Source organism: Erythrolamprus reginae, chromosome 3 (assembly GCF_031021105.1).
Source record: "Erythrolamprus reginae isolate rEryReg1 chromosome 3, rEryReg1.hap1, whole genome shotgun sequence".
Taxonomy (NCBI): domain Eukaryota; kingdom Metazoa; phylum Chordata; class Lepidosauria; order Squamata; family Dipsadidae; genus Erythrolamprus; species Erythrolamprus reginae.
In genome coordinates this window covers 251,527,023-251,583,027 of record NC_091952.1, presented here as the reverse complement: position 1 = coordinate 251,583,027, position 56,005 = coordinate 251,527,023, and the positions used below count along the sequence as shown (strand labels likewise).

At 40.2% G+C, this 56,005-nt stretch overlaps 8 protein-coding genes across 8 annotated transcripts; all 8 read left to right on the top strand.

The window, feature by feature from the left end:
* The first annotated feature begins 752 nt into the window (after positions 1–752).
* On the top strand, positions 753–1,685 carry LOC139165507 (mas-related G-protein coupled receptor member H-like). The gene has a single exon (XM_070748685.1). It carries the CDS (start codon positions 753–755, stop codon positions 1,683–1,685), a length of 933 nt encoding a protein of 310 aa, XP_070604786.1.
* A 9,085-nt stretch (positions 1,686–10,770) lies between these two features.
* On the top strand, positions 10,771–11,715 carry LOC139165506 (mas-related G-protein coupled receptor member H-like). The gene has a single exon (XM_070748684.1). It carries the CDS (start codon positions 10,771–10,773, stop codon positions 11,713–11,715), a length of 945 nt encoding a protein of 314 aa, XP_070604785.1.
* Positions 11,716–14,791: 3,076 nt separating this feature from the next.
* LOC139165505 (mas-related G-protein coupled receptor member H-like) lies at positions 14,792–15,736 on the top strand. Its single transcript, XM_070748682.1, has one exon. The coding sequence runs from the start codon at positions 14,792–14,794 to the stop codon at positions 15,734–15,736; it is 945 nt and encodes a 314-aa protein (XP_070604783.1).
* Positions 15,737–23,377: 7,641 nt separating this feature from the next.
* LOC139165504 (mas-related G-protein coupled receptor member H-like) lies at positions 23,378–24,322 on the top strand. Its single transcript, XM_070748681.1, has one exon. The coding sequence runs from the start codon at positions 23,378–23,380 to the stop codon at positions 24,320–24,322; it is 945 nt and encodes a 314-aa protein (XP_070604782.1).
* Positions 24,323–31,096: 6,774 nt separating this feature from the next.
* Positions 31,097–32,059, top strand: LOC139165503 (mas-related G-protein coupled receptor member H-like). Its single transcript, XM_070748680.1, has one exon. It carries the CDS (start codon positions 31,097–31,099, stop codon positions 32,057–32,059), a length of 963 nt encoding a protein of 320 aa, XP_070604781.1.
* Positions 32,060–37,136: 5,077 nt separating this feature from the next.
* Positions 37,137–38,084, top strand: LOC139166017 (mas-related G-protein coupled receptor member H-like). Its single transcript, XM_070749278.1, has one exon. It carries the CDS (start codon positions 37,137–37,139, stop codon positions 38,082–38,084), a length of 948 nt encoding a protein of 315 aa, XP_070605379.1.
* Positions 38,085–41,979: 3,895 nt separating this feature from the next.
* LOC139166016 (mas-related G-protein coupled receptor member H-like) lies at positions 41,980–44,437 on the top strand. The gene is made up of 2 exons (XM_070749277.1): positions 41,980–43,020; positions 44,064–44,437. The coding sequence occupies exon 1, from the start codon at positions 41,980–41,982 to the stop codon at positions 42,919–42,921; it is 942 nt and encodes a 313-aa protein (XP_070605378.1). The 3' UTR covers positions 42,922–43,020; positions 44,064–44,437.
* A 7,127-nt stretch (positions 44,438–51,564) lies between these two features.
* Positions 51,565–52,507, top strand: LOC139165502 (mas-related G-protein coupled receptor member H-like). The gene is given in 2 exon segments (XM_070748679.1): positions 51,565–52,260; positions 52,262–52,507. Coding segments are annotated over 2 exon segments (942 nt in total).
* The last annotated feature ends 3,498 nt before the right edge of the window (positions 52,508–56,005 follow it).

The following is a 56,005-nucleotide window of genomic DNA, read 5'->3' as shown; positions in this document are numbered from 1 at the left end:
GACCCACCTGTATCACCAGGCATCTCCCCCAGGCTTATATAGTTTTATGTATGGTATGCTTGCGTTGTCTGGTTTTTAAATGATGGCTTTTTAGATGTTTTTTAAATATTAGATTTGTTACATTGTCATATTGTTATTATTTTGTGAGCCGCCCCGAGTCTTCGGAGAGGGGCGGCATGCAAATCTAATAAATTGTTGTTGTTGTTGTTGTTATTATTATTATTATTATTATTATTATTATTATTATTATTATTATATTGATTATATTATTATATTATATTATATTATATTATATTATATTATATTATATTATATTATATTATATTATATTATATTATATTATATTATATTATATTATATTATATTATATTATATTATATTATATTATATTATATTATATTATATTATATTATATTATATTATATTATATTATATTATATTATATTATATTATATTATATTATATTATATTATATTATATTATATTATATTATATTATAATATAATATATTATATTATATTATATTATATTATAATATAATATATTATATTATATTATATTATATTATATTATATTATTATATTGCCTTTCACACTTGCCTTTGGAGTGCAGGTTGACAGCCTCTTAGATATTGTTAGCTATGACAATACTGGTTTTACTTAGGAGACACGATTAACTGAATCCACTCTTCTTTCTTTTTATCTATTAGGAGCTTTCATTCAAAAAGTTTTTCAGAATATTACACAAACTTAATGATGAATTTCAGCTTGGAAGATCTGCCTACTACCCAGAACTATTATGAATACTACAATGCTAGTCACTCCTCTGAGAATGCCGAAGATATCACCCTTTCTGACTTAGGATGGATTATTTGGCTAGGCGTTATTTTAATTACTTGTTGTATTGGACTTGTGGGCAATGGCTACATCATCTGGCTACTTGGCTTCCAGATTAAGAGAAACCCTTTCACCACATTCATCCTTAACTTGGCTGTTGCAGACTTTGGCTACCTCGTATCTGAATTTGTATATTTTATCAATTTATTTACTGATTATGGCGAAAGCAAAATCCTCTTACTTTTCTATCTCTTTTTCTCCCACATGATGTACATCAATTCAAATTTTCTTCTGACTGCCATCAGCATCGACCGGTGCATAGCTGTCCTTTTTCCAATCTGGCATCGCTGTTCACGGCCCAAAAAATTATCCTCCCAGGTGTGTGTCCTCCTGTGGATCTCCTCTTTCCTCCTGAATGGAATTATGAGAGTTATTAAACTCTTTGCAAGTGACAGTGTGTTTCATTTCCACTTCCTTGTGTCTGCGATAGTTTGCCTTCCATTGATCACAGTCTCAACCATGATACTTTTCATCACAATTTGTTTGAAAGCTAAACAGAAGAATCAGGGCAGGCTTTTAATGATGATTTTAATTACACTTCTCTGTTTCCTCATCCTTGCTTTTCCATTAAGTGTCCTCGCAGTGATTATTAGTTTTTCTAGTAAAAACATTGCAAACAAACTAGAATATCCAGTTGCTATTAGTGTGCTGTTCGCCAGTCTAAACAGCAGTATTAATCCAGTGATTTATTATCTAGTTGGAAGAAAAAAAGGGGCTCAGTCCAAGGAGAGCATGAAGGACATTTTGCAAAAGGTTTTCAAAGAAGGTGAAGCTTCTGGAGAGAGATAGAAGAGTCCACACAACTTGCAAGACCTCTGTGCTTCTACGGAGAGGGGTGGCATACAAATCTAATAAATAAATAAAAGTCAAAAATGCAAAAACTCAATGTATCTCAAAGGTCAATATAACTTAATATTTCAGGAGATTCCAAAAAAAAAGGCAGGATCTTATTTTTGGGGAAATACAGTAATTCTCAAATACATTATTTAGAATTGAAGAGTTAGCACAAGTCAGTTAAACAGGTTCTGTCCATCCTAGGCAACCTTGCTTACAAAGTCCCAAATTTGTCGTACATTGGAGTAGCAGTTAACAGGAAGCAAAAATTCTGCTGCAGAAAAAAATATTTCTGTTCTTCAATAGGCTAAGCAGAATTTGTTAAAAGTGTCAGACAATGTGATATTGTCTGACACTTTTAACAAGTTCCTACTCGAAATGAAAATTATCATCAGACTTCATGTACCTCTAACATGTACCATAAACAAAAAAAATAACCTCCCCATCTTAATAAGAAAATTACAAACAAGGAAAAAATCTCTCTGGAGGAAAAACAAAAAAGGACAAGTTTCCAACTTCAAAAGCCGATATAAAAGCATTTGCAATCAAATAAAAGCAGAATGCCTGAACTACTACAGCAAACAAGAGGAAAATCTCCTAAGCAACAAATCTAATACAGCTTTCTACAACTTTGTCAACAATAAACTCAAAGACTCATCAATCGCATCTCAAACTCCCTCAACGACCTTCAGAGAAGTCTACTTGGCAAGTAGACTTCTCTGAAGACCGAGTTGAAAAAGCATTACGTGACCTTAATCCTTCTCTATCAGTCGGACCAGATGGTCTTTGTGCTTACTTCCTAAAAAAGCTTTCTTCTGCCATAGCTGAACCACTAAGCATAATTTTTGAAAAATACTTCAGAACCAGCACACTTCCTAAGCTATGGTCGAAAGCAATGGTCATCCCCATCTTCAAAAAAGGAGACCCCTCTCTTGTTGATAACTACAGACCAATTTAACTATGCTGCGTCCCATGCAAAGTCATGGAATCAATTATAAACCTATCAATTACTCTCCATCTAGAAACTAATCATTTGCTCTCTAACAAACAATTTGGTTTCAGAAGAAAACTATCCTGCAACCTGCAGCTTCTCCACTGCAAAAATATATGGACAACTCATCTAGATCAAGGGAAATCTATAGATGCAATTTATATCGACTTCTGCAAAGCCTTTGATTCAATGGTCCTCGACAAACTACTCCTAAAACTCAAATCCTATGGCATCTCAGGATCCCTCCACAGCTGGATTACAGCATTGCTGTCAAACAGACAACAAGTGGTCAAAATAGGAAGCACCATATCCACCCCCGTCCCAGTTAAAAGCGGTGTTCCCCAAGGTAGTGTACTGGGACCAACACTCTTCATTCTCTACATCATTGACCTTTGCAATTACATCACAAGCAACTGTGTCCTCTTCGCCGATGATGTAAAATTCTTCAACACCACCGATAACACAATTACTCTCCAAAAAGACCTGAACTCTGTTTCTGAGTGGTCCAACACATGGCAACTCCAAATCTCAACTAGCAAATGCTCTGTCCTACACATTGGGGAAAAGAATCTGAGCTCCAAATACGAACTGAATAATCAAATTATCGCAGATAATCCCCACTCGGTTAAAGACCTCGGCATACTAACAACAAAGCCCACTGCAACAAAATAGCCAAGAAGGCTTCAAGAGTTGTAAACCTAATCCTACGTAGCTTCTGCTGTGGCAATCTTACACTACTTACCAGAGCTTACAAAACTTTTGCCAGACCCATCCTCGAATACAGCTCATCTGTTTGGAAACCATATCGCATCTCAGACATCAACACCCTTGAAAACGTCCAAAGATACTTCACCAGAAGAGCCCTTCACTCCTCCACTCGAAACAGAATACCCTACGAGACTAGACTTTCAATCCTGGGCCTAGAAAGTTTAGAACTAAGACGCGTTAAACAAGATCTAAGTATTGCCCACAAGATCATATGCTGCAACGTCCTGCCTGTCGGCGACTACTTCAGCTTCAACCAAAACAACACAAGAGTGCACAACAGATTTAAACTTAATATTAACCGCTCCAAACTTGACTGTAAAAAATATGACTTCAGTAACCGAGTTGTCGAAGCGTGGAACTCATTACCGGACTCCATAGTGTCATCCCCAAACCCCCAACAATTTACCCTTAGATCATCTATGGTTGACCTATCCAGATTCCTAAGAGGTCAGTAAGGGGCGAGTACAAGTGCACTAGAGTGCCTTCCGTCCCCTGTCCTATTGCTCTCCTATATCTCCTATAGCTTTCTTCTATTCCTATATCTCTTCTTCTATTCTTTCATTGATATGTTCTATTACTATATCTTCTTTTCTATTCTTTCTTAGATATATTTTACTATGAGTATCTCCTCTATAACCTTCATCATGTATTTTATTATGTGTATATATATATATATATATATATATATATATATATATGTCACATGTTTAAGCTGAATTTGAAAATTAAGGGAGACTAGGATAGATCTATATAGATAGATATATATATACCCACTAAAACCCTCATTGTGTATTGGACAAAATAAATAAATAAGGGTCACTGGGGACCTGGTTGCTAGGAAGAATATTGGGTGGGAGGAGCAGGAGGTGAAAAAATACTGTGGAGGGCAATCAATGCTGAAACTTTAAGCGAATCAGAGGTGGGGAGGAGGAGCAGACCCCTCCCATAGAGACAGCTTGCAAGAGGGGAGAACCTCCCCCATGGCTTCCCTCTCTCTCTCTGCCTCCCTCCCCACCCCACTGTCTTTTCTTCTTATACACACACCCTTTCCTTGTTTCTAGAACAGCCCATCACCCAACCTTTCTTTAGAAGAGACCCAAACTGCAATCACCTGCCGGGGGGGGGGGGCGGTTGAGAGGCGTTTGTGATTATATACTGTATAAGTTGTTCTCCTATATCTCCTATAGCTTTCTTCTATTCCTATATCTCTTCTTCTATTCTTTCATTGATATGTTCTATTACTATATCTTCTTTTCTATTCTTTCTTAGATATATTTTACTATGAGTATCTCCTCTATAACCGTCATCATGTATTTTACTGTGTATGTCTATATATATATATATATATACCCAGTAAAACCCTCATTGTGTATTGGACAAAATAAATAAATGAAAATAAATATGTTCTTTATTTTGCACAATCAATATGAGCCTCAAGTGACAAGACAATCTTGGTTCTTGTTTTTGCAAAATATGGAGACTGTTCAAAAACCTAGGCTGTCAAGTTTAGTTCTGAAGAAGAATTGAAGAGGCTTTGGGATGAGAAAAAAAGGTCAATTCGTCTTTTGGAAAAGCACTTTTGGGAAATGCTCGGAAAGACATCCTCAGACAAGAATGTAAAGCTTCATTTTCACCATCCTCACATATTTTTTTTAATTTTTAAAAAGTTTTCATTTACAAATATACAAAACATAAAAAATGATCATTACAGTTAACAATTGAGTCTTAGTACACTACAATATGTCTAGATGTAAAAGTATAACAATTGGTAAACATATAGACTTACAGAAAGGGGGATAGAGAGAAAATAGATAGGAGGAGAAGGGGAAAGAGAAAGGGGAGAAGAAAAGAAGAGAAAGGAAAAGAAAGAGAAAAGAAAAAGGGTGGGCGAGTGTACAGTGGAGCTGTGTTGAGAATATGAACTGATTTCAAATTTATTAGCTCATTACCTTAGGTCAAGATTAATCATATAGATAAGTAGAAGCAAGCGTTGAATTAATCATAATATAGAGATTTTGAAACTAAAAATAAAATGTCATATTTATATATCTAATATCTCTTGTAACTATTAGAAAGGAAAGGGAAAGATTTTATACCGGATTTGTGTCTAGTCTAATTTATACAGATCATTCCATTGTTTAAACATATTGTTCTCTCTTTTTTAACCATCTGTAGAAGGGATCCCAACAATTATTAAATGAGGACTCGGTTTCATTTCTGACTGCCATGGTTAGCATAGTCATCTCTGCATAGTATTTAATCAGTCTTTTGGGGGTACATCTTCGTTTTTCCACCACTGCGCGAATGTTAATCTGGCTGCAGTGGTTAGATGGATGATTAAGTGTATTTGAATTTTGGGAAGCTTTTGTCTGAGGATACCCAGAAGGAAGCATTCCGGAGTTTTTTCTATTTTCAAATTTAGTATTTCATCAATCCAGAGTCCAATTATATTCCAGTAATTCTGTGCTTTTTTACATTGCCACCATAGGTGGAAGTAAGTACCTAATTCTTGATGACATTTCCAGCAGTAAGGTGATAGTTGGTTATTTAATTTTGCTAATTTTATCTGGGTAATATGCCACCTATAGAACATTTCTTTATAGGATGTAGCTATAATTAATTTATAATTTCTCACATTACCATCCTCACATTTTTAATCACCAAAGAAGGAAAATAAACATTAAAGAGAAGATAGTATCAAAACAAAAGAACAGACTCTTCCTCAATGGTCAAAATCCCCTTTATCAGCTGAGAAATCCAACTTTCTGGGAAGTTTTATTCTTTCATGTTCTTGTGCAAATCAGCAAATTTATTTATTTGTTTGTTTGTTTGTTTGTTTGTTTGTTTGTCCAACACACAATACATATAGAAGAGAATAGACATGAGGTAATATATATAAAGAAAAATATAAAATACAGAAGAAGATATATATGATATATGAGATAAAGGAAAGACAATTGGACAAGGGATGAAAGGCACACTGGTGCACTTAAATACGCCCCTTACTGACCTCTTAGGAACCTGGAGAGATCAATCGGGGATAGTCTAAGGGAGAAATGTTGGGGGTTAGGGGTTGACACTATTGAGTCTGGTAATGAGTTCCACGCTTCGACAACTCGATTGTTAAAGTCATATTTTTTACAGTCAAGTTTGTAGCAGTTAATATTAAGTTTGAATCTGTTGCGTGCTCTTCTGTTGTTGCAGTTGAAACTCAAGTAGTCATTGACAGGTAGGACGTTGCAGCATATGAACTTGTGGGCAATACTTAAATTGTGTTTTAGGCACCGTAGTTCTAAGCTTTCTAGCTCCAGGATTGTTAGTCTATTTTCATAGGGTATTCTGTTTCGATTGGAGGAGTGAAGAGCTCTTCTGGTGAAATATTTTTGGACGTTTTCAAGGGTGTTGATGTCCGAGATGTGGTATGGGTTCCAGACAGATGAGCTGTATCCCAGGATGGGTCTGGCAAAAGTTTTGTAGGCTCTTGTGATTAGTGTGAGATTGCCGTAGCAGAAGCTACGTAGGATCAGGTTAACAACTCTAGAAGCCTTTTTGGCGATATTGTTGCAGTGGGGGTCATTAGCACTTAGGTCATTTGATATTAGTATTCCAAGGTTTTTTACTGAGTGTAAAATAGTCTACTTAATCAAAGCATTTTAAAGGAAGTATACTATGAAGAACAATTTTCCCTGTCACCAATGAAGGCAGTTCTCCAAGTTCTCCAAAAACCTTTCTTTTTAAGGAGATGCTACATTTCTGAACAGTTCTTCAAAATTTAACTCTGTCTGCCTTGGCTTTTTGGTTCCCTTGCTCTAGCAGCCTCAAACCAACTCTCTCTCTTCTACACTGACCGTTGGCGATTATCTTAGAAAGACAAGGATCATATCTTGTATCACATGGTGCTGGATTATGATTAGACAGGACACAGAATATATGTGCATCTTTAACAGTTTCTTTGTCATGCCAGAAGCAAAAGGTCTTCAGGTTTTCCACAGGAGATCGATCCTCACCTGCTATGCTGAACTTTGTTATTTAATAAAAATATCTCTGAAGATTTCTGATCAAATTCTACTTCCAGTTATGTCTAAATCTGCCAGCAATTCTTTGAACTTCGTAACTCAAGATTGAGTGTTGATTACTTTCATCTAATGGGGACTTAAGGATATTTTGCCTGTATATCCTTCCATCCCTGATCACTTCAATCCTGAATATTGAGACAGAATAATCTCCCACTCACCAACTTTGAAGAATTTGGACCATCGCTTTCAGGTATGTTATAATTTTGGAAGGTTTAATTAAAACCAGGGATATGCAAACATGGCAATAGCCATTCCTCCAGAAGCTGCATATTTCTATACCCGATATTTTACTTTACTTTATTTATTTTGTCAAGCATGTTTTAGATAACAGATATAGGTATAAAATGATTATTAATATATGAAATAGATATGAATAAAAGGGGATATTAGGAAAGGGACAATAGACACATTGGTGCACCTATGTACGCCCCTTACAGATCGCTTAGGAATAGGGTGAGCTCAACAGTGGACAATCAGTAGGGCGGTAGGAAAAGCAAGTAGGATGCTTGGTTGCATAGCTAGAGGTATAACAAACAGGAAGAGGGAGATTGTGATCCCGCTATATAGAATGCTGGTGAGACCACATTTGGAATACTGTGTTCAGTTCTGGAGACCTCACCTACAAAAAGATATTGACAAAATTGAACGGGTCCAAAGACGGGCTACAAGAATGGTGGAAGGTCTTAAGCATAAAATGTATCAGGAAAGACTCAATGAACTCAATCTGTATAGTCTGGAGGACAGAAGGGAAAGGGGGGGACATGATCGAAACATTTAAATATGTTAAAGGGTTAAATAAGGTTCAGGAGGGAAGTGTTTTTAATAGGAAAGTGAACACAAGAACAAGTGGACATAATCTGAAGTTAGTTGGGGGAAAGATCAAAAGCAACATGAGAAAATATTATTTTACTGAAATAGTAGTAGATCCTTGGAACAAACTTCCAGCAGACTAGGTTGGCAAATCCACAGTAACTGAATTTAAACATGCCTGGGATAAACATATATCCATCCTAAGATAAAATACAGGAAATAGTATAAGGGCAGACTAGATGGACCATGAGGTCTTTTTCTGCCATCAGTCTTCTATGTTTCTATCTATCTATTGCGTGTTCATTTATTATTGTGGTTGAAGCTGAAATAGTCATTGACAGGTAAGACATGTCAATGACAGGGCATCGTAATAAATAATATAACACAGAAATAGCCATTCCTTCAGTAGTTGTATATTTCTTATCTGATATTTACATGTTGTCATATCTTCTTAGTTGAGGTTTCTACTTTTAGCCATCATCATCATCATCATCATTATTATTTATTAGATTTTTCATATCTCAATTTGCTCTTTAGGACCTGTATTTAAGCAAATAATCTCTGATTTCCCTATATTAACTGTAAGACCTGAATGATCTTTAAATTCCTAGAGTAAAATCATTATTCTTTTCTTCATTTCAATTGGGGTTTCAGTCAATACTATAGCATCATCTGCAAAAAGATTTAGTTTTAATTCAAGTTTTCCTATTTGGTAAGCTCTCCACTCCTTATCGTTTCTAAGTTTATTTGCTAAGACCTAAATTGCCAATGCAAATAGCATTGGGGATAGTGGGCAACCCTGCTTTGTTCCGTTCTGAATTTTCTCTGTTCTATTACCGTTTACCCTTATATAAGCTATATTATCCTTATAAATTGCTCTTATAATTTGACAAAAATTGTCTCCCATATTTAAATCCTTATGCAATTGAAACAAGTAATCATGGTTAACTTTATCAAAGTTATCAAAGATCACATTCATTTTGAAATCAGGGAAATAAGATTAAACAACTTTGATGAAAATAAATTGGAGAAGCTGATGGCACGATGGAATAAGGTGAAAGGTTATATGCTGAGTAGAATCTGTGACGAAAATGTGAAAAATAAACTCCAATCACTCTTTTAATAATAACAAATGCAAAGTAGAGCTAAGGAAATAAAAAAATAAAAATAAACTAGCAAATATTTGAACCCCGCGCAATTGGTGGTGGTGGTGGTGGGATTGTCAGTCGGGTGATGGGCACATGGACTGTGCACTGTTTTATGTTTGTTTTATGTAACTTTATGTGCAAAACCAATAAAAATATATTTTTTAAAAAATATTTATTAGATTTGTATGACGCCCCTCTCCAAAGACTCGGAGCGGCTCACAACAACAAAACAGTACAAATCCAATGATTAAAAACAATTTAAAACCCTTAATATATATAAAAAAAACAGTCATACATGTCATACAAACCATACATAAAATGGAAACGACCTAGGGGAATCAATTTCCCCATGCCTGATGGCAGAGGTGGGTTTTAAGGAGTTTGTGAAAGGCAAGGGGAGTGGGGGCAATCCTGATCTCCAGGGGGAGTTGATTCCAGAAGGTTGGGGCTACCACAGAGAAGGCTCTTCACCTGGGTCCCGCCAGATGACATTTTTTTGTCAACGGGACCCAGAGAAGGCAAACTCTGTGGGACCTAACCGGTCGCTGGGATTCGTGCGGCAGAAGGCTACAACCAGTATGAATACTATTATTTCTAATGTTTTTCTAATCTTTTATTCATGTATAATAATATGATTATATCTTCATATTATATCTTTTGTACTACACACAAACAAACAAATAAATAAAATAAATAAATAAGTTTGTCAGAAGCAAATAAATTATCTTGAACTCAATGACAAGGGAATAAGATGTTTCTTTAACTTGCCCATAATTGTTTTTCATCAGTTTTGGCTATTAAGTTCTGTATGAAAATTCATCCCATTTATTTGTGTATCCGTTGGGAATCTTCCACTTAATCACAGTGTATCCGTTGGGAATCTTCCACTTAATCACATTTCCTGTACACATACAGGAAATATTCTGTACTTAAACAACTAAGGAGAAATTTCATCACAATGACAATTAATCAGTGGAAAAACTTTCCCCTAGAAGTGGTGGGTGCTTCATCAATGAAGGTTCTTTTTTATTTTTTATTTAAAAATTAATACACTCCACTTAAAACATCAATACATATAACACAAACCATATCTCCCCACCCAGGAGGCTTTCACTGGGCTACTGTACTGAGCCAGAAAGGATGATTACCATTGATTTAGGAGACAGGAATGACTGAATCCACTCTTTTTTCTTTGAATTCGTAGAAACTTCCACTCAGAAAGATTTTCAGAAGATTACAAAATCTTAATGATGAATTCCAGCCAGGGAGGTGTGGATACTACACAAAACTATTATGAATATGACAATGCCAATGGCTCATATGTGAGTGAAGAAGAGAACACCCTTTCTGATTTAGGAAGGATTATTTTGCAAGGCATTACTTTAATTATCTGTTGTGTTGGAGTTCTGGGCAATGGCTACATCATCTGGCTACTTGGCTTCCAGATTAAGAAAACCTCTTTCACCACATTCATCCTTAACTTGGGCATTGCAGACTTTGGGTTCCTGGCATCTATGTTTATATATACTATGCACCCATTCACCAGTTTTCAAGGAGGCAGAGTTTTCTACCAGATCTGTCTCTTTTTCTCACACATGATGTACATCAATTCAAACTTTCTTCTGACAGCTATTAGCATCGATCGATGTGTGGCTGTCCTTTTCCCAATCTGGCATCGCTGTTCCCGGCCAAAACATTTGTCCTCCCATGTCTGTGTCCTCCTATGGATCTCCTCTTTCCTCCTGAGCGGAAGTATGAGCATTATGAGAGTCTTTGTAAACGACATTCTTCTCAATATCCATTTCCTTGTGGCTGCTACAGTTTGCCTCCCCTTGATCACACTCTCTACTGCGATCCTTTTCTTCAAAGTGCATCTTAAATCAAATCAGAAGAATCGGAGTCGACTTTTACTGATGATTGTAATGACTCTTCTCTGTTTCCTCATCCTTGCTTTCCCATTAAATGTCTTTGCACTGATTATTACTTTTTCTAATATTGAAGCCGATCCTGACATGTTATGGCAGGCAGGTTTTATAATTTGCTCCTGCGTAAACAGCAGCATTAATCCAGTGATTTACTTTCTAGTTGGGAGAAAAAAAGGAGCTCAGTCCAAGGAGGGCATGAAGGTCATTTTGCAAAAGGTTTTCAAAGAAGAAGAAACTACTGGAGGGAGCAACCGAAGAGAAAAATAGTCACCAAAGAAGAAAAATTAACATTAAAGAGAAGATAGTATCAAAAAAACCCTCCCAACAGACTTGAATGACACATCATCTGTGGTCAAAGTCCCATTTATCAGCTAAGAAATCCAACTTTCTGGGAAGTTTTATTCTTTCATGTTCTTGAGCCAATCAGCAAATAGTCTACTTAATCAAAGCATCTTACAGGAAGTATACTATGAAAAACAATTTTCCCTGTCACCAATGAAGGCAGTTCTCCAAGTTCTCCAAAAATCTTTCTTTATAAGGAGATGCTACATTTCTGATCAATTCTTCAAAATTTAACTCTGTCTGCCTTGGCTTTTTGGTTCCCTTGCTGTAGCAGCCTCAAACCATCTCTATTTATTTTATTTATTTATTCATTTGTACAATACACAAATACCTAGGAAGAAAAATAGACGTGTAGTAATATATATAAGGGTAAAAGTGAACTTAGAGGAGAGGATATATGTGAAAGGAAGAAAATATATATGATATGTGAGAGAAAGGAAAGACAATTGGACAGGGGATGAAAGGCACACCAGTGCACTTATGTACGCCCCTTACTGGCCTCTTAGGAACCTGGAGAGGTAAATCATGGATAGTCTAAGGGAGAAATGTTGGGGGTTAGGGGTTGATACTATTGAGTCCGGTAATGAGTTCCATGCTTCGATAACTCGATTGTTAAAATCATATTTTTTACAGTCAAGTTTGGAGCCGTTCGTATTAAGTTTGAATCTGTTGCGTGCTCTTGTGTTGTTGCGGTTGAAGCTGAAGTAGACATTGACCGGTAAGACGTTGCAGCATATGATCCGGTGGGCAATACTTAAATCGTGTTTTAGGCACCGTAGTTCTAGGCTTTCTAGGCGCAGGATTGTTCGTCTATTTTCGTAGGAAATTCTGTTTCCAGTGGAGGAGTGAAGGGCTCTTCTGGTGAAATATCTTTGGACATTTTCAAGGGTGTTAATGTCTGAGATGTGGTATGGGTTCCAGACATATGAGCAGTAGTCTAGGATGGATCTGGCAAAAGTTTTGTAGGCTCTTGTGAGTAGGGTGAGATTGCTGGAGCAGAAGCTGCGTAGGATCAGGTTAACAACGCTAGAACCTTTTTTGGCTATATTGTTGCAGTGGGCTTTAGCACTTAGGTCATTCGATATTAGTATTCCAAGGTCTTCTACTCAGTGTGGGTTGGCAGTGAGAGATTGTTTATTCAGTTCGTATATGCGGTTTGGATTCTTTTTGCAACTGACTGTTGGTGATTATCTTAGAAAGACAAGGATCATATCTTATATCACATGGTGCTGGAATATGATTAGACAGGACACCAAGTTATTTGTGCATCTTTTACAGTTTCTTTCTCATGCCAGAAGGAAAAAATCTTCAAGTTTTCCATAGGAGATCGATCCTCACCTGCAATGCTGAACCTTGTTATTTAATAAAAATGTCTCTGAAGATTTCTGATCAAATTCTACTTCCACTTATGTCTAAATCTGCCAGCAATTCTTTGAACTTTGTAACTCAAGATTGAGTGGATGGACTTCCCTTCTGTTGATGAATTTCATTTAACGGGGACTTAAGGATATTTTGCCTGTACATCCTTCCATCCATGGTCACTTCAATCCTCAATATTGTGACACAATAATCTTCCCCTCACCAACTTTGAAGAATTTGGACCAGCTCTTTCAGGTATGTTATAATTTTTGAAGGTTTAGTTAATTAATGCAGACACAACAATAGCCATTCCTTCAATAGTTATATATTTCTTACCTGATGCTTAAATGTTGTCACATCTTCTGAGTTGAGGTTTCTTTGTTTTGACTCGTTTTCCAACCTACTTTTAAGCCCTCATGACATAACAAGTTTGTCAGAAGCAAATAAATTATATTGAATTCAAGACAAGGGAATAAGATGTTTCTTTAACTTGCCCATAATTGTTTTTCATCAGTTTTGGTTCTTAGGTTCTGTATGAAAATTCATCCCATTTATTTGTGTATCATCTGGGAAACTTCCAGTTAATCACAGAAAGTTTGTACACATACAGGAAATATTCTATACTTAAACTATGAGGGACAGAGCCAACATAGAACTAAGGAGAATTTTCATCACAATTACAATTGACCAATGGAACTACTTGCCCCTAGAAGTGGGGGTTCTTCATCACTGAAGGGTTTTTAATTTTTTTAAAAAAATTAACACACTGAACTTAAAACATCAATACATATAACATAAAACATATCAAATTTTTACATAGTTATACATGACTATCCAATGAACAATAAGTAAACATTCTAATCTTGCACCTTTTATATATCTTGTGGCCTGTCTGTTTTCCCATAATACTCACCTCCCTGATCAATGGAAACAAGGCAGGGAGAAGCCTGAGTAGGGCCTCTCTAGGAATCTCCTGGGAGAAAACAAGGCAGGGAGAAGCCTGAGTAGGGCGTCTCTAGGAATCTCCTGGGAGGAAACAAGGCAGGGAGAAGCCTGAGTAGGGCCTCTCTAGGAATCTCCTGGGAGGAAACAGGTCCTCCACCCTAACTGTGGTTTCCCCAATCGCACACATATTGATTCCTACTGCTTGATTTACATTATTTGCTTTTACATTGATTCCTTATAGTTTATTATTATTATTATTATTATTATTATTATTATTATTATTATTATTATTATTAATTAGATTTGTATACCGCCCCTCTCCGAAGACAAACTTTTGTCTTCTGACAAACTTTTCTACTTAAGAACCTGGTCACGGAACGAATTAAATTCGTAAGTAGAGGTACCATTGTACTGCTACCACAATTTAAGACAGGGGTCTGCAGTGCATTAGGAATATCTGGCTGCAATACCAAGTGCATGTGAAGTACAGAGCTGCATATATGAAAGCAGCACATGTTTGGGTAAAACCATCTCCTTTCTCCCTCCCTCCCCCCCTCGATGACTCCACTAGGTTGCTGAGCTAGAAAGGTTGGTTACCGGTGATTTTGGAGACAGGAATGACTGAATACATTCTTCTTTCTTTTGATCTAACAGGAGCTTCCACTCAAAAAGATTTTCAGAGGATTACAAGAGCTTAATGATGAGTTCCAGCCAGGGAGGTGTGAATACTACACAAAACTATTATGAATATGACAATGCCAGTGGCTCATATGTTTATGAAGACGAGTACATCTTTTTTTATTTAGGATGGATTATTTTGCAAGGCATTATTTTAGTTATCTGTGGTATTGGATTTGTGGGCAATGGCTACATCATCTGGCTACTTGGCTTCCAGATTAAGAAGAACTCTTTCACCACATTCATCCTTAACTTGGCCATTACAGACTTTGGGTACCTCACATGTACGTTTATATATAGTATGCAACCGTTCACCAATTTTCAAGGAGGCAGCATTCTCTACGACATCTGTGCCTTTTTCATACACATGACATACACCAATGCAAACTTTCTTCTGACGGCTATTAGCATCGACCGATGTGTGGCTGTCCGTTTCCCAATCTGGCATCGCTGTTCCCGGCCAAAACATTTGTCCTCCAATGTTTGTGTCCTCCTATGGATCTCCTCTTTCCTCCTGAGCGGAAGTATGAGCATTATGAGAGTCTTTGTAAACGACATTCCTCTCATTATCCATTATCTTGTGGCTGCTATAGTTTGCCTTCCCCTGATCACACTCTCTACTGTAATCCTTTTCTTCAAAGTGCGTCGTAAATCAAATCAGAAGAATCGGAGTCGACTTTTACTAATGATTACAATGACTCTTCTCTGTTTCCTCATCCTTGCTTTTCCATTAAATGTCTTAGTAGTGATTATTAATTTTTCTAATATTGACACCTATACCATCATATTTTGGAATGCAGGTATTATAATGTGCTCCTGCCTAAACAGCAGCATTAATCCAGTGATCTACTTTCTAGTTGGGAGAAAAAAAGGAGCTCAGTCCAAGGAGAGCATGAAGGTCATTTTGCAAAAGGTCTTCAAAGAAGAGGAAACTACTGGAGGGAGCAACAGAAGAGAAAAATAGTTACCAAAGAAGAAAAATAAACTTTAAAGATAAGATAGTATTAAAAAAAAACCCTCCCAACAGACTTGAATGACACATCATCTGTGGTCAAATTCCCATTTATCAGCTAAGAAATCCAACTTTCTGGGAAGTTTTATTCTTTCATCTTCTTGCGCCAATCAGCAAACAGTCTACTTAATCAAAGCATCTTACAGGAAGTATATTCTGAAGAACAATTAACCCTGTCACCAATGAAGGCAGTTCTCCAAGTTCTCCAAAAATCTTTCTTTATAAGGAGATGCTACATTTCTGAACAATTCTTCAAAATTTAACTCTGTCTGCCTTGGCTTTTTGGTTCCCTCGCTGTAGCAGCCTCAAACCATCTCTATTTATTTTATTTATTTATTCATTTATCCAATACACAAATACATAGGAAGAAAAATAGACATGTAGTAATATATAGAAGGGTAAAGGTGAACTTAGAGGAGAGGATATATGAAAGGAAGAAAATATATATGATATGTGAGAGAAAGGAAAGACAATTGGACTGGGGACGAAAGGCACACCAGTGCACTTATGTACGCCCCTTACTGGTCTCTTAGGAACCTGGAGAGGTCAATCGTGGAGAGTCTAAGAGAGAAATGAAGGGGGTTAGGGGTTGACACTATTGACTCCGGTAATGAGTTCCACGCTTCGATAACTCGATTGTTAAAATCATATTTTTTACAGTCAGATTTGGAGCCGTTCGTATTAAGTTTGAATCTGTTGCGTGCTCTTGTGCTGTTGCGGTTGAAGCTGAAGTAGACATTGACCGGTAAGACGTTGCAGCATATGATCTTGTGGGCAATACTTAAATCGTGTTTTAGGCGCTGTAGTTCTAGGCTTTCTAGGCCCAGGATTGTTCGTCTATTTTCGTAGGATATTCTGTTTCGAGTGGAGGAGTGAAGGGCTCTTCTGATGAAATATCTTTGGACATTTTCAAGGGTGTTAATGTCTGAGATGTGGTATGTGTCATGTTCTAGGCTACCAGCAGGGGGAGACTTTTGGCGGGAGTAGTCTTGTGTTCTGATTGGTTAATTGGGAAGTATAAAACCCTGTCGTTGTGTTTTGTTACCTCAGTTCTGTGTTTAAATAAAGTTGAGTTATACCAGCTGTGACTGCTCAGTTCCTTCACTACACTGGCGACGAAGGAAAGTTGGATCAGAATCCACATTTCTAGCTGCCGTCGTGAGGAAAAAAGAACCGGTAAATCAGAATGTCAACACAAATAGTTTTTCCTCCGTTTAATCCTCAAGGGGAATCTTGGGAAGCTTATCTCGCCCGATTTGAGTGCTTCTTGATTTCAAATGATTACAAAGATCTTTCTGGAGACAGAAAAAGGGCTTATTTCTTGAGTTTTTGTGGGACAGACATGTTAGAGACTTCCCTGTCATTATTTGCCCCTCGATCTATTCATGATGTGCCATGGGGGGAATTCCTTACAACTCTACAAAACCATTATGCCCCCCCACCGTCTCGCAGCGCTCGTAGATATTTATTTTATCACAGAAATCAAGCAGAGGGGGAGACAATTAACCAATACATGGCAGCCCTCCGGCGCGCAGCAAAATCCTGTGAGTTTCAAGATTTGGATGATTATCTTTTGGATCGTTTAATTTATGGGGTGAGGGATGCCAGACTTCGGCGCAGGCTTTTAACAATGTCTGAAGTGACACTAGCGGCTGCGTTAAAAGAGGCTAGGGCTGTAGAGATGTCTACACAGTCATTGGCAGAGATGGATCTGCCTGCAGACACAGCCACTACGCATAGCACTGCAGCTGCTGCAATTTTGCCACCAGAAATAGAAAAAAATTTGAGGCAAGAAGAGGAAGAAGAAATTAATAAATTAGCCACCTCATCCAGGCAAAGGCAAGCACCTTCGGGAGATCCCCGTTCCCTGGGGGCATCGCGTTCCTCGTGTGGGGGTTGTGGCGGAGATCACCCCCGAGCACTCTGTGGATTCCGCGAGGCTTACTGCCGCCGTTGTGGAAAGCAAGGTCATATAGCAAGGGTCTGTCGTATGCGAAGGAATGCCAGCACGCAGCCTTTTCCTGTCAGAGAGCCATTTTTTCAACAGCAGAGGGCGTGGCAGAGGGAACCGTTCGGCCGCCGTGACTCCTGCAACGTCATTCAAATTGCGACTCCAATCAACACTCTCCAAGCTCCGCAGCTGTCATCTCAGCAAGGAAAAGCAGCGAAGTCTTCGAAAATCTCTGTGTACGTGCGAATTGGTGGATCTTTGTGTCCTATGGAACTCGACACAGGGTCCTCTGTCTCGTTGATGTCTTGGAGCACTATCAAGCGATTGTTTCCCCGCTTGTCTAAAAGTCGTTTGGGCCCGTGCACTGTTTTCTTAAAGGACTATCAAGGCAACGTCATTCCCACTGTGGGACAAGGTCATTTTCCTGTGCAGTACAAAGGTTTTAAGGGGCGGTTACCCATTGTTATTGTAAATGGCCCTTTTATAAGTTTACTGGGATTGGATTGGTTTTCAGCATTGGGGTTCACTATAGAGGGTATAAATGTTGTTAATGATTTAACCATGTCTCAACAGTTAGCAAAAGAGTTTCCTACAGTTTTTGATGGTACTCTAGGGAAATATTTGGGCACACCAGTTTCTTTGACCCTCGATCCATTAGTTCCTCCAGTTCGCCTGAAGCCCCGGCGAGTGCCTTTAGCTATTAAGGGTAACGTGGATTCAGAATTAGATCGTTTGATTAGCCTGGGAATTTTAGAGCCGGTTGACCAAGCCAAATGGGAAACCCCTTTAGTGGTAGCAATTAAACAAGATGGATCTGTGCGTTTATGTGGGGACTATAAGTGCACGGTTAACCGAGCATTAGCACACCATTCCTACCCTGTACCCATGGTTGCCCATCTATTACATTCATTGGAGGGAGGAAAGGTATTCGCGAAAATTGACCTGTCTCGTGCATACCAACAGTTAGCAGTGGACACTGAGACAGCTGATATACAAACAATCATTACCCATCGGGGGGCGTTCCGTTGTACTAGGTTACAATTTGGAATAAGCTCTGCCCCTGGAATATTCCAGGGGCTTATGGAGCGCCTACTATATGGAATCCCTGGCACCTTGCCATATTTCGATGATGTGATCATAGCCGCCTCATCCCGCCAAGAGTTATTAGAGCGAGTCAGAGTCGTACTTCAGAAGTTCCAAGACGTGGGGTTGCGAGTTAAATCGGAAAAATGTATTTTTGCTTCTCAAAGTGTTGAGTTTTTAGGTTTCCTCATAGATAGCAAAGGAATTCATCCTACCCCTGCTAAAATAAGAGCTATCACAGAGGCTCCGGAACCAAGATCCAAAACCGAACTACAATCTTTTTTGGGTTTATTGAATTTTTATGCAATGTTCCTCCCTCACAAGGCTTCAATTGTAGAACCACTGCATAAATTATTGGCTAAAGGGATTCCATGGCATTGGGGTAGAGCGGAGGCCAACGCATTCACGGCCATTAAAGAGGTGTTGGTATCTCATGATATTTTAGTACAATATAGCTCACACTTGCCATTGATATTAACGTGTGATGCATCCCCTTATGGGGTGGGCGCAGTTCTGGGTCACATTCTACCTTCAGGAAAGGAAGCTCCTATAGCATATTATTCAAGAACATTAGGCCGCCCTGAACGTAATTATGGGCAATTGGATAAAGAAGCCTTGGCTCTGGTGGCGGGAGTCAAGCGTTTCCATCATTATTTATATGGCCGCAAATTTAAGTTAGTTACGGACCATCAACCCCTCCTGGGAATACTGGCGGGAAATAGACAAACGCCCGAAATTCTTTCTCCTCGTTTAAATCGTTGGGCCCTGTTTTTAGCTAACTATTCATATGATCTGATGTACCGACCAGGTCGCACCATTCCTCACGCGGATGCGTTGAGCCGATGCCCGTTATCTATTCCTGTTACAGACCCTGCTCCCATTTCCACCGTATTAGCCATAGAGTCGTGCCCTATCAAAGTATCTGCTGCCACAATTGCTTCCGAATCAGCAAAAGACCCTGTTCTCTCTGTGGTGACGTCATGGATTTTACGCGGTTGGCCCTCTTCTTGCAGTGAGCCTTCTTTTTTACCGTACTGGGTCCGCCGAAAGGAACTGTCTGTGTTACGGGGATGTGTGTTATGGGGTTCAAGGGTAGTTATTCCCCCTTATTTACAGTCTAGAGTGTTGGAGTTAGTACACATTGGCCACCCCGGAATAGTCCGGATGAAAGCGTTAGCGAGAGGCTACATCTGGTGGCCAGGGTTAGACAAGGCAGTGGAAAATAAGGTTGCCAGTTGTCAACCTTGTCAACAAAATCATACAGCCCCTCCTGCAGCCGCCCCCCTTCAGTGGGAAAATCCCAATATGCCTTGGTCCAGGATTCACATCGACCTTGCGGGTCCGTTGGAAGGAAGGATGCTTTTGATAGTGGTTGATGCGTACTCGAAGTGGGTAGAGGTCAAGATTATGTCATCTACAACAACAAGAGACATTATCAGGGGGCTATCAGCTCTATTTGCAACTCACGGGTACCCTGACGTTATCGTTTCCGATAACGGTCCACAATTTGTTTCTGGGGGTTTTGAGGCCTACCTCGCGGGGTTAGGTATTCGTCACGCTAGGACTGCCCCGTGGCATCCGGCCAGCAACGGCATGGCGGAGAGAATGGTGCGCAGCACTAAAGAGATGCTGTCTAAAATCACCCGAGGTACGCTGCAGGAGAGAGTAGATGAGATGTTATTGGCTCAACACACCACCCCTTGCACTTCAACATCAAAGGCCCCCTCTGAACTTTTAATGGGACGGAAATTGCGAATTGTGTTAGACAGACTTCATCCTTTGTACACTGAACCTGAACGAGAAATTACAGCTGCTCGATGTTTTAGAGCCGGGGACTTGGTTTTTGCCCAAAACTTCATGGGTTCGCCTAGATGGGTTGCCGGCACTGTTAGCGGTACCCGGGGGCCTCGAGCATATACAGTGTTGTTGTCTGATGGGCGAGAGTGGCATCGTCATGTGGACCAATTAAGAGCCAGGTCAGCTGATGTACTTGACCCAGGGATAGAGGAAGAAGGTCCTGGCCATGGGGAGGGCATTCCTTGTTTGGAGTATTCCGTCCTAGAGAGGGATGAGTTACACATGGGTCCTCCCCAGATGTTTACGGGGAACGATGGGAAACCCCCAAAGGTCCCAACAGTCGAAGCCGAGGGTTTGGCCGAAGGAACAGTGGAGTTAAAGGGCCCACAAGTGTTATCTAGAGAAATCAAAGGGCACCAGAGCATGCCTCGTTGTTCGGGGCGCACCAGACGTAGGCCGGCATACCTGGATGATTTTGTATGCTCCCCCCCCTAGGGGAAAGGAGTGTCATGTTCTAGGCTACCAGCAGGGGGAGACTTTTGGCGGGAGTAGTCTTGTGTTCTGATTGGTTAATTGGGAAGTATAAAACCCTGTCGTTGTGTTTTGTTACCTCAGTTCTGTGTTTAAATAAAGTTGAGTTATACCAGCTGTGACTGCTCAGTTCCTTCACTACAGTATGGGTTCCAGACAGATGAGCAGTAGTCTAGGATGGGTCTGGCAAAAGTTTTGTAGGCTCTTGTGAGTAGTGTGAGATTGCCGGAGCAGAAGATGCGTAGGATCAGGTTAACAATGCTAGAAGCTGTTTTGGCGATATTGTTGCAGTGGGCTTTAGCACTTAGGTCATTCAATATCAGTATTCCAAGATCTCCTACTGAGTGTAGGTTGGCAGTGAAAGATTGTTTATTCAGTTCGTATATGCGGTTTGGATTTTTTTTTGCAACTGACTGTTGGTGATTATCTTAGAAAGACAAGGATCATATCTTATATCACATGGTGCTGGGTTATGATTAGACAGGACACCAAGTTATTTGTGCATCTTTTACAGTTTCTTTCTCATGCCAGAAGTAAAAGATGTTCAAGTTTTCCACAGGAGATCGATCCTCACCTGCTATGCTGAAGTTTGTTATTTAATAAAAATATCTCTGAAGATTTCTGATCAAATTCTACTTCCAGTTATGTCTAAATCTGCCAGCAATTCTTTGAACTTTGTAACTCAAGATTGAGTGGATGGACTTCCCTTCTGTTGATGAATTTCATCTAACGGGGACTTAAGGATATTTTGCCTGTATATCCTTCCATCCCTGGTCACTTCAATCCTCAATATTGTGACACAATAATCTTCCCCTCACCAACTTTGAAGAATTTGGACCAGCTTTTTCAGGTATGTTATAATTTTGGAAGGTTTAATTAATTAATGCAAATACAACAATAGCCATTCCTTCAGTAGTTATATATTTCTTACCTGATGCTTAAATGTTGTCATATCGTCTGAGTTGAGGTTTCTTTGTTTTGACTCGTTTTCCAACCTACATTTAAGCCCTCATGACATAACAAGTTTGTCAGAAGCAAATAAATTATATTGAATTCAAGACGAGGGAATAAGATGTTTCTTTAACTTGCCCATAATGGTTTTTCATCAGTTTTGGTTCTTAGGTTCTGTATGAAAATTCATCCCATTTATTTGTGTATCATCTGGGAAACTTCCAGTTAATCATGGAAAGTTTGCACACATACAGGAAATCTTCTTTACTTAAACTATGATGGACAGTGCCAACATAGAACTAAGGAGAAATTTCCTCACAATTACAATTGACCAATGGAACTACTTGCCCCTAGAAGTGAGGGTTCTTCATCACTGAAGGGTTTTTAATTTTTTTTAAAAAAAGTAACACACTGAACTTAAAACATCAATAGATATAAGATAAAACATATCAAATTTTTACGTAGTTATACATGACTATCCAATGAAAAATAAGTAAACATTCTAATCTTGCACCTTTTATAATCTTGTGGCCTGTCTGTTTTCCCATAATACTCCCCTCCCTGATCAATGGAAACAAGGCAGGGAGAAGCCTGAGTAGGGCCTCTCTAGGAATCTCCTGGGAGGAAACAAGGCAGGGAGAAGCCTGAGTAGGGCCTCTCTAGGAATCTCTTGGGAGGAAACAAGGCAGGGAGAAGCCTGAGTAGGGCCTCTCTAGGAATCTCCTGGGAGGAAACAGGTCCTCCACCCTAACTGTGGTTTCCCCAATCGCACACATATTGATTCCTACTGCTTGATTTACATTATTTGCTTTTACATTGATTCCTTATAGTTTATTATTATTATTATTATTATTATTATTATTATTATTATTATTATTAATTAGATTTGTATACCGCCCCTCTCCGAAGACAAACTTTTGTCTTCTGACAAACTTTTCTACTTAAGAACCTGGTCACGGAACGAATTAAATTCGTAAGTAGAGGTACCATTGTACTGCTACCACAATTTAAGACAGGGGTCTGCAGTGCATTAGGAATATCTGGCTGCAATACCAAGTGCATGTGAAGTACAGAGCTGCATATATGAAAGCAGCACATGTTTGGGTAAAACCATCTCCTTTCTCCCTCCCTCCCCCGATTGATGACTCCACTAGGTTGCTGAGCTAGAAAGGTTGGTTACCGGTGATTTTGGAGACAGGAATGACTGAATACATTCTTCTTTCTTTTGATCTAACAGGAGCTTCCACTCAAAAAGATTTTCAGAGGATTACAAGAGCTTAATGATGAGTTCCAGCCAGGGAGGTGTGAATACTACACAAAACTATTATGAATATGACAATGCCAGTGGCTCATATGTTTATGAAGACGAGTACATCTTTTTTTATTTAGGATGGATTATTTTGCAAGGCATTATTTTAGTTATCTGTGGTATTGGATTTGTGGGCAATGGCTACATCATCTGGCTACTTGGCTTCCAGATTAAGAAGAACTCTTTCACCACATTCATCCTTAACTTGGCCATTACAGACTTTGGGTACCTCACATGTACGTTTATATATAGTATGCAACCGTTCACCAATTTTCAAGGAGGCAGCATTCTCTACGACATCTGTGCCTTTTTCATACACATGACATACACCAATGCAAACTTTCTTCTGACGGCTATTAGCATCGACCGATGTGTGGCTGTCCGTTTCCCAATCTGGCATCGCTGTTCCCGGCCAAAACATTTGTCCTCCAATGTTTGTGTCCTCCTATGGATCTCCTCTTTCCTCCTGAGCGGAAGTATGAGCATTATGAGAGTCTTTGTAAACGACATTCCTCTCATTATCCATTATCTTGTGGCTGCTATAGTTTGCCTTCCCCTGATCACACTCTCTACTGTAATCCTTTTCTTCAAAGTGCGTCGTAAATCAAATCAGAAGAATCGGAGTCGACTTTTACTAATGATTACAATGACTCTTCTCTGTTTCCTCATCCTTGCTTTTCCATTAAATGTCTTAGTAGTGATTATTAATTTTTCTAATATTGACACCTATACCATCATATTTTGGAATGCAGGTATTATAATGTGCTCCTGCCTAAACAGCAGCATTAATCCAGTGATCTACTTTCTAGTTGGGAGAAAAAAAGGAGCTCAGTCCAAGGAGAGCATGAAGGTCATTTTGCAAAAGGTCTTCAAAGAAGAGGAAACTACTGGAGGGAGCAACAGAAGAGAAAAATAGTTACCAAAGAAGAAAAATAAACTTTAAAGATAAGATAGTATTAAAAAAAAACCCTCCCAACAGACTTGAATGACACATCATCTGTGGTCAAATTCCCATTTATCAGCTAAGAAATCCAACTTTCTGGGAAGTTTTATTCTTTCATCTTCTTGCGCCAATCAGCAAACAGTCTACTTAATCAAAGCATCTTACAGGAAGTATATTCTGAAGAACAATTAACCCTGTCACCAATGAAGGCAGTTCTCCAAGTTCTCCAAAAATCTTTCTTTATAAGGAGATGCTACATTTCTGAACAATTCTTCAAAATTTAACTCTGTCTGCCTTGGCTTTTTGGTTCCCTCGCTGTAGCAGCCTCAAACCATCTCTATTTATTTTATTTATTTATTCATTTATCCAATACACAAATACATAGGAAGAAAAATAGACATGTAGTAATATATAGAAGGGTAAAGGTGAACTTAGAGGAGAGGATATATGAAAGGAAGAAAATATATATGATATGTGAGAGAAAGGAAAGACAATTGGACTGGGGACGAAAGGCACACCAGTGCACTTATGTACGCCCCTTACTGGTCTCTTAGGAACCTGGAGAGGTCAATCGTGGAGAGTCTAAGAGAGAAATGAAGGGGATTAGGGGTTGACACTATTGACTCCGGTAATGAGTTCCACGCTTCGATAACTCGATTGTTAAAATCATATTTTTTACAGTCAGGTTTGGAGCTGTTCGTATTAAGTTTGAATCTGTTGCGTGCTCTTGTGTTGTTGCGGTTGAAGCTGAAGTAGACATTGACCGGTAAGACGTTGCAGCATATGATCTTGTGGGCAATACTTAAATCGTGTTTTAGGCGCTGTAGTTCTAGGCTTTCTAGGCCCAGGATTGTTAGTCTGTTTTCGTAGGATATTCTGTTTCGAGTGGAGGAGTGAAGGGCTCTTCTGGTGAAATATCTTTGGACATTTTCAAGGGTGTTAATGTCTGAGATGTGGTATGGGTTCCAGACAGATGAGCAGTAGTCTAGGATGGATCTGGCAAAAGTTTTGTAGGCTCTTGTGAGTAGGGTGAGATTGCCGGAGCAGAATATGCGTAGGATCAGGTTAACAACGCTAGAAGCTGTTTTGGCGATATTGTTGCAGTGGGCTTTAGCACTTAGGTCATTCAATATTAGTATTCCAAGGTCTCCTACTGAGTGTAGGTTGGCAGTGAAAGATTGTTTATTCAGTTCGTATATGCGGTTTGGATTTTTTTTTGCAACTGACTGTTGGTGATTATCTTAGAAAGACAAGGATCATATCTTATATCACATGGTGCTGGGTTATGATTAGACAGGACACCAAGTTATTTGTGCATCTTTTACAGTTTCTTTCTCATGCCAGAAGTAAAAGATGTTCAAGTTTTCCACAGGAGATCGATCCTCACCTGCTATGCCGAAGTTTGTTATTTAATAAAAATATCTCTGAAGATTTCTGATCAAATTCTACTTGCAGTTATGTCTAAATCTGCTAGCAATTCTTTGAACTTTGTAACTCAAGATTGAGTGGATGGACTTCCCTTCTGTTGATGAATTTCATCTAACGGGGACTTAAGGATATTTTGCCTGTACATCCTTCCATCCCTGGTCACTTCAATCCTCAATATTGTGACACAATAATCTTCCCCTCACCAACTTTGAAGAATTTGGACCAGCTTTTTCAGGTATGTTATAATTTTGGAAGGTTTAATTAATTAATGCAAATACAACAATAGCCATTCCTTCAGTAGTTATATATTTCTTACCTGATGCTTAAATGTTGTCATATCGTCTGAGTTGAGGTTTCTTTGTTTTGACTCATTTTCCAACCTACTTTTAAGCCCTCATGACATAACAAGTTTGTCAGAAGCAAATAAATTATATTGAATTCAAGACAAGGGAATAAGATGTTTCTTTAACTTGCCCATAATGGTTTTTCATCAGTTTTGGTTCTTAGGTTCTGTATGAAAATTCATCCCATTTATTTGTGTATCATCTGGGAAACTTCCAGTTAATCACAGAAAGCTTGCACACATACAGGAAATATTCTATACTTAAACTATGAGGGACAGTGCCAACATAGAACTAAGGAGAAATTTCCTCACAATTACTATTGACCAATGGAACTACTTGCCCCTAGAAGTAGGGGTTCTTCATCACTGAAGGGTTTTTAATTTTTTTAAAAAAATTTAACACACTGAACTTAAAACATCAATACATATAACATAAAACATATCAATTTTTTACGTAGTTATACATGACTATCCAATGAACAATAAGTAAACATTCTAATCTTGCACCTTTTATAATCTTGTGGCCTGTCTGTTTTCCCATAATACTCCCCTCCCTGATCAATGGAAACAAGGCAGGGAGAAGCCTGAGTAGGGCCTCTCTAGGAATCTCCTGGGAGGAAACAGGTCCTCCACCCTAACTGTGGTTTCCCCAATCGCACACATATTGATTCCTACTGCTTGATTTACATTATTTGCTTTTACATTGATTCCTTATAACTTATAACTGAGAGAGCCAGCCAGTGGCAGTGGCTGGCACCAAAGATCCCAAGATCCTGAAAAACAATATACGTGGACTTCTCCTTGGTCATTGAACTTTTTTCCCCAGAACTCACTCTTTAGAACTGGTGCTGTATTGCTGACCTGATGGAATATCATCTTAATTATTTCCTATATTTTTTGCACTCTATAACTTTAGCACTTTATAACTTTAATGATTTTTTAATAATTATTTGTTATTCTATTAAGATCTTGAGAATAACTTAGTGTTAATTAGTATCCTATTTTAATGTAATTGATTTTTATATTTTTTTTTAATTGAATCTATATTGAATTTCTAATAATTAATAATTTAGCTAATTTCTTAGAAAGGTTTTTTAAAACTAATGAATTATTGGGGTGGGTATGATGATATGTATGAAATGAATGATTGTTATGGGTGGGCTGGGTGGGACTTTGGTATGGATGAAATAAATGGAAATGGTATGAATGATTTGATTAGCCTACTTGACACAGGAGAGGCAGGAGGGGAGGGGGCACCGATGTCTGAGGTGGTAGAGGGTCGGAATATTCCGGTCCTGCTGGAGAGAGGCAGATATCGCGGGGGCCACAGATCTAGCCATTCCAAGGGAATGAGAGATCGTTGCTTAATAATGATCCCTTGTTCCGGCTCTGTGAACCCAATCCTGGGTGCTGGTGATTAGTGTAATTCTGGCCCTGGGCTCAAGCTGCTGCTACTCAATGCCAGGTCGGTGGTAAATAAAGCTCTCCTCATCCGGGATTTGATCCAGGATGAGGAGGCCGACCTGGCATGTGTTACTGAAACCTGGCTGGGCCCAGAGGGAGGAGTTCCTCTCTCTGAAATCTGCCCAGCCGGGTTTCAGATATGGCATCAGCCTCGACCCCAGGGAAGGGGGGGAGGAGTGGCTATTATAGCCAGGGAGAGCCTTGGCTTGCGTAGACTCGTTGCTCCAGAGATTGCGGGCTGCGAGTCCCTCCTGGTGAAGTTGGACTTAGGGGTCCAGGTGGGCTTGTTTCTCACGTACCTGCCTCCCAGCTGCGTGTCACAAGCCCTGCCTGTGCTACTCGAGGAGGTAGCCGGGTTGGCGGTGGGCTTCCCCAGACTTCTTGTCTTGGGGGACTTTAACCTGCCGTCGCTCGGTGAAACCTCTGGACTGGCACAGGAGTTCATGGCCACCATGACAGCCATGGACCTGACCCAAGTAGTACAGGGTCCGACTCATGAGGGGGGGCATGCACCCGACATGGTATTCCTCTCTGAGCAACTGAGTAATGGTCTGAGACTAAGGGGCTTAGAAGTGTTGCCTTTGTCATGGTCAGACCATTTTCTACTGCGGCTTGACTTCCTGGCTCCAATCCTTCCTCGCAGGGAGGCGGAACCGATTAAGCTGTTCGGCCCCAGACGCCTGATGGATCCAGAGGGCTTTCAGAAGGCGCTTGGGGTTATTCCAGATACACTCATACACAATTCGGCAGAGTCTCTGGCTGAGGCCTGGAACAAGGCTGCAGCAGAGGCTCTTGACCGAATTGCGCCGTTGCGACCTCTCCGTGGCACTAGACCCCATAGAGCTCCATGGTTCAACGAGAAGCTCCGGGAGTTGAAACGCCAGAAGAGACGTCTAGAGAAGCAATGGAGGAAGAGTAAGTCCAAATCCGATCGAACACTTGTAAGAGCACATGTTAAGACTTACAAAGTGGCGCTCAAGGCGGCAAGATGCGCGTATCATTCCGCCTTGATTGCATCAGCGGAATCCCGCCCGGCCACTCTGTTTAGGGTGACCCGCTCCCTTCTTAATCAGGGGGGAGTTGGGGAGCCCTTGCAGAGTAGTGCCGAGGATTTTAACACATTTTTCGCTGATAAAATCGCTCGGATCCGAGGGGACCTCGACTCCAATTGCATAGCAGTATCGGCTGACAATGAGTCAGTCGAGGTGACTGGGGCACGTACTTATCCACCTGTCTGGGAGGAGTTTGATCTGGTGACACCTGATGAAGTGGACAAGGCCATTGGAGCTGTGAGTTCCGCCACCTGTTTACTGGATCCGTGTCCCTCCTGGCTGGTTTCGGCCAGGAGGGAGGTGACACAGAGCTGGGTCCAGGAGATTGTCAACGCTTCTTTGGGGAGGGGGTCCTTCCCGGATCCCTACAAGGAGGCACTTGTGCGCCCCCTCCTCAAGAAGCCTTCCCTGGACCCAGCCATTCTCAACAACTATCGATCAGTCTCCAACCTTCCCTTTATGGGGAAGGTTGTTGAGAAGGTGGTGGCGCTCCAGCTCCAGCGGTCCTTGGAAGAAGCCGATTATCTAGGTCCTCAGCAGTCAGGATTCAGGCCCGGCTACAGCATGGAAACTGCTTTGGTCGCGCTGATGGATGATCTCTGGCGGGCCCGGGACAGGGGTTTATCCTCTGTCCTGGTGCTTCTTGACCTCTCAGCGGCTTTCGATACCATCGACCATGGTATCCTTCTGCGCCGGCTGGAGGGGTTGGGAGTGGGAGGCGCTGTCCTTCAGTGGTTCTCTTCCTACCTCTCTGGTCGGTCGCAGTCAGTGTTAGTGGGGGGTCAGAGGTCGACCTCTAGGTTACTCCCTTGCGGGGTGCCTCAGGGGTCGGTCCTCTCCCCCCTACTATTTAATATCTACATGAAACCTCTGGGTGAGATCATCCAAGGGCATGGGGTGAGGTATCATCAGTATGCAGATGATACCCAGCTTTACATCTCCACCCCTTGTCCAGTCGGCGAAGCAGTGGAAGTGATGTGCCGGTGCCTGGAGGCTGTTGGGGTCTGGATGGGTGTCAACAGACTCAAGCTCAACCCGGATAAGACGGAGTGGCTGTGGGTTTTGCCTCCCAAGGACAATTCCATCTGTCCGTCCATCACCCTGGGGGGGGAGTCACTAACCCCCTCAGAGAGGGTTCACAACTTGGGCATCCTCCTCGATCCACAGCTCACATTAGAGAAACATCTTTCAGCTGTGGCGAGGGGGGCGTTTGCCCAGGTTCGCCTGGTGCACCAGTTGCGGCCCTATTTGGACCGGGAGTCACTGCTCACAGTCACTCATGCCCTCATCACCTTGAGGCTCGACTACTGTAATGCTCTCTACATGGGGCTACCTTTGAAAAGTGTTCGGAAACTTCAGATCGTGCAGAATGCAGCTGCGAGAGCTATCATGGGCTTTCCTAAATTTGCCCATGTCACACCAACACTCCGCAGTCTGCATTGGTTGCCGATCAGTTTCCGGTCACAATTAAAAGTGTTGGTTATGACCTATAAAGCCCTTCATGGCACTGGACCAGAATATCTCCGGGACCGCCTTCTGCCGCACGAATCCCAGCGACCAGTTAGGTCCCACAGAGTTGGCCTTCTCCGGGTCCCATCAACTAAACAATGTCGGGTGGCGGGATCCAGGGGAAGAGCCTTCTCTGTGGCGGCCCCGACCCTTTGGAACCAACTCCTCCCAGATATCAGAGTTGCCCCCACCCTCCTAGCCTTTCGTAAGCTCCTTAAAACCCACCTCTGTCGTCAGGCATGGGGGAATTGACATGTTCCTTCCCCCTAGGCTTATAAAATTTATGCATGGTACGCTAGTGTGTATGATTGGTTTTTAACTTGTGGTGTTTTTTAAATTAATTTAAATATTGGATTTGTCTTACATTGTATTGCTATTGCTGTGAGCCGCCCCGAGTCTGCGGAGAGGGGCGGCATACAAATCTGATTAAAGTTAAAGTTAAAGTTAAAGTATAGTTTATTATTATTATTATTATTATTATTATTATTATTATTATTATTGTTATTATTATTATTATTATTATTATTATTATTATTATTATTAATTAGATTTGTATACCACCCCTCTCCAAAGACAAACTTTTGTCTTCTGACAAACTTTTCTACTTAAGAACCTGGTCATGCAACGAATTAAATTCGTAAGTAGAGGTACCATTGTACTGCTACGCCAATTAAAGAGAGGGGTCTGCAGTCCATTAGGAATATCTGGCTGCAATACCAAGTGCATGTGAAGTACAGAGCTGCATATATGAAAGCAGCACATGTTTGGGTAAAACCATCTCCTTTCTCCCTCCCCCCCCCCCCCCCCCCCCGATGACTCCACTAGGTTGCTGAGCTAGAAAGGTTGGTTACCGGTGATATTGGAGACAGGAATGACTGAATACATTCTTCTTTCTTTTGATCTAATAGGAGCTTCCACTCAAAAAGATTTTCAGAGGATTACAAGAGCTTAATGATGAGTTCCAGCCAGGGAGGTGTGAATACTACACCAAACTATTATGAATATGACAATGCCAGTGGCTCATATGTTTTTGAAGAAGAGTACATCTTTTTTGATTTAGTATGGATTATTTTGCAAGGCATTATTTTAGTTATCTGTTGTATTGGATTTGTGGGCAATGGCTACATCATCTGGCTACTTGGCTTCCAGATTAAGAAGAACTTTTTCACCACATTCATCCTTAACTTGGCCATTACAGACTTTGGGTACCTCACATGTATGTTTATATATAGTATGCAACCATTCACCAATTTTCAAGGAGTCAGCATTTTCTACCGCATCTGTGCCTTTTTCTTACACATGACGTGCATCAATGCAAACTTTCTTCTGACGGCTATCAGCATCGACCGGTGCGTAGCTGTCCTTTTCCCAATCTGGCATTGCTGTTCCCGGCCAAAGCATTTGTCCACCAATGTTTGTGTCCTCCTGTGGATCTTCTCTTTCCTCCTGAGCGGAAGTATGAACATTATGAAAGTCTTTGTAAACGACATTCTTCTCAATATCCATTTTCTTGTGGCTGCTCTAGTTTGCCTTCCGTTGATCACACTCTCTACTGCAATCCTTTTCTTCAAAGTGCGTCGTAAATCAAATCAGAAGAATCAGAGCCGACTTTTACTGATGATTGCAATGACTCTTCTCTGTTTCCTCATCCTTGCTTTCCCATTAAATGTCTTTGCGGTGATTATTACTTTTTCTAATATTGAATCCAATAGTGACATGTTTTGGGAGGCAGGCATTATAATGTGCTCCTGCCTAAACAGCAGCATCAATCCAGTGATCTACTTTCTAGTTGGGAGAAAAAAAGGAGCTCAGTCCAAGGAGAGCATGAAGGTCATTTTGCAAAAGGTCTTCAAAGAAGAGGAAACTACTGGAGGGGCAACAGAAGAATCAAATAGGCCGCAGGGAAAATCTTAAATCCCCAGGTCAGTAAAAAAGAATGGAAAGATGTCTAGTTAAACAAGGAAGCAGCTAAAGGTGGTTCGAACAGTTCTTAGCTATAATAAAAAATCTGCAGGGAATTTCTTATTTAAACATTAAAATAAGACAGTACATAATCTATTTTTGACTTACTTATTTGTTTGTTTAAATATTGTACTTAAGTCTTGTTGTGGTTAGCTCTGGCCCAGCTCCTGCCCCAAGGACTGTGGATGTGGGGGAGACATCCACATGCTGCAGGCCTGTTTTGCCCCCAGTGGAATCTGATGATGAAGGCTCCTCTGACCAAGAAGACATGAGTGACAGGGAGGAGGAGAGTGGGGCAGACAGCTCAGAAGGAGATCAATTATCTAGCTCCTCCTTGGATTCAGAACAAGAGTTAATGATACAGCTACGCATGCGGAGAGCGATGCATAGGCAGCAACAACTGAGAGATTATTATCAAAGAAAATGAGGCCACCTATGGTTGGGTGGGGCTGTGGTCATTAGTGAGGCTACTATAAATAGCAGCCTGTTGGTTTGGCCATTGTGGAGGATTATCTGATTGTTGTGTTTCGTGCCTGCTTTGCTGACTTTGACCTTTTGTGTGCTGAGTTTTCCCCGCTTTGAAACTAAACCAGAGCAAAGTGTGTTTCACTTTGTGAAAGAAGAAGGACTGTGAATTACCTCACAGCTGCAAGCTAAGTATCACAGGACTGATAAGGGACTTGTATAAATTACCAGTTTGGTCGGAGAAGAGTGCTCTTTGTTATACAAAAAGAGGGCTTAGTTTAAGTGAATTTTCATTATAAAGAACATTGTTTTGAATTTTCAAACGTGTGTGTGTGTGTGAAATTTGTACCTGTGAATTTTTGGGAGGATTCTACCAGAGAGCCCGACAGAACAAGTCTTATAAGACAAAAATCACAACATAACACAAACATACCACCCCCCAACCTGAACTGTTGTCAAAACAGTTCTTTCTTTGTGAAATTTCAGCCTGTGACATCAGTGGTTATTCTACAGTTGTTCTACGGTTTTATATATGACCAAAGTCAGATTATTACTGTATATCATGATATTGTACATATAGTTGATTCTAGGAACATAAAGTTTTTATTTGCAGCTATTATCTCTCCTCTCATCCACCCAAATATAATTTTTTCCCAAATTTCATAATAATGTGATTCATCTTTATTTTTAAGTTCTTGTATCAATTTATCCATCTCTACACCATCATAAATCTTCTTAATCATTTCTCTCTCTGAGTGTGTTTCTTCTTTTTTTTTAGTTGTACGCTATGGTTATCCCGATTGCCGTAATTATGTGTTGAATCAAGTAATAATGCTCCTTTTTTTTATTTTCAGATCTATTATGCCCCAAAGAAATGTCTCTGGAAAGATTTATTTTTGGGTCCTTGATTGCTTGCAGACATTTCATTACCTGAATAGGTAACTAGCGTTGGGCGAACCGAACGTGCAAAGTTCAGGTTCATACCGAACTTTGCTCTGTTCGGTATACTTAACCCAAACCCAAACCCGAATTTTTGCAAAAGTTCGGCAAAAGTTCAAGTTTGGGAGAGTGCCAGGAAGCGCCGCCGCCCAGCTGTCACCTTCCGAAATGGCCAGTCGGGAGGTTAGGTTAGGTTAGGTTTAGGTTTATTGGATTTATATGCCGCCCCTCTCCGCAAACTCGGGGCGGCTCACAACAATAATAAAAAACAGTACAGTACACAATACCAAATCCAATGCCCACCCATCCAGTTACAATTTAAATTAATAATCTCATAAAAACAGTATATATAAAAAACAGGCACACAGTCAATCAATCAACAAAACAACATGGGCAAGGGGGAGGTGTTTTAGTTCCCCCATGCCTGACGGCAAAGGTGGGTCTTAAGGAGTTTACGAAAGGCAGGGAGGGTGGGGGCAATCCTAATCTCAGTGGGGAGCTGGTTCCAGAGGGTCGGGGCCCCCACAGAGAAGGCTCTTTCCCTGGGTCCCGCCAGACGACATTGTTTAGTCGACGGGACCCGGAGAAGGCCAACTCTGTGGGACCTAACCGGTCGCTGGGATTCGTGCGGCAGGAGGCGGTCCTGAAGATATTCTGGTCCGGTGCCATGAAGGGCTTTATAGGTCAGAACCAACACTTTGAATTGTGACCGGAAACTGATCGGCAGCCAATGCAGACTGCGGAGTGTTGGAGTGATATGGGCATACTTGGAGAAGCCCATAATTGCTCTCGCAGCTGCATTCTGCACGATCTGAAGTTTCCGAACACTTTTCAAAGGTAGCCCCATGTAGAGGAGAAAAAGGAGGTAGGGAATCCCATGAGGAGATTCCAGGGGCGGAGCTTTGACGTCACTGAGATGTCTTTCCTGGCTGGCTGAAATGGGGACTCCAGGAGGGACGTCTCAGTGATGTCAAAGCTCCACCCCTGGAATTCCCTCGTGGGATTCCCCACCTCCTTTTGCACCTCCTGACCGGCCGACAGCTCCCCGGCTGTTCTGGGAAGCACGCCGCTTAGCTGTCACCTTCAGAAACAGCTGCGGCACTTCTCGGCGGTCTCCCGGAAGTTCAGCAAAAGTTCGGGTTCGGGAGAGTGCCAGGAAGCGCCCCGACTGTTCTGGAAGGTGACAGCTGGGCGGCAGCGCTTCCTGGCGCTTTCCCGAGCGCCAAACTCAAAAGTTCGGCAAAAGTTCGGGTTTGGGTGCTGAACCTGAACGTTTTTAAAAATTCGGGTCCCGAACCCGAACCCGAACTTCGTTGGGTTCGCCCAACACTATATCGCCCAACCCACTATCAGTGATAAAAGGGAATGAGGTTTCTTTATATACACTGGCTTGCCCTGTGAATGTTGATGGGATAATTGTTTTCTACTTGGCCATCCCTTCATTGGAATGCTATTTACTGTTTGATTGTTTTAATGAGTTCCTAGTTCTGGATTAGGGCCTTTTTGAAACATTTGCTACAGAGCATATCAAGTACAAACATTCACAATATGATTTCTAAGATGCTTACAGATACTACAGGTTTTTAAACACAAAAAAGAACAATGTAAGAAAGCAGAGCCTTTTCTTTTGTTGTTTTTGTTCATTTGTTTTTGTTTCATTTTCCATTTTCTACATGCATAAACTGTAAATAGCAATAAAGTGAAGGCCTTAGTCCAGGGGTCAGCAACCCACTGCTCTGGAGCCACATGTGCCTCTATCATTCCTCTGCTGAGGGTCCAGTTCTCTGTCACGTTTAGCAATCCTGGGTGATATTTCATTTTAGTACCACATAAGGTGAAAAGTAGTAGTACAATTTTTTCACTCCTGTGAAGTACAGTTTATTCCAAACCTCATAAAAATCTGTTTCTTCTTTGCCTTTCATTTCCATTGTGAGCCTGTACATCTCTGCACATTCTAAACTCTTATGCGTAAACTTTTCATCGTTTGTTGTGTTTTCCAATTTCCAGTTTTGAGCGTATACAATTCTTGTGGCTATTATTATTTGTAAAATAATGTACGGGAGTTGTTTCTTTATCTTTTTGTCAATTATTCCTAATAGAAATATATCCGGTTTGAATTCTATTTGTTCTCATATTATTTCTTCTAATTTGTGACCAATATTTTTTTTTTGCCTTAGGACATTGCCACCACATGTGAAAATAGGTTCCTTCATTACTTCCGCACTTCCAACTATTTGGTTTCATGTTTATATACACTTTTGCTAGTCTTGTCAGTGTTAAGTGCCATCTTTAAAGCATTTTATATTGGTTGTCTTTAAATGCAGTTGACACTGATAATTATTACTATTTATTAAATGTATATGCAGTTCATGTTCCATATCCTTTCCCATTCCTCCAAATTTATATTGTGTCTGATATTTTGTGCCCCTGCGATCATTGAGCCTTTCATACTTTCCTTTGGAGTACAGGTTGACAGCTTCTTAGATTTTATTTTATTTTTTATTTTATTCATTTGTCCAATACACAAATACATAGGAAGAAAAATAGACATGTGGTAATATATATAAGGGTAAAAGTGAACTTAGGGGAGAGGATATATGAAAGGAAGAGAATATATATGATAGGTGGAAGAAAGGAAAGACAATTGGACAGGGGACGAAAGGCACACCAGTGCACTTATGTACGCCCCTTACTGGCCTCTTAGGAACCTGGAGAGGTCAATCGTGGAGAGTAAGGGAGAAATTTTGGGGGTTAGGGGTTGACACAATTGAGTCCGGTAATGAGTTCCACGCTTTGATAACTCAATTGTTGAAATCATATTTTTTACAGTCACATTTGGAGTGGTTCGTATTAAGTTTGAATCTGTTGCATGCTCTTGTGGTTTTGGGGTTGAAGCTGAAGTAGTCATTGACCAGTAGGACGTTGCAGCATATGATCTTGTGGGCAATACTCAAATCGTGTTTTAGGCGCCTAGTCCTAGGCTTTCTAGGCCCAGGATTGTTAGTCTATTTTCGTAGGGTATTCTGTTTCGAGTGGAGGAGTGAAGGGCTCTTCTGGTGAAATATCTTTGGACATTTTCAAGGGTGTTGATGTCTGAGATGTGGTATGGGTTCCAGACAGATGAGCAGTAGTCTAGGATGGGTCTGGCCAAAGTTTTGTAGGCTCTTGTGAGTAGTGTGAGATTGCCTGAGCAGAAGCTGCGTAGGATCAGGTTAACAACTCTAGAAGCTTTTTTGGCGATATTGTTGCAGTGGGCTTTAGCACTTAGGTCATTCGATATTAGTATTCCAAGGTCTTTTACTGAGTGTGGGTTAGCAGTGAGAGATTGTTTATTCAGTTCGTATGTGTGGTTTGGATTCTTTTTGCCGATGTGGAGGGTAGAGCATTTGTTGCCTGTTTGACAGGAATGCAGTAATCCAGTTGTGGAGAAGTCCTGAGATGCCATAGGATTTGAGTTTTAGGAGTAGTTTGTCATGGACCACTGAGTTGAAGGCTTTGCAAAAGTCTATTTGAAGCTATGACAATATTGGTATTATTTATGACACAGGAATGACTGAATCTACTCTTCTTTCTTTTTATCTAATAGGAGCTTCCGTTCAAAAGGTTTTCCAGAGAATTACAAACAATGACGAATTCCAGCTCGGGAAATTTGGATACTATCCAGAGCTATTATGAATACTACAATGCCAGTGACTCATATGAGAATGTGCAAGAGAACACCCTTTCTGATTTAGGATGGATTATTTGGCTAGGCATTATTTTTATTACCTGTTGTATTGGACTTATGGGCAATGGCTACATCATCTGGCTACTTGGCTTCCAGATTAAGAGAAACTCTTTCACCGCATTCATCCTTAACTTGGCCATTGCAGACTTTGGCTACCTCGCAACTGACTTCATATATTATATTGATCAATTTGCCGATTTTCAAGAAAGCAAAATTCTCTTCCTTTTCTGTGTCTTTTTCTCCCATATGATGTACACCAACTCAAACTTTCTTCTGACAGCCATCAGCGTCGACCGGTGTGTGGCTGTCCTTTTTCCAATCTGGCATCACTGTTCTCGGCCAAAAAAGTTGTCCTCTAGTATCTGTGTCCTCCTGTGGTTCTCCTCTTTCCTCATGAGCGGGAGTATGTGCATTATGCTATTCACACATGTCTTTTACAAACTGTTTGGTCTCCATTTCCTTGTGACTTCTTTAGTTTGCCTTCCATTGATCACACTCTCTACTGTGGTCCTGTTCATCAAAGTGTGTTTGAAACCTAAACAGAAGAATCAGGGCCGTCTTTTACTGATGATCTTAGTTACCCTTCTCTGTTTCCTCCTCCTTGCTTTTCCATTAAGTGTCCTTGCAATGATTGTTAGTTTTTCCAGTACCAAAACCTACAATCAACTGAAATATTGGGTTCGATGTGGAAAGCTGTTTTCCTGCCTAAACAGCAGTATTAACCCAGTGGTCTACTTTCTAGTTGGAAGGAAAAAAGCTCAGGCCAAAGAGAGCATGAAGGTCATTTTGCAAAAGATCTTCAAAGAAGGGGAAACTACTGGAGGAAACAAGAGAAGAGAAAAATAGGCCAGAGGAAAAATCGTAAAACTCCATGTCAGCAATAAAGAATGGAAATAAAGTCGTTCCTCTACTTATGAACTTAATGCGTTCCGTGACCAGGTTCTTAAGTAGAAACGTTTGCAAGAAGAAGCAATTTTTCCCATAGGAATCTATGTAAAAGCAAATAATGTGTGCGATTGGGGAAACCACAGGGCGGGTAGAGGCCCTGTTTCCTCCCAGGAGATTCCTAGAGAGGCCCCATGGAGGCTTCTCCCTGCCTTTTTTGGCCTTGTTTCCTCCCAGGAGATTCCTAGAGAGCCCTCACGGAGGCTTCTCCCTGCCTTTTCCAACCCTGTTCCCTCCAAGGAGATTCCTAGAGAGGCCCCACAGAGGCTTCTCTCCGCCTTGCTCCCTCCAAGGAGATTTCTAGAGAGGCCCCACAGAGGCTTCTCCCTGCCTTTTCCAACCCTGTTCCCTCCAAGGAGATTCCTAGAGAGGCCCCACAGAGGCTTCTCTCCGCCTTGTTCCCTCCAAGGAGATTTCTAGAGAGGCCCCACAGAGGCTTCTCCCTGCCTTTTCCAGCCCTGTTTTCTCCCAGGAGATTCCTAGAGAGGCCCCACAGAGGCTTCTCCCTGCCTTTTCCGGTTACAGTTTCGGAGGCTCGGGTTTGTAAGTGGAAAATGGTTCTTGAGAAGAGGCAAAAAAATCTTGAACACCTGGTTCTTATCTAGAAAAATTCGTAAGTAGAGGCGTTTGTAGGTAGAGGTACTACTATATCGCTAGTTAAGCAGGGAAGCAGCTACAGGTGGGTTCAACATGTCTGTAGCTTAATTCTACAAATCAGCAGGGATTTCTCTTTTTGGGTCCTTGCTGATCTCTTAGGTTGATTGCTTGCAGACATTTTATTACTTGACTAAGTAACGTCATCAGTGCTTAAAGGGAAGGAGGTTTCTTTATCTACACTGGCTTGCCCTGTCAATGTTGATGGGATAATTGTTTTCTACTTGGTCATCCCTTCATTGGACTGCTATTTACTGTTTGATTGTTTTTATGAGTTCCTTGTTCCTGGATTAGAGTCTTTTTGAAACATTTGCCTCAGAGCATATCAGATACAAACATTTACAGTATAGTTTCTAAGAAAGTCTAAATTCTTATTGGTTCTGCAAGTAGATTAACACAAAAAAGAACAATGTGAGAATGCAGAGTCTTTTCTGTTGTTGCTGTTGACTTGTTGTTTCCTTTCTCCCTTTCTACATGTATATGCTGTAAATAGCAATAAAGTGAAGACCTTAGACTAAAGTATCAAAATTAAGGTAGAATCATTATTATTTAATAATATTTTTATAATTTTGCTGTCATCTATTCATGCTATGTGTGTCAACCCTGAAGCTGACCTGACCGAAGCCATCTTAGAGATTTCAGTGCAGCTGAAGGGGGGGGGGGGGGTTGAGGTAACTGGGACTTTGTGGTCAAAACAAAATATTTTTTCTTGGGAACTCAGGGCGGCTAACAACAATGATAAAACACAACATGTAACAATCCAATTTAATAAAACAACTAAAAACCCTTATTATAAAAACCAAACATACACACAAACATACCATACATAACTTGTAATGGCCTAGGGGAAGAAATATCTTAACTCCCCCATGCCTGGCGACAAAGGTGGGTCTTGAGTAATTTGCGAAAGACAAGGAGGGTGGGGGCCGTTATAATCTCCGGGGGGAGTTGATTCCAGAGGGCCGGGGCTGCCACAGAGAAGACTCTTCCCCTGGGGCCCGCCAAACGACATTGTTTGGTCGACGGGACCCAGACAAGGCCAACTCTGTGGGACCTTATCGGCCGCTGGGATTCGTGCGGTAGAAGGCGGTTCCGGATGTATTCTGGCCCAATGCCATGTAGGGCTTTAAAGGTCATTACCAACACTTTGAATTGTGACCAGAAACCGATTGTCAGCCAGTGGGTGTGGCAATAAATAGTTCAAGGAGTTGGATCATTACAGCAGCCACCACACTCAAACTATTCACAGGGAAAACAGAATAACATAATAACAAGTTTAGAAGGACTTTGGAGGTCATCTAGTCCAACTCCCTGATCAAGCAGGAGATTCTATATCATTCTGGAAAAATGACTGCCTAACCTCTCCTTAAAAGCCTCCAGGGAGGGAGCACCACAACTTCTAACAACAAGCTGTTCTATCTGTTTATTGTTCTAACTAACTTAACATTTTTGGACAAGTGGCAGTTCCCTTTGAAAGTCTCAAGTGTTGAGCTCTCACCATCTCCGCAAGCAGGCTCTGACCACCAGAACGATCCTCCTTATTTTCAGGTTGAATCTCTCCCTGGTCATTTTCCATCCATTATTCCTTGTCTGGCCTTCTTGTGCTTTAGAAAATAGCCGGACCCCTCTGTGGTAGCCCCTGCCTCTTTGTGGTAGCCCCTTAAGTATTGGGACACTGTTATCATGTCTCCTCCTGGTCCTTCCCTTTGCCAGATTGTCCATGCTCAGTTCCTGCAACTGCTCTTCATATGTTTCAGTTTCCAGTCCCCTAATCATCCTGGATGCTCTCTTCTGCACTTTCTCTAGAGGTTCAATGTTTCAACTTTGTAGTGTGGTGACCAAAATTGGATGCAGTACTCTAAGTGTGGTTTAACTAAGGCTTTATGGAGTTGCATTAGTACCTTCCTAGTCCTAGATTGTATCTCTCTATTAATGCAATTTAGGATTTTGGCTTTCTGGCTGCCGCTGCACATTGCTAGCTCATATTTAGTTGGTTGTCTACCAAGACTCAAAGATCCCTCTCACAGTTGTGACTATTGAGTGTAGTTTCACCTAGCTTTTATGTATATCTTTGTTGCTTTTATTACCTTGCTCTCAGTTGCTTTTTTCTAACCATTGGGCCACCATGGCTCTTATCTATCTATCTATCTATCTATCTATCTATCTATCTATCTATCTATCTATCTATCTATCTATCTATCTATCTATCTGTCTATCTATCTAGTCCATTACACAATGAGGGGTTTAGTGGGTATATATATATATATATATATATATATATATATATATATGTGTTAAATGTTTATAGCTTATACAAAATATAGTTTGTCGGCTATAGATATATTACTGCCTTGCAGTGGCCCTGGGCTGGGCCTATAGGCAAAAAAAGAGGAGCTGTGACGTTCCTTGGAAATATACCAGGGTCATCCGACATAAGAAAAAACATATATATATATATATATATATACATAGTAATATACACGATGAAGGTTATAGAGAAGATACTCATAGTAAAATATATCTATGAAAGAATAGAAAAGAAGATATAGTAATAGAACATATCAATGAAAGAAAAGAAGAAGAGATATAGGAATAGAAGAAAGGTATAGGAGATATAGGAGAGCAATAGGACAGGGGACGGAAGGCACTCTTGTGCACTTGTACTCGCCCCTTACTGACCTCTTAGGAATCTGGATAGGTCAACCGTGGATAATCTAAGGGTAAAGTGTTGGGGGTTTGGGGATGACACTACAGAGTCCGGTAATGAGTTCCATGCTTCGACAACTCGGTTACTGAAGTCATATTTTTTACATTCAAGTTTGGAGCGGTTAATATTAAGTTTAAATCTGTTGTGTGCTCTTGTGTTGTTGTGGTTGAAGCTGAAGTAGTCGCCGACAGGCAGGACGTTGCAGCATATGATCTTGTTGGCAATACTTAGATCTTGTTTAAGGCATCTTAGTTCTAGGCTTAAATAGTTTCCAGTATCTTAAATAGTTTCCAGTATCTTATATTAGATACTGGAAACTATGACAATATTGGTATTATTTAGGAGACAGGAATGACTGAATCCGGTCTTTTTTTCCCCTTTTCTTTTAATAGGAGATTCCACTCCGGAAGATTCTAAGAGGATTTAAAAAGCTTAATGATGAATTCCAGCCTGGGATATCTGGATGCTACAGAAAACTATTATGATTATAACAATACCAATGACTTATACGTGTACCCGGAAGAGATCTCTCATTTTCTTTTAGCAGGGTTTATTCGGCTAGGCGTTACTTTATTTACCTGTTGTATTGGACTTGTGGGCAATGGCTACATCATCTGGCTACTTGGCTTCCAGATTAAGACAAACTCTTTCACCACATTCATCCTTAATTTGGCCGTTGCAGACTTTGGGTACCTCGCATCTATAGTCATTTACGATATTCATGAATTAACACATTTCCTAGGAAGTGGAATTCTCTTCGATTTCTGCGCCTTTTCCTGCTTTATGACGCTTACGAATTCTCATTTTCTTCTGACAGCCATCAGCATCGACCGGTGTGTGGCTGTCCTTTTCCCAATCTGGCATCACTGTTCCCGGCCAAAAAAATTGTCCTCCAGCATCTGTGTCCTCCTGTGGATCTCCTCTTCCCTCCTGAGTGGAAGTATGAGAATTATGCTATTCACAGATGTCTTTGGAAATAACAACATCTTCGGTCTCCATTTCCTTGTCATTGCTATAATTTGCCTCCCATTGATCACACTCTCTACTGCAATCCTTTTCTTCAAAATGTGTCGTAAATCGAATCAAAAGAATCAGGGGCGGCTTTTACTGATGATTTTAATGACTCTTCTCTGTTTCCTCCTCCTTGCTTTTCCACTAAATGTCTTTGCGGTGATTATTAGTTTTTCTAATATTGGAGCTGGCATTGACCAGCTGTATTGGGGGGCAGGTATTATAATGTGCTCCTGCCTAAACAGCAGCATCAATCCAGTGATCTACTTTCTAGTTGGGAGAAAAAAAGGAGCTCAGTCCAAGGAGAGCATGAAGGTCATTTTGCAAAAGGTCTTCAAAGAAGGTGAAGCTACTGGAAGGAGATAGAAGAGCTCAACCCCACTCAGAAGACCTCCGTGCTTCCTTCTGAGTAGCAATCAACCATATTGCTACCTGGGGTTAGCAAGTAGCCGTCCTATCTTATAGGTAGGACCAAATCTCTTTTGACATTATTGTTATTATTTATTAGATTTGTATGCCGTCCTTCTCTGCAGACTCGGGGTGGCTAGCAACAGTAAAAAGACAATATAAACAAATCTAATATTAAAAGTAATTTTAAAAAACCCAATTGAAGGAACCAATCATACATACAGACATACCATGCATAAATTTTATAAGCCTAGGGGGAAGGGAATATCTCAATTCCCCCATGCCTGACGACAGAGGTGGGTTTTAAGAAGCTTACGGAAGGCAAGGAGGGTGGGGGCAACTCTGATATCTGGGGGGAGTTGGTTCCAGAGGGTCAGGGCCGCCACAGAGAAGGCTCTTCCCCTGGGTTCCGCCAAACAACATTGTTTAGTCGACGGGACCCGGAGAAGGCCAACTCTGTGGGACCTAACTGGTCGCTGGGATTCGTGCGGCAGAAGACGGTCCCAGAGATATTCTGGTCCGATGCCATGAAGGACATATTGGTTCTTTCATCTGAATATGCATAGAAATCCTGGCATTTCTCTTTTTGGATCCTTGATGGTCTCTGAGCTTGAGTGCTTGGAGATGTTTTGTTACCTGGCTAGGTAACATCAGCAGCGCTTAAAGGGAACCAGGTTTTTTTAAGTACACCGGCTTGCCCTGTCAATGTTAATGGGATAATTGCTTTATAATTACTTCGTTATCCCTTCATTGGACTGCTATTTACTGTTTGATTGTTTTTATGAGTTCTTTGTTCCTGTCTTTTTGAAACATTTGCCTATCAGATACAAACATTTACAGTATGGTTTCTAAGAAGGTCTAAATCCTTATTGGTTCTGCAAGTAGATACACACAAAAAAGAACAATGTGAGAATGCAGTCTTTTCTGTTGTTGCTTTTGACTTGTTGTTGTTTCCTTTCTCCTTTTCTAAATGTATATGCTGTAAATAGGAATAATGTGAAGACCTTAGCCTAAAGTATCAGAATTAAGGCAGAATTTTTATTATTAAATAATGTTTTTATGATTTTCCTGTCATCTATTAATGCTACATTTATCTGTAGATGAAAAATTTAAACAACTGTGTTTGTCCACCCTGGAGCTGATGAAACCATCTTGGAGCTTTCAGTGGAGCTGAAGGAGGGGGGATTTGAGATAGCTGCAACTTTGTGGTCAAAACAAAATACTTTCTCTTGGGAACCAAGGACATTCTGACACCTGCTCAGAGGAAGGAGGAGCATTGTCACCAGGCAACCAGAAAGAGCCTTGATTGGAGTATGTGACTGATGGTTTTGGAAAGTGACAAACATTTACTTTTAATTAAGTGGAAACCACAGGAACCACCAGAATCGTTTTTCACCAGATCTGTGTCAGTATGATCTATCTAATAAAGCTATTCTTTGAGGAATCTACGTGCCTTGGGGTTTTGCTTCCTATTACTTGGAGCTCTAATATCCTAGTCCCTCCAATATGTAGATATAGATGGCAATGTTAAGAACAATCAAGTCACTATCAGTAATGTTTGTGGGCATAATTCATATTTTCTGCTAGTCACATCTACTCGACTGATCAGAGCAGGGAGGCAGGGAATTCTGTTTATCCCATCCCTGATGGGCCCCAAAAGAAGGGTCTTCTCGGTGGTGGCTCCCTTTCTCTGGAACATCATTCTTCCAGAGATTAGAATGCCCCCCCCACTCTAACACTCTTCTGGAAAGTGCTGAAGACCTGCCAGTGGGCCTGCAAAACTAAGAGCAGGATGAAACCCATTAAATGGTTTGTGCAATCTGCTGTCACCAGGGCACAGGGTGGGCAGTGGTTTTATTATATTATACTATATTAATTTATTGATTTCTTTTTATTAGTTTTATAGTTTTGAATGTGGTTTTATATTCTCTAAGCCGCCTTGGGTTGCCATGGATGAATAGGCGGCAATACAGTAATACCTCGTCTTACGAACTTAATTGGTTCCGGAAGTAGGTTCATAAGGTGAAAAGTTCGTAAGACGAAACATTTTTTCCCATAGGAAACAATGTAAAAGTGATTATTGTGTGCAAAGGGGGAAAAATCGCAAAATGGCGCTCTGCTGGGTGCCGCCGCCCGGCTGTCACCTTTTAAAACAGCCGGGGGGATTTTCGCCGTTCTCCCGAACCTGAACTCGAACCTGAACCTTTCGGGTTCGGGAGGCCTCTGAGAAGCGCCACCGCCTCGCTGTCACCTTCTGAAACAGCCGGGGGGCTTTTTGGCGTTCTCCTGAATGCTGAACCCGGAAGTTCGGGTTCGGGTTCAGGTTCGGGTTCCGGAGGCTGCCGAGAAGCGCCCGGCTGTTTCAGAAGGTTACAGCTGGACGGCGCTGCCCGGCAGAGCGCTGTTTTTGTGATCAGCGGCGGCGTTTTCGGCCAATCTGGAGGCTGGAAAGGAGGTGGGGAATCCCAATAGGCAATTCCATGGGTGGAGCTTTGACATCACAAAGACATCCTTCCTGGAGGTCACGTAAGAAGAGGCAAAGAATTTCCGAATCCTGGGTTCATATCACGAGGGGTTCGTATCACGAGGGGTTCGTACCACTAGTAAATTCAAATAAATGGAGAAGGTGGCCAAATGTGATCAGCATTCGTCCACCGTACTTCTGTCTCAAATTCCAAGATTAAAAGTATATACACTGCTCCCCACATGGAAGCCTGACCTTTTTTATTATTTTCTGCAATGGAGGTGGGGTGGGGTTGATGGAAACCAGAAGCTAGATCAGTGCCCACTGAATCTTCTGCATAGGGGAAAATGGGAAGGTTCAACAAGATTCAAAGTTTTCTAACCCTCAATTACATTATTCACAATTGGAAAAACTAACACAGCATGGATAAGTAGGCTCAACCCATGTCATATATTAGAGAGCAGGTAACAGCAAACAGATCTTCTGCAGAAAATATTTTTTTCTGCTTGGGGACGGGTAAAAAGATCTTGTTAAAATTCTCAGGCAAAGAGATACGTTCTTGCATAATCAATGTGAGCACCAAGCGATAACACAATCTGGTTCTTGTTTTAGCAAGATAATCACCAACTGTAAAATAAGGGCCCTGCCCAAGAACCTTGGCTATCAAGTTCAGTTCTGATGGGGAACTGAAGAAGCTTTGGGGATGAGAAGGAAAATGTTTGCAAAGAAAAATATCAAGACAGTCCAATTGCCTTTTGGAAAAGCACTTTTGGGGGATGGTAAGAAAGCTTCCTGGTCCCATCTTCATATTGACCCCTATGACAATCATTTAGTGTTGTACCACATGTTTTTAACAAATGTATATTTTCTTTTATGTACACTGAGAGCATATGCACCAAGACAAATTCCTTGTGTGTCCAATCACACTTGGCCAATAAAGAATTCTATTCTATTCTATTCTATTCTATTCTATATTTCTAAAGACCAAAGAAAAGAAATAAACCTTAAGGTTAGATCATATTTAGATTATATTATTATTAGAGAATTGAAAGGGACCTTGTAGGTCATCTAATCCAACCCTCAGCTCAAGTAGAAGTCCCCACACTGTTTTGGACAAATGGGAGACCAATCTCAAAGGAAAAGACAGTATCAAAACAAAAGAACATTATTATCATGATGATTCTCTATTCAATAACTGCTGGGATCCCTTTTATTGCTGCTTAGAAAAAAAGAACAATTTGCCCAACAAATGTTAAGAATCCTATATATTTAGATAGATACATATCTGATGTCAAATCTTCCTTTTTTTTCTCAATGGATGTATGAGACATCGATATATGTTAAAATTAAATTGGCTCTCTTAAAATCTCTTTGCTTTGCTATACTCAACACTTTCTCTTATTCATTTACAATTCAAAATATTAGATATACTGTAATGAGCTACTGACAATATTTCTAGTTCATATTACCAATACAGATCTACCGTACACCCGCCCGCCTCTTTCTTTTTTTTCTTTTTTGTTTGTTTGTTTGTTTGCTTGGTTTGTTTTGTTTTGTCTCTTGTTTGCTGTTAAATGCATATTGTCTAGACCATAATTTGATATACAATCTTTGCTTCTTAATTACCCATTTCTTTTTTCTTCTGTATCTCGATATGTTTAAACTGTTATCCGTACTTAAATGTATTCATTGTATTTATCCTTGTAAATAAAAACTTTAATTAAAAAAAAAAGAACAGAATGCACACATGAATGACTTTGATCAGCTGGGTCTCTTCCTTAGTGGTCAAAGTCCCATTTATGATCTTAAAGTCTCAACTGTCAGGGAGGTTTTGTTCTTTGGTCTTCTCATATCAATCATCAAAGTGTCTGCTTAATTAAAGCATCTTAAAAGAAATATAATCTGGACAATAATTTCCTTTGTGACAAATAGTAACTGTGAGTAACTATGAGTAACAAATAGTAATTGTGAGAGGGATCTTGGCATCCTAGTGGATGCCAGCAGTGTGCAGCAGCTGCAAAAAAAGACAACACAGTTCTAGGCTGCATTAACAGAGGGACAGAATCAAGATCACGTGAAATACCACTTTATAAGGCCCTGATAAGGCCACCCTTGGAATATTGCATCCAGTTTTGGTCGCCACGATGCAAAAAGGATATTGAAACTCTAGAAAGAGTGCAGAGAAGAGCAACTAAAAGGATTAGGGGACTAGAAGCTAAAACATATGAAGAACAGTTGCAGGAACTGGGTATGTTTAGTTTGATGAGGAGAAGGACCAGGGGAGACATGATAGCAATGTTCCAATATCTCAGGGGTTGACACAAAGAAGGAGTCAACCTATTCTCCAAAGGTTAGTACAAGAAGCAATGGGTGGAAACTATAAGAGAGAAGCAACTTAGAACTAAGGAGAAATTTCCTGACAGTTAGAACAATTAATCAGTGGAACAGCTTGCCTCCAGAAGTTGTGAATACTCCAACACTGGAAGTTTTTAAGAAGATGTTGGCTAGTCATTTGTCTCAAGTAGTGTAGGGTTTTCTGCCTAAGCAGGAGGTTGGACTAGAAGACCTTCAAGGTCCCTTCTAACTCTGTTGTTGTTGTTGCTGTTGTTGTTATTATTATTATTATTATTATTATTATTATTATTATTATTATTATTATTATTATTATTATTAAATGAAGGCAAACAATTTCCTTTGTCCCCAGAAATCTTTCTTTATAAGGCGATGCTATATTTCAGAACAGCTCTTCAATATTTAATTCTGTCTGCATTGCCTTTTAATTTCCTTGCCCTTGCAGACTCAAACTTTTACAAAACCTCTCTCGCTTTTACACTGACAGTTGGCGATTATCTTACGCAGACAAGGATCACATCTTGAAGTCCCATGTTACTAGATTCTAACTAGACAGGACACAGAGTGTATATATAGATCAGAGTTTCTTTTTAATGTCAGAAGTTAAAGCTCTCCACATTTTCTTCAGAAGATCAATCCTCGCCTGCTATGCTGAACTTTGTTCCTTTTATAAAAACACATCTAAAGATCTCTGTTCACACTCTATTTCCAGGTATATCCAAATCTGCAGAAAATTCTTTGGACTTTGTAACTCAAGATCGGCTGGATAGATTTCCCTTCTGTCGGTGAAGTACATCTGAATTCATTTTGCCTGCAGGTTCTGCCATCCATGGTCACTTCAGCCTTCAATACTGTGACACAATAATATTCAGCTCATCAACTTTGAAGAGTGTGGACCATCGCTTTCAGGTACGTTATAATTTTGGGAGGTTTAATTAGACCCGGGAATATGTAAACAGAGCAGAGCAATTCCTTCAGTAGCTGCATATTTCTGAACCTGGTATTTAGATTTTTATTTTGTTTTATTTATTTATTTTGTCAAGCATGTATACCAGATATAGGTATAAACATGGTTATTAATACATGAAATGGATATGAACTCTGGAGAAGGTGCAGAAAAAAGCAACTGAAATGATTAGGGGACTTGAAACCAAGACTTACGAAGAGAGATTGCAGAAACTGGGCATGGATAGCCTAGAGAAAAGGAGGGCCAGAGGGGACATGATAGCTGTATACAGGTATGATAGCTGTATATAGGGGTTGCCACAGAGAGGAGGGATCCACTCTATTCTCCAGAGCACCAGAGGGCCGGACGAGGAACAATGGCTGGAAGCTGACCAAGGAGAGATTCAACCTAGAAGCAAGGAAGAACTTCCTGACGGTCAGAGCGATCAATCAGTGGAACAACCTACCTGCGGAGGTTGTGAACTCCCCAGCTCTGGACACTTTCAAGAGGCGATTGGACTGCCATTTGGCTGCGGTGCTGTAGGATTCCTGCTCAGGCAGGAGGTTGGACTTGATGACCTGCATGGTCCCTTTCAACTCTAACAATAAATAAATAAATAAAATAAATAAAATAAATAAAGGGGGACATTAGGACAGGGACCGTAGGCACATTGGTGTGCTTATGCACCCCCTTTACAAACTGCTTAGGAGTGGGGTGAGCACAACAGTAGACAGTCTAAGCATAAAGGTTTGGGGAACAAACCACAGAGTCAGGTAGTGTATTCCAGGCATTGATCACTCTGTTGCTGAAGTCGTATTTCCTGCAATTGAGTTTGGTATGGTTTAACTTAAGTATCTGTTGTGTGTTCGTGTATTGTTGTGGTTGAAGCTGAAATAGTTAGGTAGGACATTGTAATAAATAATTGTATGTACTAGGTTAACAATCTTGCTGAGGTTTCCTGGTTTTCACTCATTTTACAAATTACTTTTAGCCATCATGACAGACTTAAGCCCTGGATAGTTCAGTGGATTTCAAGCTGGCTGAAGCGTAGACATCAGAGAGTTATTGTTAATGGCGAGTATTCTGAGCAGAGACAGGTTACAAGCGGTGTGCTACAAGGGTCTGTTCTGTGTCCTATTCTTTTTAATATGTTTGTGACATAGGGGAAGGTTTGGTATGGAAGGTTTGCCTATTTGCCGATGACTCTAAAGTGTGCAATAGGGTTGATATTCCTGGAGGCATCTGTAATAAAGTAAATGATTTAGGTTTACTAGATAAATGGTCAAAGCAATGGAAAATGTAAAATAATGCTCTTGGGGAAAAGGAATCCTCAATCTGAGTATTGCATTGGCATTTCTGTGTTAGCAAAAACTTCAGAAGAGAAGGATTTAGGGGTAGTGATTTCTGACAGTCTCAAAATGGGTGAGCAGTGTGGTCGGGCAGTAGGAAAAGCAAGTAGGATGCTTGGCTGCATAGTTAGAGGTATAACAAGCAGGAAGAGGGAGATTGTGATCCCCTTATATAGAGCGCTGGTGAGACCACATTTGGAATACTGTGTTCAGTTCTGGAGACCTCACCTACAAAAAGATATTGACAAAATTGAACGGGTCCAAAGACGGGCTACAAGAATGGTGGAAGGTCTTAAGCCTAAAACGTATCAGGAAAGACTTCATGAACTCAATCTGTATAGTCTGGAGGACAGAAGGAAAAGGGGGGACATGATCGAAACATTTAAATATGTTAAAGGGTTAAATAAGGTCCAGGAGGGAAGTGATTTTAATAGGAAAGTGAACACAAGAACAAGGAGACACAATCTGAAGTTAGTTGGGGGAAAGATCAAAAGCAACATGAGAAAATATTATTTTACTGAAAGAGTAGTAGATCCTTGGAACAAACTTCCAGCAGATGTGGCAGATAAATCCACAGTAACTGAATTTAAACATGCCTGGGATAAACATATATCCATCCTAAGATAAAATACGGAAAATAGTATAAGGGCAGACTAGATGGACCATGAGGTCTTTTTCTGCAATCAGACTTCTATGTTTCTATGTTTCTACTATGGTATTAGTACCTCCCTTGTCCTAGATTGTATCTCTCTATTAATGTAATTTAGGATTGCAATGGCTTTTTTGGCTGCCGCTGAACATTGCTGGCTCATATTTAGAGGGTTGTCTATCAAGACTCCCAGATCCCTCTCACAGTTGCTATTATTGAGCGTAGTTTCACCCAGTTTATATGTATATAAAGTCCTCGGAGAGGGGTGGCATACAAATCCAATAAATAAATAAATGAATAAGTAAGTAAGTAATTAAGTAATTAAGTAAGTAAGTAAGTAAGTAAGTAAGTAAGTAAGTAAATAAATAAGTAAATAAATAAAATAAATAAATAAATAAATAAATAAATATATTTCGGGGGGGTTAGCTTTTGAGTACAGCTTGACCCATTTTCTTTTGGCACCCCCTTAGATAGTACTAGCAATAGCATTTAGACTTATATACCGCTTCATGGTGCTGTACAGCCTTCTCTAAGAGGTCTCTTATCCAGTGATGGGCTATCAAAAGTTGTACTACCACACTGTGGGCGTGGCTCATGTATTTTGTTTCAACATCTTTCAGTGCAAATTTGGTGCTCTGAGGTGGAACTCCAAATTTTGCCACCGGAACTGCATTCCTGACTGTTCCCGTAGGAACCCATCAATGCTCTTATCTTAGATACTGGAAGCTATGACAATATTGGCATTATTTAGGAGACAGGAATGACTGAATGCATTCTTTTTTTCTTCTCATGTAATAGGAGCATCCATTCAAAAAGATTTTCAGATGTTTACAAAAGCTTAATGATGAATTCCAGCCTGGGACATCTGGATACCACAGAAAACTATTTTGAATATAATAACACCAATGACTCATATGAGTACGAAGAAGGGATTTACCCTTCGTATTTAGAGACGTTCGCTTTGGTGGACATTACTTTCATTATCTGTTGTATTGGATTTGTGGGCAATGGCTACATCATCTGGCTACTTGGCTTCCAGATTAAGACAAACTCTTTCACCACATTCATCCTTAACTTGGCGGTTGCAGACTTTGGGTTCCTGGCATCTATAGTTATATATTATATTGATCAATTTGCACGTTTTCAAGAAAGAAAAATCTTCTACCACCTCTGTGCCTTTGTCTCACACATGATGTACATCAATGCAATCTTTCTTCTGACAGCCATCAGCATTGACCGATGTGTGGCTGTCCTTTTCCCAATCTGGCATCACTGTTCCCGGCCAAAAAAATTGTCCTCCAGCATCTGTGTCCTCTTGTGGATCTCCTCTTTCCTCATGAGTGGAAGTATGAGAATTATGCTATTGACAAATGTCTTTGGAAATTATAATCTGTTTGGCCTCTATTTCCTTGTGCTTGCTATAATTTGCCTCCCATTGATCACACTCTCTACTGCAATCCTTTTCTTCAAAGTGTGTCTTAAATCCAATCAGAAGAATCAAGGTCGGCTTTTACTCATGATTTTAATTACTCTTCTCTTTTTTCCTCATCCTTGCTTTTCCATTAAATGTCTTTGTGTTGATTCTTAATTTTTTTAATATTCCAGCTCTGTCTTACCTGCGCTATTGGGAGGCAGGTATGATAATGTGCTTCTGCTTAAACAGCAGCATTAATCCAGTGATCTACTTTCTAGTTGGGAGAAAAAAAGGAGCTCGGACCAAGCAGAGCATGAAAGTCATTTTGCAAAAAGTCTTCAAGGAAGGTGAAGCTACTGGAAGGAGATAGAAGAGCTCAACCCCACTCAGAAGACCTCTGTGCTTCCTTTTGAATAGCAGTCAACCCAACAAGACCGACATAGACTTCAGAGGAGAATCAGAACTGCAGAAAAAACAATTGCTGCCAACCTGCCTTCCATTGAGGACCTGTATACTGCACGAGTCAAAAAGAGGGCGGTGAAAATATTTACTCACCCCTTGCATCCTGGACATAAACTGTTTCAACTCCTGCCCTCAAAACGTCGCTATAGAGCACTTCACACCAAGACAACTAGACACAAGAACAGCTTTTCACCGAATGTCATCACTCTACTAAAAAAATAATTCCCTCAAACTTTTTACTAAGTCTGCACTACTATTACTACTAAGTTTTCTCATCATTCGTATCATCCTTTTCCTCCCACTTAGGACTGTATGACTGTAACTTGTTGTTTGTATACTAAGATTTTTATTAATATTGTTTGTTTCTTCATTGCTTATTTGACACCCATGACAATCATTAAGTGTTTATTCAAGAATCATGTGGTTAATCATTAATTAACCACATGATTCTTGACAAATGTATCTTTTTCTTTTATGTACACTGAGAGCATGTGCACCAAGACAAATTCCTTGTGTGTCCAATCACACTTGGCAATAAAGAATTCTCTCTCTCTCTCTCTCTCTCTCTCTCTATCTATCTATCTATCTATCTATCTATCTATCTATCTATCTATCTATCTATCTATCTATCTATCTATCTCTATCTCTCAAACTCACTATCTATCTATCTATCTATCATCTATCTATCTATCTATCTATCTATCTATCTATCTATCTATCTATCTATCTATCTATCTATCTATCTATCTATCTCTACCTGCCTGCCTGCCTACCTACCTACCTAACTACCTGCTTACCTAACTGCCAACCTACCTACCTACCTACCTATCATCTATCTATCTATCTATCTATCTATCTATCTATCTATCTATCTATCTATCTATCTATCTATCTATCTATCTCTACCTGCCTGCCTGCCTACCTACCTACCTAACTACCTGCTTACCTAACTGCCTACCTACCTACCTACCTACCTACCTATCTATCTATCTATCTATCGCTATCAGCGGTTAGCAAGTAGCTGTCCTATCTTATATATAGGACCATATCTCTTTCAACATATTGGCTCTTTCATCTGAATACACAGAAATCCAGGCATTTCAAGGAACGTCTCCATAAATCCATATCCAATGCTTTGCAAATTTTTTTTTTCTAGAGCCAAGCTTATATTCGACTAAATGTGTTATGCTGTTTTCCTGCCTGAATAGCAATATTAACCCAGTAATCTATTTTCCAGTTGGGAGGAAAAAAGGAGATCAAGTCTGAGCAGAGCAGGAAGGTCATTTTGCAAAAGATCTTTAAAGCATCTTAAAAGAAATATACTCTGAAGAACAATTTCCTCTGTGACAAATGAAGGCAAACCATTTCCTTTGTCCCCGGAGATCTTTCCTTATAAGGAGCTGCTACATTTATGAACAGCTCTTCAACATTTGGTTCTATCTGCCTTGGCTTTTTGGTTCCTTGCCCTAGCAGCCTCAAGCCAACTTTCTCTCTTTTACATTGACAGTTGGTGATTATCTTAGACAGACAAGGATCGTTATCTTGAGGTCCCATGGTGCTAGATTCTAATTTCACAGGACACAGAGTATATAGGGATATTTTAGAGTTACTTTTTCATGTCAGAAGTAAAAGCTCTCCACATTTTCTTCAGGAAATTAGTTCTTACCTGCTATCTATACCTTTCTTCTATTCCTATATCTCTGCTTCTATTCTTTCATTGATATGTTCTATTACTATACCTTCTTTTCTATTATTTCTTAGATATATTTTACTATGAGTATCTCCTCTATAACCTTCATAGAAACATAGAAACATAGAAGACTGACGGCAGAAAAAGACCTCATGGTCCATCTTGTCTGCCCTTATACTATCTTCTGTATTTTATCTTACAATGGATATATGTTTCTCCCAGGCATGTTTAAATTCAGTTACTGTGGATTTACCAACCATGTCTGCTGGAAGTTTGTTCCAAGGATCTACTACTCTTTCAGTAAAATAATATTTTCTCATGTTGCCTTTGATCATTCCCCCAACTAACTTCAGATTGTGTCCCCTTGTTCTTGTGTTCACTTTCCTATTAAAAACACTTCCCTCCTGAAACTTATTTAACCCTTTAACATATTTACATGTTTCGATCATGTCCCCCCTTTTCCTTCTGTCTTCCAGACTATACAGATTGAGTTCATTAAGTCTTTCCTGATACGTTTTATGCTTAAGACTTCCACCATTCTTGTAGCCCGTCTTTGGACCTATTCAATTTTGTCAATATCTTTTTGTAGGTGAGGTCTCCAGAACTGAACACGGTACTCCAAATGTGGTCTCACCAGCACTCTATATAAGGGGATCACAATCTCCCTCTTCCTGCTTGTTATACCTCTAGCTATGCAGCCAAGCATCATGTATTTTACTATGTGTATATAGATATATACCCACTAAAACCCTCATTGTGTATTGGACAAAATAAATAAATAAATAAATAAATAAATAAATAAATAAATAAATAAATGCTGAACTCTGTTCTTTTTATAAAAAGACACCTGCAGATCTCCGTTCACACTCTACTTCCATGTATATCCAAATCTTCAGACAATTCTTTGAACCTTGTAACTCAAGATTGGCTGGATGGACTTCCCTTCTTTTGATGAACTAAATCTGAATTAGACTTGAAGTCATTTTGCTTGCAGGTCCTGCTATCAGTGGTCACTTCAGCCCTGACTGTGACACAATAATTTACCACACATCAGCTTTGAAGAGTTTGGACCATCGCTTGTGTTGTACATACTCCTGGTCATTTGGAGGATGATGAAGATATTGAGGACTCTGATTCAGATAGTGTTTATGAATTAGTGAGGGGCCCGGGGTTACAGGTGGGAGGCCAGCCACAGGATGGGGCTATGAGTTCAGGATCTAGTGAGGGAGAATCAGACGCTCGCTGGGTTAACCCTAAATTCAGAAGGGCCCAAAAATGTAGAGAACAGAAGTTTGGAAGAAGATATTAAGTAGAGGAATGGGTTAAATACTGTAGTGATGTATTTGGCACATCAGGGGGTCAGGGGGTCAGAAGGGTGGAGTTTCAACGTTGCCGGTGAGAAAAATTGATGCTTTTCTTGCCGCTCTCAAGTAAGCAAAAGTATTCTGTGTGATTAACAGTCAGGGCTGCTGTTTTTAGAGATCATGCATTTAGGAAAATAAATCTTGTTAAGTGGAGAAGGAGAAGGAATGTGAGAAATGCAGCTAAGGGAGATAACAGACCAACAGATAAGTGTGTGTATGAAATGTGTTTAAATTCCAGAAGAGCAGAGAAATAAATGGAGTTTCTTTATTCATGATATAATGCATTTAATAAGAGTTATTTGTAATTGCTAAATTTCTACCAGAACAGCTTGCGGGTACATTATGATTTTGG

Excerpts from the sequence above, each read along its gene's own strand:
- LOC139165507 (XM_070748685.1), top strand. The coding sequence starts at position 753 with ATGATGAATTTCAGCTTGGAAGATCTGCCTACTACCCAGAACTATTAT.
- LOC139165506 (XM_070748684.1), top strand. The coding sequence starts at position 10,771 with ATGATGAATTCCAGCCAGGGAGGTGTGGATACTACACAAAACTATTAT.
- LOC139165505 (XM_070748682.1), top strand. The coding sequence starts at position 14,792 with ATGATGAGTTCCAGCCAGGGAGGTGTGAATACTACACAAAACTATTAT.
- LOC139165504 (XM_070748681.1), top strand. The coding sequence starts at position 23,378 with ATGATGAGTTCCAGCCAGGGAGGTGTGAATACTACACAAAACTATTAT.
- LOC139165503 (XM_070748680.1), top strand. The coding sequence starts at position 31,097 with ATGATGAGTTCCAGCCAGGGAGGTGTGAATACTACACCAAACTATTAT.
- LOC139166017 (XM_070749278.1), top strand. The coding sequence starts at position 37,137 with ATGACGAATTCCAGCTCGGGAAATTTGGATACTATCCAGAGCTATTAT.
- LOC139166016 (XM_070749277.1), top strand. The coding sequence starts at position 41,980 with ATGATGAATTCCAGCCTGGGATATCTGGATGCTACAGAAAACTATTAT.